The sequence below is a fragment of the Vitis vinifera genome, chromosome 10 (assembly GCF_030704535.1).
Source record: "Vitis vinifera cultivar Pinot Noir 40024 chromosome 10, ASM3070453v1".
Lineage (NCBI taxonomy): Eukaryota > Viridiplantae > Streptophyta > Magnoliopsida > Vitales > Vitaceae > Vitis > Vitis vinifera.
The window spans coordinates 22,524,559-22,596,647 of record NC_081814.1 but is presented as its reverse complement, the minus strand read 5'-3'; the positions used below and the strand labels follow the sequence as shown (position 1 = coordinate 22,596,647).

At 36.0% G+C, this 72,089-nt stretch overlaps 1 protein-coding gene across 5 annotated transcripts; it reads left to right on the top strand.

Annotated features, from left to right (window-relative positions):
• Nucleotides 1-23,346: 23,346 nt before the first annotated feature.
• LOC100251457 (uncharacterized) lies at nt 23,347-61,906 on the top strand. Of its 5 annotated transcripts, XM_059740398.1 has the most exons (10): nt 23,870-24,075; nt 24,178-24,207; nt 27,312-27,529; nt 27,774-27,862; nt 27,955-28,093; nt 57,455-57,529; nt 58,056-58,177; nt 58,255-58,330; nt 60,602-60,661; nt 61,359-61,906. In XM_059740398.1, the coding sequence occupies exons 3-10, from the start codon at nt 27,392-27,394 to the stop codon at nt 61,485-61,487; spliced, it is 828 nt and encodes a 275-aa protein (XP_059596381.1). In that variant the 5' UTR covers nt 23,870-24,075; nt 24,178-24,207; nt 27,312-27,391; the 3' UTR covers nt 61,488-61,906. The 5 variants fall into 5 exon arrangements, with proteins under 5 accessions (XP_010655931.1, XP_019078239.1, XP_059596381.1 ...); XM_010657629.3 differs by lacking the exons at nt 23,870-24,075; nt 24,178-24,207 and adding an exon at nt 23,347-23,681; XM_019222694.2 differs by lacking the exons at nt 23,870-24,075; nt 24,178-24,207 and adding an exon at nt 23,702-23,753.
• The last annotated feature ends 10,183 nt before the right edge of the window (nt 61,907-72,089 follow it).

Here is a 72,089-nt window from a genome sequence, read left to right as displayed (position 1 = left end):
CATTATGCAATTAAATACTAAAACAAAATAAGAAGACTTGGAATTTAGCTATTTTAGAATCATATATATATATGACTAAACCTAAAGTATCTTATGTAATTGAATTCAATAAAAGAAAGTAGCAGTAGAAAATTAATTTACTTTGCTATTAAATCATAGTATATATGGTATGTCAAATCCTTAAGCATGAACTCTCACTAAAAGAAATAAGTTTTTATTAGTTGGATTCTCAAAATTAAGATACTATTAATGTATATAGGTTCTATCAAAATGTTTGTCTTCATAAGGTTGACATTTCTGTCATATCTAAGAATTGTATGCTTTTAAAATATTACACAGATGCAAATTTTGAAATTGCCATGAAAATTTCAACAACATTTCTCTAATATTCTCATAGATGAACCCAAAATCTTAATGAAAGTCCTTAATGTATTTTGAGTAACTTTTTCAATTTTGAATGACTAAATGCAGTTTTTGCATTTTTATCTACTAGAAGTCTTAAGTTATAAAATGGAACTAATGAATGAGCTAGGTCATGATTGGGATGCTTATTTTAGATTCACCATCTACATTACTTTATTTTAATGGAGCCTAAACTAAATAGGGAACCCAACCATCTACCTCAATGTGATGTCATTTTACCAATATGGTCTTTTTTCGTTGATCAAATTGGGACCTATTTGTTTATAAAAATTGACACTATATGTGGAGTGTAGTGTTCTATAGTTAGTGATACATTTCATAATTTTAAAATAAAGAATTCATTTGTTGATGGAACAACAACCATCCACCACTCACTGAACTAACAAAATTTAAGTGTGTTGTTTCTTTCCTATAGGTAATAATAAAAATAAAAAATTAAGTCCTGACACCATGAAAATAGAAAAAAAAAAAAAAAAGGTTAAATAGTTTGATTTAAAAAAAAATCAATGTTTTTTTAAAGAAAACTAAGAAACTAAATTGAATTTAATTTAACAAACTATTCAAGTTTTGATGAGGTGAGTCGATGCTAAGAAGACTATTTTATTTTATTAAACAAAATAATGAAAAGTACTATCAAAATTCACTAATTAAACAATTCTCTAACCACCACAATGATTCCTAAACAATAGTTAAATCCTAAGTCCAAAGATACCATGATGTCATTTAAAAATCCAAAATATTTGTCCAACCCTAAACTCTAAAACCCAACGTGTTCTAAATCTCATCTCAAAAGGATTTTTTTAACATTATTTTTAAAAATATAATTTAAAAAAAATTGTTTAAAAAATAGATATAGAAATACAACACTTTTCATTACTTATTTTATTTTTGCACTAAACTTGTGTTTTTAAAAGATAAAAAAACTTTTTATACTGAATTAAAAGATCAATTCACTTTAACTTAAATTTTTCTATGCAGAACTAGTTTTTTTTTTTCACAAAATGAGTTTACTTTTTTAATGCTAAACTTGTCTTTTGAAGATACAAGTTCACTTGAAATATAAAAATGTGATAGCTTTAACATTATTTTCAATAGTATGACCTTTTGAAAAAGTACACTAGTCTTGTAGAAAGCTTCATCTTAATACTATTTTGGCTACTAGACTCAACAGATTATGGCTTGGTGTATCATTTCATATGCAATGTTAGATTTTATTTATTTATTTATTTATTTATTTGGTTTTTAGTTTTCTTTTAATCTGAATTGAGTTTTTATTTGATCTACGTATAAATATGTGTTTGGAATGTAAACCATTAATATGTTATGGACATAGATGGTGTAGGAGAGACCACTAGCTCTCATTTATCTTCTTTTTTTTTCAAAGATATCTAAATGATTCTAGGTGCCTCTCCTTCAAATGAACATGGTTCATTCTACATTATGCATGTATTTTGCAATTAGATGCTTATATCAATATGTGGTTGAAGCTAAACAATTGACAACCTGGGTGGAATGAGAATAGTTGTAAGATTTAATTTTACATATGAATGTTTTCATTAACGAAATACTAAGATGAATAAATAACCAAACGCAAAGATTAGTAGATAAATAATAAATAAGGACAAACAAACAAACAAATTGATTTTTTCACACAAAATTTACAAATCTAACTTGATAAAACATTATTTGAACCTTTGAATTAGCTTCCATTAAGATGGTATAAATTTAATAATATGATCAATTCTTAAATATAAAAATCATATTAAACATCTTCAATATGCTAAGCATACATGTGTAGGCACAAATTTCATAATTCTCATTCTAAACTATTGTTTAGAACAAAAATATTAAGATTCTTACATGGCATATAAATTGGAAATTTTCTTTATTTTTTAAGTCCCTTTGATATGGGAAATTGGGTTTTGAAGAAAACACATAAAAGCCTAGATTTCTCTTAGATGGTTGATTGAGAAATTGAGTTATCAAGAAAAAGAAAAAAAAAACAAAGACAAGTTGTAGATAAAATCAAAAGAAAAATTAGATTAAGAAAAATAAGTGAAGAGTAGTCCAAGATATTAGGATTTCTTATGAGGAGAATAATCACTTCTTCTTTTCTTTTTTTCCTTTTTTTGTAATTGGAAAGGGTTCCTTTGACGGGGGAAATTGGGTTTTGAAGAAAACACATAAAGGATGAGATTTCTCTTTCTTAAGATAACAAATAAAATTTCTAGTGGACAGCAAAAAATAAATTTCTTAGAATAAAATTAATTGAAAAGTTTTCTTAAACTTTATGTCCTATTTAGAACATTTAAGGAAAAGTATGGGAGTAGTCAAGCAAAAAAATAGAAAAACAATAAAGAAAATGATTAATTTCAAATCTTTCTTGAATTGTTTTTACTTGATTTAATATTAAATTTTTGAAGATAGACAAAAAATAAAAAATAAACAAATAAACAAATAAAGAATAACAAAAATATTTTGAAATTTACAATTTTTTTTATATTTCCTCAACTTCTCTGATTTTCCTTCATCCAAATCAAATAAGAGAATCTAAATTCTTTTCCATGTTTTTTCCCCAATATTTTCTATAATCTAAACAAAATCAAAATAAGTTAATTACTTTTATTGGATTAGATATTCATGCTTTAAAATTGCATAATTAATGCCCAACTCAACATTACCCAATGGCAAATACTTAATACATATTAAATTATTAGTTTAAAAAGAGGTGCACTAAATGAAAGTGAAATTCATGTTCAATACTTATGGAAATTAAACAAAACAAAAAACTAAAATTCTTGTTACTTGAAACTTTATATTACCTAGATTCTATGGACAACATGCATGTCTCAAGACTGACAAAGTAGTTGCAAATTTTAAATAGATAATGTGGACAACGATGCTATTAAGGTAGGGCAAGTGTTGTGGCTACATTGAAAAACACCAAAAGTGAAAATCTAAAAAATTTGGAAAATGAAGATTAAAAAAAAAAAAAATCTTTCATTTCCTTTGCAACCAAACACTGAAATAAAGTTCTATAAAATGGAGAGAACAAACATTCCTCTATTTTTCCAACAACCAAAAACCTAACCTTGAAATAAAGAAATTAAACTAATTAAAATCAAACCTTCATGTTCTTAGAAACCAAAATTGGAAACTAATGAATAAAAATAAAATATGAAGAAAACAAACCATATCAAATATATACAAAGAAAGAAGGATATTGATCACCTATTTCTTTGAATATAAGCTTTTCTAAGCCAAGGGATAAGGTCACCATTGTGGTTTGATCTCATGAGGTTTAAGAGCACACGTCTTAGGGGGAAGGTTTGAGAGCGTGTCAATAAAGGAGGTTTGAGAGCACGTCTTTGGTGGGAAAATAAAACTAATAGAATTTTTTTCTTTTTAATAAATATATATATATATATATGGAAAGATAAGATCACTTTTTCAAATAATCATCTTCACTTTATAAACATGATTATTTAAAAGAGTTATTTCAAATTTCAAAGTCATTATTTATCATATTAATTAAAGATAATGACAGTTTTTTTAAAACGTCATCAAAACAACGGTCATTATCTCCTCCCTTTGTAGTAGTGTGAAGGGATGACTTATCTTGGCTGTTAGGATGAATTTCCCATGGTGAGTGTAATAATGTATATGATGCACACTAGACAAGACCTACAGTGAATCATGATGCAAGGCTATCAATTGTCTTGATTCACCAAGTTACTATACTACATGGACTCACAACCGTTAGAGGACATTGAGTTTGTACCAAAATCAATAAGAGGTTTTGACTTAGGGGTGAGACCCTATAGTGGTCATATATCCCTATGGATAGGATCACTGTTGATAGAAGTTGGTGGCAATAGGTATTCTCAATTTAGGCACCATGATATCTTATGGGATTGAGATAGTGCACCCCCTTGGGTGATCCAAAAGACATGTGATCTTGAAATCTATAGCTATAGTAATTCCTTTAATGGAATTTGACATATGCTTCTTGAAGCTAGGGTATGTCAGTTGATCACATAATAAGTGGAATTTGTAACTCAAGAAACTAAGAGGTAATCTTGGTAGGTGATCATAGCACTATCTTGTTAGATTACGAACACTAGTTCATGGGGAGTCTACATATAATGGATAATAGGTCATAGACCCGAGTTTCATCTCATTGTTATTTACATAAGGTAGTGGACTACAATTGATTTTCTTTAGTGGAATGTTGAATTTGATAAAAGAAACTGAGCAAAAAGTAAAACCAGAACAGAGAAACAATTCACTACTTTATTTATACTGAGACAACCAATAAATAGGCAATACAATCAACTAGCTTAACAAAGCCATAACAACAAAGGCATAAAAATAGGACCATGAAACTCCAAGCATACTTCGAAGTTTCATAAAAACGGCAGGCTTGAGGGGCTTAGTCAAGATATTTGCAATTTGATCTTCACTTTTGCAAAACACCAAATCAATAACACCATCTTTACATAAATCACGCAAGAAGTGGTACCTCACATCAATGTGTTTGCTTCTCCCATGTAAGACTAGATTCTTTGAGAGTTTTATTACAGAGAGGTTATCACAGTAAATCACAGTTGGACCTTGCTGCTGGTTGTGCAAAACTTCAAGTAACCTTCTCAGCCAAATAGCTTGACATGAGCTTGATGCTGCAGCAACGAACTCAGCTTCCGTAGTTGACAAAGTCACTATCTGTTGCTTCTTTAATGACCAAGCAATAGCTCCAGAATTCTACATAAACACTGCTCCAGAAGTGCTCTTTCTATCATCAAGATCTCCAGCATAATCACTATCTGAAAAACCAATCAAACTTGATTTTTCACCCCTTTTGTATAGATCCTAAAGTCTACAGTACCTTTCAAATAGCGAAAAATTCTTTTTGCAGCCAAAAGATGAACTTCAGTTGGATTCTCCATGTATCTACTGATTAAATTGACTGCGTGCATGATGTCTGGTCTTGTAGATGTCAGATACATAAGACTTCCAACGATCTGCTTGTATAGAGTACTATCCACCCTCTTTCCTGCTCCACTCTTTGAGAGTTTCAGGCCAACTTCACTTGGGGTGATGACTGAATTACAATCCTTTAACATAAACTTATCCAAAATCTCTAGAGCATATTTCCTTTGAGAAATGAAAACACCAGCAGATGATTGCACTACCTCAATGCCAAGAAAATAGTGCATTAATCCCATATCAGTCATATCAAATTCTTTCATCATAGACTTCTTAAAATCAGCAAGCATGGTTTTATTATTACTAGTATAAATGAGATCATCAACATATAAACACAAAATTAAAATCTTCTTATCAACACCATATTTAGTGTAAATAGTGTGCTCATATGGACATTTAATAAAACCTTCCTCAGTAAAATAAGCATCTATACGACTGTACCAAGCTCTTAGTGCTTGTTTCAGTCCGTATGGTGCTTTCTTTAACCTGTATACCTGATTCTCATAACCTTGCTTCACATACCCAGGGGTTTGTTCAATATAGACTTCTTCTTCCAACTCTCCATGCAAAAATTCTGACTTCACATCTAACTGATGGATAGACCATAAGTTTTGGGTAGCCATGGATAACACCAAGCAAATAGTGTCAAGCTTTGCTACTGGAGCAAACACCTCTTTGTAATCCACTCTGAATTCTTGCTTGTACCCCTTTGCAACAAGTCGAGCTTTGTACTTATCAACTCCTCCATCTTTGTTCAACTTCGTTTTATAAACCCATTTAACACCAATGGATTTCTGCCCTTTTGGAAGTTCAACTAGCTCCCAACTATTATTTTTCTCTATAGACTCGATATCCTCATTCATAGCCTTACGCTACTTTAAACCCTTGATAGCTTCTTGGAATGTAATGGGATCACAATCTGATAACAAAGCATAATGGGCAATTGTATCATAGTTATCAGATTGAACTCCAGTTACCTCAAAATCTTGCATCCATGCGGGCCTCTTTCGAACACGGTGAAGTCGTGATTCAGCAACTACATTACTCTCTGCTGTTGTTGATGAAGTTTCAGCGGCTGTTGGAGTATCATTTAGTGGACTTTCAGGTATAGAAACCGTAGGAATTTGTTGTTGTAGAAGCTGTTGCCTTTCTTCTTCATCATCACTGTCAAAAATGACTTGAGTAGGTTGCTGCCCATTCCAATTCCTAGTGCTCTCCTCATCAAAAATAACATCTTTATTGGTTACAATCTTCTTCGTGAGTGGATTGAACAATTTATATGCTTTGGATGCTTCACTTATGCCAAGAAAAACACATTTTTCACCTTTATCATCAAGTTTCTTCTTTTTCTCGTTTGGGACATGTGCATAGGCGATGCAACCGAAAATTTTGAAGTCATCTTCAGCTGGTTTCTGTCCACTCCAAGCCTCCTCCGGTGTCATGTTTTGAACATAAAATGTAGGACTTCTATTCAACACATGGATACTCCAATTCAATGCCTCCGGCCAAAAACTCTTTGGAATTTTGCCCCTTGCAAGCAAGCTCCTCACCATATTGAGGATGGTTCTATTTTTTCTCTCCGATACACCATTCTGTTGCGGTGTATAAGCAGATGTGAGTTCCCTTCATATGCCTTGATCATCACAAAAATGTTCAAATTCATTTGAACAATATTCTGCACCACAATCAGTACGGAGAATTTTGATGGATCTCCATGTTTCTTTTTCAACGCGTGCCTTGAAACTTTTAAATGCACTAAAAGATTCTGATTTCTCTTGCAAAAAAGAAACCCACGTTTTTCGACTATAATCATCAATAAAGATAATTAGATATTTTTTACCCCCATTAGAAGTTGGATTAATTGGACTGCAAATGTCAGAGTGAACCAGTTCCAAGACATTCTTTGCTCTTCACGACTTTCCTTGAGGAAATTAAGAATGATGTTGTTTACCAACAACACATTCTTCACAAACTTGAGAAGTAATGGAAATTTGAGGAGGACTTGTCACCATATGTTTTTGTTTGAGAGTTTTTAATCCACCAAAATTCAAATGGCCATAGCGTAAATGCCAAAGCCATGAAAGTTCTTTCACTTCAGCCATTAAGAAAGACTAGACACTTTCAATCTTCAATGGAAACAACCTGTTTGAACCCATTTGAACAACAGCAATAGCACCTCTCGAAGGATCATATATCTCACAAGCACCCTTCTGAATTGTTATTATGTAGCCCTTTTCTTGCAATTGACCAGCACTTAACAAATTACTTTTCAAGTTTAGAACATAAAAAACATTGGAAATTGTTTCTATAAAACCATTCTTGGTTCTAATATTAATATCACCCTTTCCCATTACATTCACAGTATAATAATCACCAAAGCTTACTGTAGAACGAAAACCTTCATTTAGAAAACAAAAAGAAGACTTACTACCACACATGTGGTTGCTGCAGCCTGTGTCCACATACCACACTTCTGCCTGAGGTTGTTCATTGACTTAAGCAGCCATCAATAAGGTTTCAACTTCTTTCTTTTCTGCATAATTAGATTTCTCTCCTTTTTCTTTGTCATTAGGTAATTTAGTATAACATTCAGAACAATAATGGCCAAATTTATGACATCTAAAACACTCTACCTTGGATTTGTCAAATTGTTGATTTCAGCTTTTGCCTCTATTTTGGAAATCTGGTTGATCTTCATCAGCTCTAAAATTGCCTCGTCCACCTCTTCCTCTACCTCCATCTCTAGCTCCTCGAACTCCTCTTCCTTTACCTCTACCTCGATCTGCTGATCTGTTCGTTGTCAAAGCATTGTTGTTAGTTGAAGCCTTTAGAGCTTGCTCCTCCTTGTCCTCCTGGATGATTTTCTGCTCATGAACTAACAAAGATCCTTGCAACTCGTCAATTGATAGTTCATCAAGGTATTTCAATTCCTCAATAGAACAAACAACATAGTTAAATTTTGGCGTCCTTTACCAAAGAATTTTCTCAATAACAGTCACGTCATCCATCTTCTCGCCATGAATTCGCATTTTGTTTATGATTGCCATTATTTTTTAGAAGAAATCAGAAACTAACTCTCCAGGCTTCACTCAAAGCATTTCGAACTCAGATCAAAGTGCTTAAAGCTACTTCCTCTTGGTCCTCGTTGATCCCTAGTACTTCTTCTTCATGGAGTCCCAAATCTGCTAGGAGGTGTCCTTGTACAGAATAGTTTCCAAGATTGAGTGATCAATAGCTTGGAACAAATAATTCTTTGCTTTTAGATCTTTTAATCTCTATCCTTCAATCTCTGTTTTCTGCGCATCAATCATTGGTGAGTTCGTTGTTGGTTCTGCTATCCCTCTAGAGACTACTTGCCAGTACTCTTTAGATCATAATAAATTCTCCATCAACATGCTCCAATGGTCATAGTGACCCTTAAAACGTGGAATTGCAAGTTGCACAAAATTTTCAGAGGCCATTGTTTTTCTCTACTGCTGAAAGAAAATAAACAAAGCTGCTGCTATATGACTCTCTGTCTCACAAACTCCCTCTCTCTATTGTGGCACTCTCAATTCTCACTTTCTGTTTTTAACCCACTTTTCTAACGTTAACCGGGCTTTGATACCACTGATAAAAGAAATTGAGCAAAAAGTAAAACTAGAATAGAGAAGCAATTCACTACTTTATTTATACTGAGACAACCAATAGATAGGCAATACAATCAATTGGCTTGACAAAGCCATAATAACAAAGGCATAAAAATAGGACCATAAAACCATGTTTCAATAGACCTGCTGCCACCATCACCAAAAAACAGGAGATAATAAAGAAACTCAATAAACAATTTAATATTATTAAAGACTTGGTCAAATGACCCATTGCACGAAGATATTTTATCAGAATCAACTTCAGAATTAGATTTTGAGGAAAGCAATACTCTTGTAAGTCCTAGTGATCTCCACCCTAAGCTCATATAACATGATGTCACAATTTATGAGGGTTGGATTTTTTTTAGTGGAATGTTGAATCAACTTCAAAATTGGATATTAAGAATAGGTCTTAGTGATCCCCACTCTAATCTCATATACCATGATGACACGATTTATGAGGGTTTGATTGACTCTAGGTTCATTCTTGTGCATAAGTGTGTTTTGGTAATTACGCAAGGCTACATAGGGGATAATGAACAAGGTCTCTATATTGGGCTAATTGATTAATTAGATAACCCTATGTGGTTAATTAATCAATTAGGACCCATTTTGGGCTAGATTAAGTGACCCAAGCCTTGATGTGCTTAAGTCACTTAAACCCAATTGACAACCCTATAAATACCCCTTTATAAGTTAGGGGTTTCCTAATGACTTTCTTTTCCACCTCCAAAGAAAGAGAGAGAAAGTGATATTCAAGAAATCCTCCATTCCAAAGCCCACACTTTGGAGCACTACGATCGTAGTTCGAATCATCAGACAAAAGATCTTAGGTGTACGAGACTTCCGAATTCATTATTCTTCATTTTTTTCAAGAGAAATTGATTTAGGAACATCCAAATCATAGGTAAAATTCTCTAATGACTTTCCTTTTGATCCTAGAATGTTAAATTTTTTATTTTTGCTTCTGTTACATAGGATCTAGAGGCCTAAGGTAGTTTTGCATGCACCTATATGATCCAAGGTAAAGGAATGGAGAAATCTAGGATTCCCAGCAAATAATCCCTTGCATTATCACTCCTTAAGCTCTCAATGCATACTCCAAATTGGTTTTTTATCATTTTGAAAAAACTTGGAAAAACTTCACTTGCTTCGAATTTTTGTTTCAAGAGAAAAACCCATGTTACCCTTGTGCAATCATTAATAAATGAGACAAACCACTTTGCAAATATTAGAAATTTTATATGGTCCCTAAATATTAGAGTGAATCAAACAAAATAGAGAAGATGATCTTGTATTACTCAAAGAAAAGGAAATAAGATGGTGTTTAGAAAACTCACAAATATCACAATGTAAATTTTTAACATCAACGTTTTTTTAATAGTAAAGGAAACATGTCTTTGAGTAAACTAAATGGTGGATGTCCAAGACAGAAGTGTTAAAGCTAAGTGTCATCATTATTGAAGGAAAATTTATTGGATAAATAGGAATGTGAAGGTTGATTGCTACTTCCAACCCTTGTCTCAAGGAAATAGAGTTCATCATTTTCCTTAGCATGTCTAATCGTCCTCCCCGTGACTGATCCTAAAAAACATAGTAGGTTGGATAGAAAGTCACTTTACAATCCAAATCTTTAGTAACTTGATGAACAGACAAAAGTTTGATAGACAATTTAGGAACATGCAACATATTTTTTAGTGGAAGAGAGGGAAATAAAGCAATGATTCCTTGACCTACAACAGTAGTGAAAGAGCCATCTACAATTTTGATTTTCTTATTACTAGGATAAGGGCTATAAGTGATAAAGGACTAAGAAGAATATGCCATATGATTGGTTTCTCCTAAGTCTATGACCCAAGAAGCATTATGGAGTGTGTTTGAGGCACTACATGCATAAGAAGTAGGAAACTTACCTGATTGTGAAAATGAACGTGATCCATTTGTTTTTTCAAGGGAATTAAGGAGAGTTCTTAGCCTCTCTATCTTCTTTTTATTGAATTCTCCAATCTCTAAGCTACTTGAATTGGAATTCTCATAAGGATAACCTTCTGCATGAGTCAAGTGAGCCTGTCTTCTCTGTTATCCACCCTTAAAACCACCATTTCAGCATACTCCTTGAGGTTAATTTCCAAGGAGTTTCCAACAAGTTTCTTTGGTGTGACGAGGCTTCTTACAATAGGTGCACCATACTTCATCATGAATGGATGACCTTGTTGACTCATTCTTAATGGTTTTATTTGTGCTTCCTTGTCTCACAACATCCTTCTTAATTCCTTCATCACTTGTTCTTATAGAAACCATGGCAGACCCTTTTGAGCATTGTGATTCAAGCATGACACCTCTTTGGATTTCTTTGGCTCAAATTATTGAGAAAACATCCTTCACTGAGCGTAGAGTTTTTTTCCCTTAAACTTGGTCAAACTCAACATTAAGTCATGTAAGAAACTAAAAAATTTGTTCCCTTTCTACAAACTTTAATAACATAGCAGCATCTTCCCTACACTTCATTTGAAAATTTTAATAATAGTTCAATTTGAGCCAAAGTCATTTCATGACATTATAATGTTTAGCAATTGAAAGAGTACCTTGTTTGGTGGTCATTATTTTTGTCTTGATTTCATAAATCAAGGTTGCATCTTGCATCTTGCATCTTGGAATAGGTTTAGCAAACAATTTCCTAAATCTCCCTTGTTGTTAAAAACATACAAGTCTCGTTTACTTTAGGCAACATTGAATTCCATAACCAAGACGTGATCATGGAATCTTCCTCATCCCATTTGACAAATCATTTTGAGCAAGTTTGATTCTCATCAAATGACTTAATTTCCTCTTTCCTTTTTCCTTTTAGAAAAGTCTTCACCACTTGTGACCATTGTAAGTAGTTTCTTCCATTCAGATCGATATGACGATTGAATATTCTATCACTCCTCTTTTGGAGTGTTTTGTTGCACCTCTCTAAATTGGTTTTTAGTAATCACAATAATAAGGTTAACTTTGGATGTTTCGGACATGGTTGAATAATGGCTAGGACTGAATAATGGATAACTAAATTAAAGAGATTTCTCAAAGAATCAAAATTTTCAAAAAAAAAAAAAAAAAAACATTCAGCAAGAAAAGTTAGAGGATTTTGTAGAAATTTCTTCCCAAAGAGAGAGAGCTCTTATACCATGAAGAAAAAACATTATTTTCTACTATATTGAATAATCCTTTATAAAGGAAAAATATATATACAAATTACCTACAACTTATTTAAGGAGAGTTTGACATCCTATCAAAATCCTATCAATCCCTAAAAATCAAGGGACAACCTTACTAATTACATGAAAATTAGGTACGTTTTTTTTAAAATAAAGTTAAATTATTTTTTTCTAACTATTTTTTCAAAATGAATTAAATAAAAATCTCTTCTTAAATAATGAAATTTGATTTGGAAATAATTTTCATAAATTAAAGTTTCAAAAACCTTTTTAATAAAAATTAAATTAGAAGTTTTCTTAATAAATTGGTAAAAAAAAATGTTTTTCTAGATAAAATCCAAAAAAAAAAAAAAGAATTGAATTGAAACTTTCTTTTTGTAAATAGACTAGTAAAAACCCCTTTCTTGGTAAAATCATTTTTCCTCAATAAAAATTGAGTCAATACTTTTTGAGTAAAATTATAAAATCTTGATTTCAATAAAAAATAATAAAATTTAATTCCTTTTTAAATAAAATCAAATTGAAACATTGCTTTATAAATTTTTAAAAATATTTTTAAAAATAATTTGTAATTTTTTTAAAAGAAATTTTAAATTGAAATAATTTTATAAAAGAGAATTGTAAAAATTTATTGTTTTTTTAGCAAAGGTAAATAAAAATCATTTCTTCTAAATAAACTCAAATTGAACAATTTTAGTGAAATTTCATTCAAAAACCTTCTGTAGACCCCCCGAACAGTAGAGTTTTTTGGGGTGATGTTGCTTTTATATACATATCTTCTAACCACCCCGGGAATTAGGCTGATGGGGGTGGCCAGATGGGACAGGAGAGGGGCAGAGAGTAGGTGAGAGCTGTGGAGGAATGGGCGGGAAAGGATGACAGTAGAGAGGGAGATTTTTTGGGGGGAAGGTGTTCACGGAAAAGGGAGAGGAAAAAAGAAAAAGAAAAAAAAGGGGAGCAAAGGTGCGGGCGAAGAAGAAGGGAGATCTTTCTACTGAGACTTCCAGTTTTTTTTTTTAGACTGGCATGGATAGACTTGATTGCTTGTGAGTATTGCTCTGTTTTGGCTCCCTTTCATATTTACTTATTCTTTGGTTGCAAATGGTTAGATTCATGTTTAGGCTCAAGTTGGTGATTGATGGTCCTATATTAGTTTATTTCCCGTTTGTTCTACTTTTTTTTTTTTCTTTCAATCTGTTGATAATTCATGAGGTGAGGTTACAGTTATTAAATCCTCATACCTCTCATCCTTACCCTGTTCTTTTGTAATCCCTTTCTTCATACCTCTCATGCCACCAACTTCCTATCCATGCACACAGGAATTGCCTATCCATCCTTATCCTTCGTTTCCCTCCCGTTTTCTCACCTCCTAAACACCCTCACATGCATCCTTCACGCCCGTCAAGCTTGTTTCTCTCTCATTCTACTCCGTCGTCCGCACCTCCACCTGCAACTCCGGCATCGATTGCACCGGCCAAGGCTCCCGAGTAAGCGTCTCCAGCCAAGTCTCCAAAGCCAGCGTCTCCGGGCAAGTCTCCAGCGTCACCACCTGCGGCTAGTCCCGCCCAATCCCCATCAGAATCAACGTCATCGTCACCTGCTCCGGCCACGCGGGTACTTGCACCGGCCGCCATGGTGGCAACATCTTCTGGATGTCGCCGGACCGCCGCCACAACTCCTCTCTTCATCGTACCGCCGGTGGTGGAAGCTCCCTATGAGGTTGATATGCAGGTGGAGAGGCAAGTGGTGAAGGAGATGAAGTCTTGGGCTTGGGCTTGAGTTGGGACACTAGGCCTAAGCTGTGATGGCGATGAAGCCTTGGGCTTGCCCATTGGTGGCAGATATTGGGCTTGAGAAGCAGCCCAATCCAAGCATGCTGATGGAGGGCCTCATGCTCTCCATGCCAGCCACCTCCAAGCCCAATCCCAGTTTACACTTTTAGACCTTTTTTTTTTTTTTAAGTCCATAGACAATCCCAGTTTGCACTTTCAAGCCCGTTTTTGAAGTCCAAGGCCTATCATTATTATTATTAATTCAACTTTTAAAATATTATTATTATTATTATTATTATTATTAATTCAACTTTCAAAACCTTATTATTATTATTATTATTTCAAAATATTATTATTATTATTATTATTATTATGATTATTATTATTATTATTATTATTATTATTATTATTATTATTATTATTAATTTAACTTTTAAAATCTTATTATTATTATTAATTCAACTTTTAAAATATTATTATTATTATTATTATTAATTCAACTTTCAAAACCTTATTATTATTATTATTATTATTTCAAAATCTTATTATTATTATTATTATTATGATTATTATTATTATTATTATTATTATTAATTCAACTTTTAAAATCTTATTATTATTATTAATTCAACTTTTAAAATATTATTCTCATTATTATTATTAATTCAACTTTCAAAATCTTGTTATCATTATTATTATTATTATTATTATTTCAAAACCTTATTGTTATTATTATTATTATTATTATTATTATTATTATTATTATCACCCTAGGCCCTTCTAATTCCAAAGCCCTTTTAATCCCTTTTGTTTATCCATATTATTATTAACATTTATTGTTATTATTATTATCATTATTATCATTATTATTAGTATTATTATTAAAAATCTATATCCTCGCAATTTAATTTCCTAAAGTTCAATTCTTATTGTTATTATTATTATTAAAAATCTATACTCTAGCCGTTCAATTTCGTTCATTTATTATTATTATTATTATTATTATTATTATTATTATTATTACTATTAAAAATCTATATTCTCGCAGTTCAATTTCCTAAAGTTTATTCCTCATTATAATTATTATTACAAATTCAACTTTCAAAATCTATATCCTTGCAGTTTAATTCCCTAAAGTTCATTTCTCATTTTCTTTGACAAATTTTATATTAATTACCGAAGCTCTAATCTTTTAAATTTAATTCCCAAGACTCCAATTTTCAAATAAACTCCAAGAATCCCATTTTCACTTGAATAGTTTTAATTCCATTTCGGTTTTTAAATAATCTTCTGATCTTCTTAATTCTATGTAAGCAAAAATGAATTCTTCAAAATTCTAAAACATGGAATTTGTGAGACTAGTTCATGAGTAATAAATTGGGCTTTGGTGGGGGCCCTATGTTTGATCCCTTTTTGACTGTCAATTGTCGTGCTTAATGTATTTTGCTTGAGCTTCGTTTTGCACTTCGATATGCATGAGCTATATTTTGTATTCATTAATTGTGCACTAATCCCGTTTCTTGATAGCGCATTGTGGCTCGTGGTTGAGGTACACATCCACTCTCATTCTAGTCAATCTCTATTGCGTGTTTTGATTCCCATATTGTGCATGATTTAGGTGAGTATCCATTGACTTTCTCATTGATTGTCACGTTAGTTTCATTGTATTAGTAGAGACCCAACTTTAGGGACTTAGAGGGGTGCTACGGTCCATACCGTACCTTCCCGATAAGTAACCTGACCCCCGAACCCGATCAGGTTTTTCACAGGCCACCTTTTCCAAAACAAGGAGTCACACTTAGGGTTTTCTTTCTTATTTTGTTTACCCTTTTAAATATAAAACAAAAATAAGTGGCGACTCCAAGTCATTTTTAATCAACAAATCATTTTTTCAAATAAAAATCGAGCTTGCCATCGAGTGGGAAACGCATGAGCTGAAATGCAGGGTCCACACCTTCGTTAATAAAACTAAGAAAAGTCATTTTGGAAATAAATTTGAATTTGAATAAAAATCATATTTTCTATGAAATAATTGAAATTTTGCGAATAAATAAATTGAAATCACTATTTTGAAATTTCTTCTAAACTCTTTGAAAATTTCTTAAAGTTTTACTATGATATTTGAAATAATAAACGTCTTTTCTAATAAAATTGATGTGTATTTCTCATGTATCAATTTTGTTTATTTTTGTAATCCACTTTCACCATTTCATTATTGTATCATATTTTTCTTAGTATCCATGTTCGATTAATCATTTATTATAATTCCATCCATTCATTTAGCAGAGAACATAGGTATATGGGCTAAAAATGATGCTACATCTTATCATCGCACCTTCCTGATAGGTAACCTAATCCCCAAATCTATCTTTTATTTGCAGACTTGTCTTTTTTTCCAAATAAGGAGTTCTATAGAGTTTTATTTTTTATTTTATTTTCCTTTTTAAAAATAAACTAAAATAAATGACGATTCCAAATTTTCAAAAATCAGTTTTTCACAATAAAAAGTGAGTCTTACCATCAAGTGGGGACATATGTGAAAAATGTGGGTCTACAATATGTCCTAACTTTTACCTAAGTCATTTTTTCAGATTTTCAACTTAATGATTTTTTTTTATTTTTTTTTTTATTTTTTGTGTCAAACACGGTTTAGGCTTATGTGGGCTAGGAGCATGGTGTGACTTAAGCATAGCAATGCTTTAATAATTTTCCATTAATAAGCTTAACTCTTAATCCATCTTCAGCAACAATCTTATAAGCATCATTGGTGTAAACCTCCTACATCATATATGACCAATCCCATTTTTATGTAAATTTGTTTCCAGTCTTATGTGTTGTAATGATAGATCTATGAATAGCGAAAATTATATCACCAACTTGAAAGGATCGAAGGTGAACCTTTTTTTTAAAAGCTCTTCAAAGGCATGTTTGATAATACTTTAAGTTTTGTTGGGCTTCAAGTCACTTTTCATCTATTACTTTTAACTCTTGAAGATGTAACTTGACATTATCTTCATCAGTTAGTCCTTCATGTATAGCAATCCTTAACAAATGGATTTGACACTCAAGGATAATACAAATTCTACTCCATAAACAAGGGAATTAGGGGTTGCTCATGTGGGCATCCGATATGTTGCTTGGTATGCCTAGAGTGCTTCTCCTACTCATTCATGTTAATCCCTATTCAATAAGTAGCAAAGGGCCTTGTTAAATGCTTCTACAAGACCATTACTTAGTGCATTCTACATCGATGAATTATGTTGTTTGAAACTAAACCTTTTTAGAGATTGCTCATCAATTTGTTGTAGAAGGGTTTCTTGTTGTCAATGATTATGTACTGTGATACCCAATACTGATAAATGATATTACCATGAATGAAGTTCACCATAGTTTCTTTCTTCACTTCCTTAAGTGGTACAGTTTCTACCAACTTAGAAAAAATAGTCTATCACCACTAATATATAAACATGTCCAAGTAGAGGATTTAAGAGTGATGGGTTTAACCACATCAAAACCCCATGCATCAAATAGCCATGACACAACTGTAGAATGGAGAAACGCAAGGGGTTGTGTATAAAGTTTGCATGAAATTGACATGCTTGACACTTCTTAGCATATTCCATGCATCCTTAACCATAGTCGGCTAATAACAACCCATCCTTTTGATTTGAAAAAGAAGCTTTAGCCCTAACCGTGAGCACCACAAATCCTAGAATGAGCTTCTTTAATTACTTGATTTGTCTTTTCTTCTCCTAAGCATTGTATAAGTACTCCATCAAATGAGTGATGATAGAGTGCTTCTTTGTAATAAACAAAGCATAGAGTTTAACAACATATTTATGTCATATGCCTTATTTCATCAGACAACTTCTCATACTCTAAGTAGTTAATCAATGATTGTCACCAATCTTCAGTGTCAATAGTAAGCACTGATGTGATGTTCACTTTTTTTATTGTGTAATTAATAATGATGGCAATACCCACCTATGGAAAACTAGGATGTTTACTATTTTGTCCTTAAGCAATGTTAAACTTGCAGCTAAATTAGAAAAAAACATCTTTTATTTGGTTTTCTTTTCGTGGAAAATGAACTAATGAGATTTGCTCGAACTTTTCCATCAATTGGGTAGCATATTTGAAGTAATTAAGGAACTAGGTTATCACTTTAACACCATTCAAAGTTAAAATTTGATTGATTACTAACTTAGAGTCCTCACATATTTTTAGGCTTGTGATATTATTTCGAATGACATTTGTAATCCAACAATCAAGGCTTGATACGCAGTGATGTTGTTAAAGTATAAGTCACTAAAAACAAACTAATATGGTAGTATTTGTTTTTATGGTGAGATAAATACAACCCCTACACTAGTTTCATCATAGCATGCTGACCCATCAAAGAACATCATCCATGAAGGAAAAGCATCGATATAAAAGATCTCTTCATCAAGAAAATCATCTAAGATTTCCCAATTTTTAGGAATAGGATGATCTGCTAAGAATTCTACTAGTGTTTGTCCTTTGATTGGATTTTAAGAAATGTAGATTATTTCATACTTAGTAAGTAGTAGCCCTCATCTTGCTAATCTTCATGAAAGGATTGGCTTTGATAGCATATATTTAATAAGATTAGCACATGCTAGAGATGTACAATGTATGCTTGCATATAATGTCTTAGCTTTTTCGCCAAGAAGATTAAGGCGAAACAAGTATTATCTTTTGAGTAATTTAGTTATGGACCAATTAGAGTTCGACTTAAGTGATATAATGTTCTTTCTTTGTTTTTTTTTTTTTTTTTCTTATGCAAGTAATGCTCTAAGAGAGCATTCTTATGTGGTGATGTAGAGTATCAATAGCTTCCCCACCATTAGAGCATCTAAAATTGGTAAAATAGTCAAGTATTTCTTAATGTTTTCAAAAACATTATGACAAACTTGATCCCAAACAAGTAGGACATCATTTTTCATAAGTCGGTTGAAGTGTTGACATCGTCTTGCAAGGTTTGAAATAAATCGTTGACTAAAAGCAAGATGTCCTTGAAGACTTTTGATTTCTTCTAGATTCCATGGCTCTAACATATCTCAAATGGTTGCAATTTTAGAATGGTCCACTTAAATGTCATGGTGTTGAAAAACTTATTGAAAGTGACATTGAAAGCACATTTGAGTGGGTTCATCTTCAACTGGTACATTCTTAGTTTCTCAAACAACATATGAAGATCTTGTAGATGGTTTCTTCTATTTTCTAGACTTTACCACTAGATCATCAACATAGAATTCAACGTTCTTATGGAGAATGTCATCGAAGATTCTTTGCATGGCACTCTAGTGTATTGCACCTCCATTCTTTAGTCCAAAATGCATCACTTTTTAACAATAAACACCCTTTGGAGTTTGAAATGCAATAAGCTCTTCATTCTTTAGCACCATCCATATTTGATTGTACCCCGATGATTCATCCATGAAGGACAAAGCTTCATGACCATTAGTTGTATCGACCATGAGCTTAATGATTGGTAAGAGAAATTCTTTTTTTGGACAAGCCTTATTTAGATCTCTGAAATCTATACAAACATAGATCTCTCCATTCTTTTGTTTGACTAGGACGATGTTTGCAATCCATATTGGGTATTTTGCCTCCTTAATGAAACCAGCCTCGATTAGTTTGTTAATTTCTACTTCTATTTATGAGACAAGTTTTGGTCAAAATCATCTCTAAGCTTGTTTAATTGGTCAAACTTCATGTTTGATCATGAGTTGGTGTGCTATAACTTTGGATCAAGACCTAACATTTCTTTATATGTCTAGGAGAAGACTTCCTTATATTCAAGCAATAATTCACAATAAGTTTTTTCTTCCGACGAACTTAAAATCATACTAATAAACATTGGTCTTAAGTCTTCATTCGTATCCAAATTAAGCTCTTTTAACTCATCTATAATGGATTATTACCCATCCTCAAATGCTTGAGAAGCTTTCTTTGGTTCATTGTCCAAGGATTTTGTGTTAAACTTGACTTCTACCATAACATGGTAGCTAGTGTGTATAATTTCTTCTTCAACCTCTTTGAAGTGTCCATCATTTGACTACTTTGTGACTACAATGATGCATCGTTTTATTTTTAATGAACCATTAGTACAAATTTTCCAAGTTGAGTGGCATTTCATCCGTGATGGGATTGAAGGGCCCTTCTTTAGTTCAATACATCACTTCTTCTTAGGATTTCTTTGCCATGACTTTTCAGACAGAGTTGCAATTCTTTGTTGTGTTGATCTTCGTGGAATAAGTGTTCAATTGTTTTCCACTTGATTAAGATTACCCAACTAAGTGAACACCGAAGCTCATGTAGTTGGAGCCTTAATCCGATCAAACACTAAAGTTCGAGGAGTAAAGTTTGACCCAATACTCTCTTCAACGTCTTCAAAAGTGATATGTTGTGTACTTGCCTTGGTCTTTTTGGTCTTAACTAAAATCTTAATGGGCTCAGTAGGTACAAATCCTACACCTACCTTGGAGAGTTTAGCTATATACCCCTGTCATTTTAACTTCTTTTGAGTTTTGTTAAGACCATGCATCTTTTTACCTAAAGTCTTAGGGCTCAGTTCTCTTAATTGTGGTAATGAACTTGTATGCCTTAGGGCTAAACCGCTCATCAGTTCTTTTGTTAGGGAAGAACCCTTGCTTTATTCAATCTTAAAAGAGATTGACAAATTTTTATATCTTATCCTTAGAGATAAGTTGTAAGTTTGGAAGAGGAATGATCATATCTTCTTTCATGATTTAAAGATCCTCATTTCCAACCTTTGTGGTTGTATTTTGCTTCTATCTTTTTCAAAAGGTGGTTGACTCTTATTTCATCAAGATCTTAAGACAACTAAAAATTGGGGAAATAATAGCATTTCTTAAGTTTGATGTTGATCCTTCAGAGGATTTCCCTTTTCCTTCAATTGGACTCATCCATGGTTGTGAAATTTCCTTTACTAGTGTTAGTTCACAATGCTCAACTTTTTTCTTAAATTTAACTTTTCTAGTATAGAGAATAGTTGTAGAGAGGACTTCCTGTATAACATCATTTTCTGTGTAGAATTTGACATCAACAAAGAAAGACTTGACTTATATAAAGGGCTTAGTATCAACCTCTACTTTCTTTACTCCTCTTGTGTAGAACTTGAAGCACTAGTGAAGTGTTGAAAGTGTTATCCCATTCTCATGAAGTCATGGTTGCCCAAGTAATACATTATAAGATGTTTTTTCATTGATTACATGAAGCAATGTGTTTGAACTTAACTCACCAGTAATAAGCTCTAAGAAAATCCTACCAATAGCTTGTTGTCCTCCTTGATTAAAGCTTTGGATCATTAGGTGACTTTGTGCTAACTCTTTTGTAGCAATTTCGAGTCATGTCATTATTGCCTTAGGCATGATATTTGTTGCAAATCTTCCATTAATTAGGATACAAGCGACCTTTTGTTCTCATATTTATAACAAATAGGGATCGATTATGTGACTTTAACCATAACTGAAGGTCTTCTTCGATGAAGGTGATGACTACACAACATGTCGCACAACTATGGCTTTCACTCTCAAGTCTTTTTCTTCCATTTATTTTGGTGGCATAGATTGTTGGATTCCTAAGTACTTGAATCAATGCACTTTGCATCTCATTAGGAAGTTATAACATTTCATGGCTATTGAAAAGTGAGGGTAAGCATTACAGGCTCGCTACTACCTCCTTTTCTTCCTTAGTTTTGCTTGATTCTACAATAGGAGTCCCTCTTTCATCGTTGGTTAACTCGCCCTCTTTTGAAGCCTTGTTCCAAGATACCATATGAGTTGATGTCACGACCTTTTTATTGAAGAAACCTAGAGGGAAGTATTCTCCCAAGGTGATAGGGGTGATGAGTTTTTGTATTAAGAAGTCATCTACATGTACAATCACTTGTTTTCTTTTGAGCTTCTTTTTTTTCCTTTCTTTTTCAAATGTCGATAGGTATTTTGCTCATATCATTCCCTCTTGGGAAAGTTAGGTTGTGAATGAGACACTTGCTTTTTGCAAGGTTTTCTTTGAGTCACCAATGCTCAACTTTCACTATTTGGCATTGATTCATTATTAGAGCAAAGGTGAAGAAGGGTGGCTTAGTATGACACTTGTGTTTGCTTTTGCTTAGTTGATTCACTTTGAATAGTTTTGGCGTGTGCCCTCAATGTTTTAGGCGAAGCATGTAACAGGACATGATTGAATGACCCAAAAGTGATAGTAAAGTGATTCCATTCTACTATACCATGAAGATCCAAATGAATCTTTCATTGTTTTGCAAGGTTCATTATGAGCTCTTTTAGAATGAAATATTTCTCCATCGGGTGACTAACAATTGGTGGTAGTGGTGGTACTTTGGATCATTGACATTACCCATTTCTTTTAGGCGCTTACACTTGGGTAATTTAATAACCTTTTTTTGAAGTGGGTCTTCTAACATGCAAGGCACGTCAGAGTTAGAAAAAGAATACTTCTTCTCCTCTAATTCCTTCAAGGTAAACCAATGCCTCTCTTTTTTCTAGGGCAGTCTAATCTCTCTTACTTCTTTCTTTTTATCTCTTATTAAGATTTTGATAGAAGTCGCATTCACCATCATTGACTCTTAGATGGGTTTCTTCAAGGTCTTATTACTCCTCTTCCCATTGTGTCTCTCCCCTTGCTAGTCAACGATAAGGTCCTTCTTCGCACCATGGTTGGCTATGTTGAGCTTCATTTCATGTGCTTGAGTAGCTAACTCTTTAAAGGTATAGGGTCGTATCTCTTAGAAGATGTATAGAAAACTTCAATGCATTCGTTGTATACATATCTCCATAACCGACACCTTGGATAATCCATCCTTGTAAACAAGGCTTAAGTAGCATAGACGATTGATGTAGTCAAGGATTAACTCATCTTTCCATTGTTTAGTATTAGGAAGCTCTATCATGCTTACAATTCGCTAAGTACTATAGAAGTAAGTAGTTAAGGAACACATGCTTTATTTGGTCGTAACTGTTGATGCACTTCGGTGTAAGGTCTATGTATTAATTAAATACATTTTTAGTTATTTTTATTTGTATTGGTTGTTTTAAAAAATAATTATATAAATATGGAGAATGATTAAACTAAAATATTATACATAAAAATTTATTTTTAAAATATATTTAAAAATATAAAAAATATATTAAAAATATTTTAGGTGTAAAAAAAAAACTTTTCTTGTACGGAACACAAAAGAAATAACTAAAAATTTGTTTTCAAAATTATTTTCCAAAACACTAGTCAAAAACAGTATAATTTTCTACAACTTTCCTCTTCCACAAGGATAACATGCATCGCAATATCCAAATGCCACTAACCAAGGAAACCAAATCCGTTACCCAAACACATGCCCACACGTATTCCTCAACACAAACCACATTCCCACATTTCGTCCCCGTCTTAAATTCTTTCCTTTCACCAAACACCCACTTTGCCCATTCATTCATTGCTTCGGTTGTAGATTCCGATTACCGCACATTGATTGAAGCTTACGGTTTATGGGTTGTTGCATTTGTCATTGATTGAAGTGGGTCCTTTAGTTTTTCCATATACCCCGTTGCATTTTTGCTACGTTGGGTCATTTGGGTTCTCCCAATATCTGGATGGGTGTTGTTCTGGTAAGCTCTTTAATTCCATTTTATTTCGTTGCGGGCCTCTCTAGGTTTCTGGGTTTTACTTAATTTCATGTGGTTTGTATCTTTTTCATGGATTCCGATTTTGGGCTTTTTACATTCTTATGGTTTTGTTGGGCAATGAAGGAAGTTTGAATCTAAAAGTTAATGGAATGTTAGCATTTTATATGGATTAAAGTGGGGCCTCCAATGTTCTCAAATAACCTTTGCGCCTGTCGCATGTGTCATTGGGGTTGTTCAATGCCTACTGAGCACTTTAATCTCATTTTTTGTTTGGTCCTCTTCCTCTGATTTCCGGGTTTTGCTGAATTTAATCTAGCTTTGCATTTTTTATATGGATTCTGATTGTAAGCTCTGTACTTCTAACGAAGTTGTTGGGGTAATTGATTTGTTGCATTTTAAATTGATTGAAATGAGACTTTTATCATTTTCTAATACCCATTTGCATTTATCTCATGTTGAGTCATTTGAGTTCTTCCAGTATCTGGATGTGCATTCTTCTGGCAAGATGGTATTTTATCTCTAGCTCTGTGGATCTGCTTAAATTTAACTTGGTTTGTGTCTTTTTAATGAATACTGATGTTATGCACTGTACTTCTTATGGTTTTGTTTGGGATGAACAGAACTTTGATCTAAAAGTTAAATTTTGCATTTTGTATTGATGAAAATGGGACCTCCACCACTCTCTAACAGTCAATAAATTGATATGAATTGCTTTGTTTTTCTATTGATCATTCATATGTGAATATATACACAGCTAGAATACGATCACATTCAATATTTCATCATTGAAGAGACAAATTCTAGGGATAAAGCTATACAAGGAATGGGCTCTACGGGAAGAGAGCAACAACTCCTTCCATGTATGCACCGGCAAGAGTGGAGTTCCATCATGAACTCCAATATTGGTTTCAACTTGTTGGAGCTTTTGCTGAGATAAAGCTTTTTAGTCTAAGCATCTATTAGTTCGTTTGCAGTAGACTTGGAGACCTGGTGTTGGTCCTTTGCAAATTGGTCTTGCACAAAGTGAAAGTCAATGGCTATTTGTTTCATCCTTGAGGAGAGTATGGGATTGTGGCATACAAGTGGTTCTAATGTTATCACTATAGATGGTGTGTTTGGAAGTTGAATGACAAGTTCATGAAGGAGATGTTGCAACTAATTAACTTTATTGACTGGGTGTAAACAACTTCATGACATTAAGCTTTAGTGGATGATTGAGCTATTATTTTCTACTTTTTCGAGCACCATGAGATTGGATTGACACTAAGATAGACAATAAATATGGTTGTTGATGTTCAATCATCTTTATCTCGCGCCCAAATTGCATCAGCAAATGTATGTAGATAGAGGCTGTATGATGTTGGATGTAGAGGCCATTATGCAGAGTCTTTGAGCTACTGTAGCACTCTTTGGCTACTGCATTGAGTATGGGAGGACTTATGGATGAATTAAGACAAGTTATTTCTATTTATTTGCTTACAAAAAAAAAAAAAAAGAAAAAAAAAAACGAAGAAAGAAGCATTAGGACAAATTATTCATATTTGCCTATTTGGGTGAGTGGGAGACAAATATTACTAATCTCCACTAGCTCAATGATAAAAAGTTTCATTTGTAGAGGTGGTGACATAAAGGGTGAATGGCTAGGATGTGGACATAGGAACTCTCTTTTTTAGTAAGTCACAAATATACTTGTATTGAGAAAGAAATAGCCCCTTGTTTGCTAAAGATGACTTTCTCTTCTAAAAAATAATTGAGAGTTCTAACATTATTGAGATAAAACCATGGGGCAAGAGGCACAATAGAAGCAAAGGCCTTGTGTAGAATTTCCTATAATTATCAAATTATCCACAGAGACCAAAAAAAAATAAAGATTCATCTTATCATGGGAGTATATAAATAAAAAGGTATTAGATTTTGAATCAAGGAATCTATTTGGTAAGAACTTAGTTTAATGTGCCATGTCCTAGGAGCTCGTTGAAAGTTGTAAGATATCTCTTTTTAGGTTTGCACACATAAGAGGGATGGTGTGGATCCCGGAAACCTAGTGGTTGGTCCATCTAGACATCATGAGTGAGTTTGCACTAGAGAAAGACATTGTTAATGTCAAGTTGGAAAATTAGTGACCCATGTGTAATTGCTAGAGAGAGTGCTAGGCATATGGTTGCAAGTTTAACAAGAGGACTAAAAGCGGAATGAGAATCTATACCAAGGCATTGATGAAAACCTTTGGCCACAAGTTGTCAAGTCCTACTTTGTGATGAGAAATACTACCATCTGGGTTATGCTTGATTCTAAACACCCATTTGGGAAGATTGAGGGGGAACAAGATCCCAGGTGGGAGTTATATAAGAGAGTATTAAACTCATCACCTAGGGCGTTGTGCCATTGCGGATGTTTGAGTGCTTTTGGGAGACATGTGGGTGCAATGGTTTTGGGTGGGGAATGATGTGTTGAGATGTAGTCATTTAGGTTTTGACAATATTATTTTGTGCCTTGGTCAGCTTGGGATCTGTGCATGTGGAACATGATGGAGATGAGGAGCTGGAGAACATACCTAGGTGTTGGATTGAAATTAAGAGGCATTACTTGGTGATTGCGCTTGTGGAGAAACATCATAGGATGACTTGGTTGTTGTAGGAATTGTATAGATCTTAGGTTTGAGACTTGGATGTGGAATGTGAATGGGAGATGGTTTAGAAGATGAAGTTGGACCAATTGTGTCTATTGGGTTGGATGTTGCGGAAGGCTGAAAAAGAATGGTGAAGTGATGTGATTCCATAAGAGAAGCTGATTGATGTAAAGCAATGGCGTTGACCTGTGGAGTATGCAATTCCTGTGTCTTAAATGCAATTCCTTTTTTTTTTTCTTTTGTGTTAACTTTTGCCTTATACTATGCTTTGTTCTAGGAAGACACTGGAAAAAGGGAATAGACTTTGTTATCTTTCAGCTATTTGGATTGGAAATGCCATTTTAAGATCCTTAATTTTCCTTTTTTTCCCTCCGTCATCTTGGTAGTTAAATGGAGGCAGCAAGCATTTTCTTTTACATCTAATTAAGATACCTTCCTTCCCTTTTGTCTTCAAACTTAATGGTAACATCATGTTTATTTAATAGGCTATATTTATTTTAAATGCTTATATAGTAGTCAAACTTAAACAATATCATATCCATAAAGTTTTAAGGCATTCCACTGTCTTTCTAAAAAATGGTTATATCTATTGTTTATTGTTTCTTTAGACACACCATTATATATTTACTATTTATCTGAATTCTTCCTTATTTATTTTGAATTTATTTCTAATTGACAAATGAGTGAGCTTGAGGCTTTCATTTCATTAGTAATAGAATCCTAAGGCCTCAGAACACACCCACAACATTCAAAAGTCTAATATTTCAGCTATTCTTAACTTATTCTAATATTTAAAGAGTTTGTAAATCACATTCATTTTTATGCACTTTTTCTAAAGACCTAATGGGGATTGTAAATTCTTAGACTGAAAAACATTTTCAGATGCTGAGTTGATGATACTTGTTCTAGAAAAATTATCATATTCTGTGTTTTCATGGTATCTTTTTCCTTCATTGCTGACTTCATTTTTCTCATTTGGTAAGAACGGAGATAGAAGGACATAGAAGAAGAAGGTCTTTCTGATGGTCAGTGATTGAAGCTATCATTCAAGGAATATATTAGGATGGCATCATCTGAAAGAACAATTATGGCCATCAAAGCTTACCAGAATCAGGCTGAGCAGCTGGTTAAGGACTACTTATTAGCAGATCCTTTTATTCCATACACTTCCATTCTTAGTGGTTTATTTGCTTGCAAAATGGTATGCTTTGAACTTTCCTTTTTATTGGTTCCATTTTAAATTTGGGATGTTTTACCTGATTAGGGTCTTGTTTGTTCATTTTACTGTCTATGAATTATGAAATTGTATATTTTTATCATTTGTTTAGCAAAATTAGTTCTTATAGATTGGACAGTGGACTTCACTATGTCTTGTCTGGGTTGCTTGTTGCTTCTTGGTCTTCCTCACCTCCCTTCTTTTGACCCATTTTCATTCACACTCTCAGGTCTATGATCTTACTCAGTTAATCAGCACCTTTTACTTCAAGAGTTATGCTGGACTTACAAAAATCCAAAGAATTGAGTGGAACAATCGGTGAGGATTTGTATCTGGTTGTTCTGATTTATATGTCTATTTTATAATAATTTATTTCCCTATTTTTTCACATCTAATTATTAATTTTGCAGAAGTATGTCTACTGTTCATGCCTTCTTTATAGCTGCTCTATCATTGTACTTTGTGTTCTGGTCAGATCTCTTTTCTGACCACCGACTTGCTGGCCTTGTTACCTTTCGTAGCTCACCACTTTCTACTTTTGGATTGGGAGTAAGGGTTTTCTTTCTTTTCTTTTTCTTTTTTGTTTTTGTTTTTCAAGGAAGTCCTAAATATATTAGAAAATATTGTCTTGGTCAGAACTCAGAAGTTTCTATACCTACATATTAAAACACTCGTAGTTGTCAAATTTTGTCACATTGAGCACTGATTTCTGTAATTTTTGTATGTATTGTTTATCACAAGATACGTTAGAGCTTCTAAAATAAATTGAAAGAAACAAAGAAATATTTACAATAAAGCATTTCCATTTACATGACCAATTTCACTGTAAAGTATCTGCTCCTTAATATTAAGCACTTGAAACAGGGTGTACATAAGATATATTGTCAAAGGGTGACCCCATTGCATTGCATTGATTAGTGAAGTGCAAAAAACTTAAAGATGAAGAAAACTATTTCCTTTTTTAATAAAATAATGTTTGATTTTCATTTTAGAGCACATTTTGCAAATAGTATAATTATAAAGAAAGAGTTTAAAATTGATTTTTCCCTTAAAGATTTCTAAAATCAATTAAAATGTACATATATTTGGTACACATGATTTATTTTGTATGATTTCTGAATATAAATCTGAATCTTAATTATTCATTGATTGATGAAAATTACATAAATAAGGGAGACTATCTTGTTCATCAAAAGAAAAAAAAAAAAAGGAGACTATCTTGTTTACAGTAGTGTGCTGATCCTAGGAATACAATATGGTCATGATTTACATCTTTTCCCTTTCTATTATACGAGAGAAAAATAAAAAACGATGGAGCGAGAGAGTGAGGGCGATGAGGGAGATGCTCGAGAGGAAAATCGGAGAAGAAGAAAAGAGGGTAGCTTTGGGGTGGAGTAAAAGATGTTCGAGATCGGTGTAGAGGAGAAGAAGGGCAAAACTCAAGTCGTTATTGTGGAGAGCAAGGGAGGGGTCTCATCTTGGGTCCGTCTGGGGCCGATGAGTGTAGAAGTCTTCCTGGACAGTCTGAACCAGTGCATCAAGGAAGAGGAAATTGGAAAATGGGAAAGGGGATGGAAAGAAAATGGGAGAACTTATTCCTTGGTGTGGGATGTGAACAGAGCAGGGTACTATCTTCGATTAGGGGTGATCGACCAGGAGAAGAGGAGGTTTAGTATCTTTATCCCGAAACATTGGCAAAAAGGAGAACAAGCAGGAAGAAAGGGCCATGGTGAAACCGAGAATGGATAGGTCATACGCGGAAATGGTGAAGGGGTCGAGGGGCAGGGAGGGTAAAGTGGTCAGAGTGGAAGTTAGAGGGGAGGAAATCAGTGAAAACCTGCGCAAATTGGAGCACTGTCTTGTCGGCAGCTGGAACCCTAGCTCAGCAACAGGAGTGGATTTGGAGAGATTAGGATGGTGAATGGCGAGGTCTTGGGGGTTGCAGGGTAAGTTAGGGTTGGCAAGGTTGGAAAAGGGCGGGATTCTTTTGGAGTTTGAAGTTGTGGGTGAAGCCAAATGTGTTCTCTCCTTTGGAAATAGGCTGGTGGGAGGTGTTCAGTTGGGGCTGGAACGATGGAGCCCTAGGTGTGGTTGTGAGGAAGAAGGCGGGAATAGGAAGGAAGTTTGGGTAAAAATCCTAGGGCTTCCAATATCATTGTGGGTCTCGTCCATTTTGCGAAGAGTGGGGGACGAGTGTGGCGGATTTGTAGCCATGGATACTCAAACGGAGAAGATGGAGGATCTTCAGTGGGCTCGCATCCTAATTAAGACAAAGAACGAAGTTCTGCCGAGCACGCTAGACATTGTGGTGGAGGAGGTATGTTACTCTCTCTCTCTGTGGTGGGAGATGAGGCCGGAGATGAGGAAGGTATCAACGGGCAGTCGTTCGAATGGAAGATCCAGAAGGGAGGTTAGGGGTGACGCCGCGGCACGCGCCACCCCGCGCGTGGAAGAGTTGGAAAATGTGAGGCTCGAGGCGCTGCTATTGCCTGTAGATGGGATTGATGGCGGGTGGAGATGGGACTGGAGAGTGGGCCCAAGTCGGGTCTGGGGCCTGGGCTTCTCTTGAGGATCGGGAGGTTGGGCTTTCCTCGTCAAGCCGGTCTACGGGTCTTTTGGGCTTGAAGCTTAAGTCCCTCGGGATTAGCCCATCAGTAGGCCGACAATTAAGAGGGGTGGCGAACGTTGGGGCCGGGCCTGGAGATGGTCCGTCACCTGCTAAGGCCCAATTGGGGGCTGACGCTATAGCGAGCCATTTAAAAGGCTTAAAATTAAAAGGAGTTGTGAATGATGAGGTCGGGCCTGGGGATGGGCTGTCCTATTCTAAGGCCATCTGGTGGGCTGACGATGTAGCGAGCCTAGTGACTTCTGGGGTTAAAGGCCTCTTAGGGGAATGCCTTGGCCCATCCCAGCCTAAGATCATTAAAGGTAGCTTGGAGAGGCCTTGTTCCTGGGCTCGATCTGCTTACGACAATGGAAGAAATTGTGAGGCTGAATTTCTCAAACTAAGGGAGAAGGAAGACAATTGGAAGCAGCAAATGGCATCGTCCCATTCAGTGACTGATCGTGCTTTAATTGAAGAGGAATTGAGGTATGGGTCTGCTTTGATTCAGTGGGGGGTTAGGGCCTCGGGGTTTTCTTCTCCTGTCTCTCTTCCTTTTGGTCGGACCCCGGAGGGGGAGTATTACGATCATTCTAGGGTATTATGTGAGGAAATCCAGGAAGATACCCCGCTGAGTATGTTAAAAACTATCGAGAATGGTGGAGGAAGTGGGGATTTAGTTGAAGTCAATCTTGTTAATAATAAGGCTAAGGAGTGGGAGAGGGGTTTAATTTTGACAGAGTCTCAAGAAGTTAGGGGTGAGAGGGAGAACAGATGGGAGGAAAGTAATTTGGCCAAATTCAGCCAATTTTTGGGTTTTTCGACAGAAGGGCTGGAAAAGGAAATTTTGAATTTTTTGGCCAAAATCAGAAAAAGAAGGGAGAGGATATATAGTAGAGGAGCTCTAGAGAAGACAAAATTTGAAAGGGAACTAAAAAGGCTTGAATATTCAATTAACTATGAGGGAGGAAGTAAGTAGAGAAGTCCTTCACAGGGCAAAGGGTGCCAGCTCGCAGAAGTTAAATGAAGCTTAAAATTTTATGCTGGAATGTGAGGGGAGCTAATGACAGCTCTAAAAGGAAATTAATTAAAGCTTTTGTAAGAAATTAGAAAGTAGATTTACTTTGTATTCAGGAGACGAAAATTCAGTTGATGTCTGAGGGGGTGGTGAGAAGCATAGGCGCGGGAAGATATTTAGATTGGAGGGCCTTGGATGCTTTCGGATCGGCAGGAGGTATTCTGATCTGTTGGGATAAAAGGCTGCTGGAAATATTGGAGTGGGAGGAGGGTCAATTCTCTATTTCCTGTCGTTTTAGGAAGGTGGAAGATGGAGCTGTTTGGGTGTTCACGGGAGTGAATGGCCCGTTCACCAAAAATGAAAGGGAATGTCTGTGGGAAGAGATTGGGGCGATTAGAGGAATATGGGAAGAACCCTGGTGTGTAGGGGGCGATTTCAACGTTATCCTCTCTCAAAGAGAAAGGAATAGGCAAGGGAGAATAACTGCAACGATGAGGAGATTTGCTCAGGTTATAGATGAGTTAGGCCTGGTTGATCTACCATTGCAAGGGGGAGGGTATACTTGGAGTGGGGGGCCTAATAATCAGTCTTGGGCTAGGTTGGACAGATTTTTGGTTACTCCCTGTTGGTTAGATCAATTCAGTAGTGTTATTCAAAAAAGGCTGTCTAAGCCTGTTTCTGACCACTTTCCTGTGTTGCTAGAGGGTGGTGCTATAAGAAGAGGTCTCTCCCCTTTCAGATTCGAAAATATGTGGCTTAAAGTTGAAGGGTTTAAAGATCTAATTCATAGCTGGTGGCAGGGAATAGAGGTTAGAGGTAGTGCTAGCTATGGATTGGCTACAAAAATGAAAGAGATCAAACAAAAGCTTAAAGTGTGGAATAGGGAAGTGTTTGGGAGATTGGAAGACAATAAAGCTGCTGCTCTCCAATTAGTGGACCATTGGGACCTGGTGGAAAGTGAGAGAAAATTATCAGAGGAGGAAACAATTTCAAAAAAGGAAGCTAAGGAAAGTTATGCTAAGTGGGCCTCTTTGGAAGAAACTCATTGGAGGCAGCATTCAAGGGAGTTATGGTTAAGGGAAGGGGACAGAAATACATGCTATTTCCATCGAATGGCGGCTACCCATCGTAGAATCAATCATATGGACAGAATTAAGATAAACGGGGTGTGGCTGACCGAGGAGAAGGATGTGAGAGAAGGGGTAGTTAATGCTTTTCAGTGCTTACTCACAGAAAATTCAGATTGGAAGGCGGATATAGAAAGGCTGTAGTTAGAGCAAATTAGTCAGCAAGAGGCGGATAATTTGGGGCTCCCTTTCTCTGAGGATGAAATTCATAGTGCCCTGTTGGAGATGAATGGGGACAAAGCCCCAGAACTGAACGGATTTACTATGGCATTTTGGCAAAGCTGCTGGGCTTTAGTTAAAGAGGAGGTCTTGGATTTGTTTAAGGAGTTCTATGAGCAAAGTGCCTTCATCAAGAGTCTCAACAATACGTTTCTGGTATTGTTACCCAAGAGGGGAGGGGGGGGGGGGGGACGCTGAGGATCTTGGGGATTTTAGGCCAATCAGTCTTTTGGGGGGGTTGTACAAACTATTGGCCAAGGTGTTGGCTAATAGACTCAAGAAAGTGATAGAGAAAGTGGTCTCCATAGATCAAAATGCATTTGTGATGGGCAGGTAGATCCTTGATGCTTCCTTAATTGCAAATGAGGTGATTGATGCTTGGCAAAAAAGGGAAGAGAAAGGTCTCATCTGTAAGCTGGACATAGAGAAAGCCTACAACAATTTAAATTGGCAGTTTTTGATGAAAGTCATGAAAAAAATGGGGTTTGGATCAAAGTGGTTGGGATGGATGTGGAGTTGCATATCCACAACCAAGTTTTCGGTGTTGGTGAATGGAGTGTCAGCTGGTTTCTTCCTAAGTTCTAAGGGGTTGCGGCAAGGAGATCCTCTTTCTCCTTACCTCTTTGTCATGGGAATGGAAGTTTTGAGCACTCTCATTAGGAGGGCTGTTGAAGGGGGATTTCTGTCAGGGTGTAGGATCCGAGGAGGTGGAAGACAGCCGGTGCATATATCCCATCTGTTATTTGTTGATGATACAATAGTTTTCTGTGAGGTTAGGAAAGAGCATCTAACTCATCTGAGTTGGATCTTGTTTTGGTTTGAAGCCGCGTCAGGGTTAAGGATCAATTTGGATAAAAGTGAAATAATCCCAGTTGGCGAGGTGGAAGAGATGGAGGAGATGGCAGCAGAATTGGGCTGCAAGGTGGGCTCTATGCCTTCTATGTATTTGGGGCTGCCCTTGGGGGCTCCTAATAAGGCTGCTTCCATGTGGGATGGGGTGGAAGAGAAGGTGAGGAGAAGACTTGCGCTTTGGAAACGACAATATATCTCCAAAGGCGGGAGACTCATTCTCATAAAGAGCACGATGGCTAGTATGCCCTTGTATCAAATGTCACTTTTCCGTATGCCCAAGTTAGTTGCGCGGAGGTTAGAAAAATTGCAAAGGGACTTCCTTTGGGGAGGAGGAAATTTGGAAAGGAAAGTGCACTTAGTTAATTGGGAGGTTGTTTGTACGGAGAAGGAAAAGGGGGGGCTTGGCTTAAGGAAGTTAGTCCCGTTGAACAAAGCCTTATTGAGTAAATGGATATGGAGGTTTGCTTATGAAAAGGAAAATCTATGGAAGCAAGTGCTTTTGGCGAAATATGGGTAAGAGGGTTTTGGTTGGAAGACCAAAAAGGTTAATGGGACGTTTGGAGTAGGGGTTTGGAAGGAGATTTTGAAGGAAAAAGACTGGTGCTGGGAAAATATGGCTTTTACTATTGAAAATGGTACCAAAATCAGATTTTGGACTTGTTGAATATGATGTATTTATAGTATATAATCTTTCCTTGTTAATATAGGTCACATGTATGGTAGTTAGGACTCCTAGCCTTGTATATATATATTGCTCAATTGTAAGTAAACAGATGAATGAGAATTAAGATTTTTCTTCTTTTTCTCTCTCTCAACATGGTATCAGAGCCAAGGGAGAAAACCTAATTCTTTCCTGTTTCCCGTGTCATCAACTCCGGGAAACCTTTCGGTGACCGTGTTTCATTCCAGTTACCTTCTCCATCTCCCAATACTTTCCGGTTAATCGGATCGTCGTCAGAAAACACTCACCGCCGGCAAACTTTTCCGACAAACTTTTCCGGCGAACTTTCCGGCGACGTCTTTTTCCGACACCGACCATACCAGAAGGAGCGCCTGGAGGAGATCTCCAACTTTTGTGAAGACACCGGAACCAAAAGACCATCCATGCACCGGCCACGCGCAATTTTCCGGCCGGCGACTGCATCTCACTTTCAGACCAAAGACTTGGGGAAACTCAAGTATTTCTTGGGAATTGAGATAGCTCAATCCAGTTCTGGTGTGGTCCTTTCCCAAAGGAAGTATGCTTTAGACATCCTGGAAGAAACCGGTATGTTAGACTGTAAACCGGTAGACACACCTATGGATCCAAATGTCAAACTTGTACCAGGACAGGGGGAGCCTTTAGGAGACCCCGAGAGATATCGACGGCTCGTAGGTAAATTGAACTATCTCACCATTACTCATTCAGACATTTCTTTTCCTGTGAGTGTTGTTAGTCAATTCCTATAGTCACCATGTGATAGCCATTGGGATGCCGTAATCCGCATTCTTCGATATATCAAAAGTACACCAGGCCAAGGTGTGTTGTACAAGAACAGAGGTCATACTCAGGTTGTTGGTTACACAGATGCAGATTGGGCTGACTCACCCACAGATAGACGTTCCACTTCAGGGTACTGTGTTTTTATTGGAGGTAATCTAATATCTTGGAAGAGTAAGAAACAAGATGTAGTGACTAGATCTAGCGCTGAAGCCGAGTATCGAGCTATGGCTTTGGCAACATGTGAACTCATATGGTTGAGACATCTTCTTCGAGAGTTGAGATTTGGAAAGGATGAACAGATGAAACTCATCTGTGATAACCAGACCACATTACATATTGCATCCAATCCAGTCTTTCATGAAAGGACCAAGCATATTGAAGTTGATTGTCATTTCATTAGAGAGAAGATCGCATCAGGATGTGTTGCTACAAGTTTTGTTAATTCAAATGATCAACTAGCAGACATCTTCACTAAATCTCTCAGAGGTCCTAGGATTAAATATATTTGTAACAAGCTTGGTGCATATGACGTATATGCTCCAGCTTGAGGGGGAGTGTTGAATATGATGTATTTATAGTATATAATCTTTCCTTGTTAATATAGGTCACATGTATGGTACTTAGGACTCTTAGCCTTGTATATATATATTGCTCAATTGTAAGTAGATAACATATGAATGAGAATTAAGGTTTTTCTTCTTTCTCTCTCTCTCAACACTCCTCCAGCCTCGCCTGACGCCGACCAGCATCCCTACCTCCCTGGTTCTCCCATCCGAGCCCTGCATGTACTCTTTTGGGGATTTTTGTCTCTGTCAGCCCTCCAATCAGTCTTTCCGGCGAAGGTCTGGCTACTTTTTCTCCACCCCAATCCCTGCACGTGCCTTGGGAAGTGTTCTTCTACCTTTCTGGTGTTACCACGCCGCGATCTGAGGTCGTCTCCCTTTTTCGGTGGTGCCACGCCGCAATCTGAAGCCGTATTAGGGCTCTCTTCGATCCAAACATACTTCATTCTCCAGATAAGTGGATATGACTACTAAAACTTCCATTTTTTCCTCTGTCATATCTGGATCTCCTATGATTACTTCGGAGAAATTGGTTGGCAGTGAAAATTATCTTTCCTGGTCTGCCTCTGTTGAACTTTGGTTTATGGGTCAAGGATATGAGGATCACTTGGTTACCCAAGAGGCAGATATCCCTGAGGTTGACCGCGTACAGTGGAGGAAGATAGATGCACAGTTATGTAGTGTATTATGGCAATCGGTTGATCCCAAGATTCTTCTTCATCTTCAGGCCTACAAAACTTGTTTTAAATTTTGGACTCAGGCCAAAGGATTATACACGAATGATATCCAGCGTCTTTATAAGGTGGCTTCTGCTATCGTCCATATCAGCCAACAGGACTTGGATCTATCTACTTATATTGGTCAGATTGCCTCTCTTAAGGAGGAGTTCTTGACTGTGATGCCTCTTACTCCTGATGTTGGGGCTCAACAAACACACCTTGACAAGTTCTTCATGGTTCTTACTCTTATTGGCCTCCGTCCGGATCTTGAGCCTGTCCGCGATCAGATTCTTGGTAGTTCATCAGTTCCGTCCTTGGATGATGTGTTTGCTCGCCTCCTCCGTATCTCCTCCACTCAGACTTTGCCATTTGATAGCACTTCAGATTCTTCTGTGTTAGTTTCTCAAACTAGCTCTCGAGGAGGCCGCAGTGGTACCCGAGGTAGAGGTCAACGTCCTCATTGCACCTATTGCAATAAACTTGGCCACACTCGCGATTGTTGCTATCAGTTACATGGACGGCCTCCTCGCACTGCCCATGTGGCCTAGTCCTCTGATTCTCCGCTGCCTCAGCCTTCGAGCTCTTTCGCATCTCAGGCTTCTGTTGCCTCTGTTGCCCAGCCTGGTAATGCCTCTGCCTGCCTTACCCACACATCTTCTCTTGGACCCTGGATTCTAGATTCTGGAGCTTCTGATCACCTATCTGGTAATAAGGATCTTTTCTCCTCTATTACTACTACCTCTGCTTTACCTAATGTTACCTTAGCTAATGGTTCTCAAACTGTGGCTAAAGGTATTGGTTTGACCCTTCCTCTTCCTTCTCTACCTCTCAGTTCTGTCCTTTATACTCCTGAATGTCCTTTTAATCTTATTTCCATCAGCAAAATCACTCGTACTCTTAATTGCTCTATTACCTTTTCTGATAAATTTGTGACCTTGCAGGACCGGAGAACGGGGAAGACGATTGGCATAGGACGTGAGTCTCAAGGCCTCTATCACCTCACCTCGGATTCATCTCCTGCAGTTTGCATTTTCACTGATGCTCCTCTCCTCATTCACAATCGTCTGGGCCACCCTAGTCTCTCCAAGTTCCAGAAGATGGTCCCTCGTTTTTCCACTTTGTCGTCGCTTCCGTGTGAGTCATGTCAGCTTGGGAAACATACTCGTGTCTCGTTCCCAAAGCGTTTGAATAATCGGGCAAAGTCTCATTTTGAGCTTGTCCACACTGATGTTTGGGGTCCTTGTCGGACTGCGTCTACTTTAGGATTTCAATATTTTGTCACTTTCATTGATGACTATTCTCGATGTACTTGGTTATTTTTAATGAAAAATCGAGCTGAGTTATTCTCTATTTTCCTAAAATTTTATGCTGAAATCCAAACCCAATTCAATATTTCTATTCGTGTGTTACGCAGTGACAATGCCAGGGAATATTTTTCAGCCCCATTTACTTCGTTTATGTCTCATCATGGGATTCTTCATCAGTCTTCTTGTGCTCATACTCCTCAACAAAATGGGGTAGCTGAACGCAAGAATCGACATCTTATTGAGACAGCTCGTACTATCCTCCTCCATAGTAATGTTCCTTTTCGTTTTTGGGGGGACGCTTCTTACCGCTTGTTATTTGATTAATCGTATGCCCTCCTCTGTCTTACACGATCAGATTCCTCACTCTCTTCTCTTCCCTGACCAACCACTTTATTTCCTTCCTCCTCGTGTCTTTGGTTGTACTTGTTTTGTTCATATTCTCACTCCTGGACAGGACAAGCTTTCCGCCAAAGCCATGAAGTGCCTCTTCGTGGGATATTCTAGACTTCAAAAGGGTTATCGTTGTTATTCCCTTGAGACTCATCGATACTTTATCTCCGCTGATGTCACCTTCTTTGAGGACTCACCGTTCTTTTCCACCACTTCTGAGTCTCTTCCTGTTTCTGAAGTCTTACCCATTCCCATTGTCTCCTCACCTGATGCTATGCCTCCTCGACCATTTCAGGTTTATCATCCTCGTCCTCGTGTCGTTGCTCCTCTCCCTTTTGCTGAGGCACCTGCTGACTCACTTCCTATCCCTTCGGCTTCACCTGCCCCGGCTCTGCCTTCTCCTAATGACTTACCCATTGCTGTTCGGAAAGGTACTCGCTCTACTCGTAATCCTCATCCTATTTACAATTTTTTGAGTTATCATCGATTATCTTCACCCTATTCTGCTTTTGTTTCTGCTATATCCTCTGTTTCTCTTCCAAAGAGCACCCATGAAGTTCTTTCCCATCCAGGCTGGCGACAGGCAATGGTGGATGAAATGGCTGCTCTGCACTCTAATGGCACTTGGGATCTTGTTGTTTTACCTTCTGGTAAATCTACCGTTGGTTGTCATTGGGTCTACGTAGTTAAGGTTGGTCCTGATGGTCAGGTTGATCGCCTTAAGGCCCGCTTAGTTGCTAAAGGCTATACTCAGGTTTATGGTTCTGATTATGGTGACACATTCTCCCCTGTTGCCAAGATTGCTTTTGTCCGTCTGCTTCTCTCCATGGCTGCTATGTGTTTTTGGCCTCTTTATCAGGTGGATATTAAAAATGTCTTCCTTCATGGTGATCTTGCCGAGGAAGTTTATATGGAGCAACCTCCTGGTTTTGTTGCTCAGGGGGAGTTTGGTTTAGTGTGCAGGTTACGCCGTTCTCTATATGGCTTAAAACAATCTCCTTGAGCATGGTTTGGCCGTTTTAGTTCTGTTGTTCAAGAGTTTGGCATGCTTCGCAGTACATCAGACCATTCAGTTTTCTATCATCCTAACTCCTTGGGGCAGTGTATTTATCTGGTTGTTTATGTGGACGACATCGTCATTACAGGCAGTGATCAGGATGGTATTTAGAAACTAAAGCAACATCTTTTTACCCACTTTCAGACCAAAGACTTGGGGAAACTCAAGTATTTCTTGGGAATTGAGATAGCTCAATCCAGTTCTGGTGTGGTCCTTTCCCAAAGGAAGTATGCTTTAGACATCCTGGAAGAAACCGGTATGTTAGATTGTAAACCGGTAGACACACCTATGGATCCGAATGTCAAACTTGTACCAGGACAGGGGGAGCCTTTAGGAGACCCCGGGAGATATCGACGACTCGTAGGTAAATTGAACTATCTCACCATTACTCGTCCAGACATTTCTTTTCCTGTGAGTGTTGTTAGTCAATTCTTACAGTCACCATGTGATAGCCATTGGGATGCCGTAATCCGCATTCTTCGATATATCAAAAGTACACCAGGCCAAGGTGTGTTGTACAAGAACAGAGGTCATACTCAGGTTGTTGGTTACACAGATGCAGATTGGGCTGGCTCACCCACAGATAGACGTTCCACTTCAGGGTACTGTGTTTTTATTGGAGGTAATCTAATATCTTGGAAGAGTAAGAAACAAGATGTAGTGGCCAGATCTAGCGCTGAAGCCGAGTATCTAGCTATGGCTTTGGCAACATGTGAACTCATATGGTTGAGACATCTTCTTCGAGAGTTGAGATTTGGAAAGGATGAACAGATGAAACTCATCTGTGATAACCAGACCGCATTACATATTGCATCCAATCCAGTCTTTCATGAAAGGACCAAGCATATTGAAGTTGACTGTCATTTCATTAGAGAGAAGATCGCATCAGGATGTGTTGCTACAAGTTTTGTTAATTCAAATGATCAACTAGCAGACATCTTCACTAAATCTCTCAGAGGTCCTAGGATTAAATATATTTGTAACAAGCTTGGTGCATATGACGTATATGCTCCAGCTTGAGGGGAGTGTTGAATATGATGTATTTATAGTATATAATCTTTCCTTGTTAATATAGGTCACATGTATGGTAGTTAGGACTCTTAGCCTTGTATATATATATTGCTCAATTGTAAGTAAACAGATGAATGAGAATTAAGGTTTTTCTTCTTTTTCTCTCTCTCAACAGGATTGATCTTTGGTGCGATTGTACAGTGCTGTCCCAAAGGTTTCCTCACCTTTATGGCATGGCTGCTCATACAAACGGCACGGTAGAAGAAATGTGGGATCAGAATGTCGGCCAAGGAGGTTGGGATTTAAGGTTTGTGAGGAATTTCAATGATTGGGAGTTGGATATGGTAGGTAATTTGATTCATGTCTTGAGGGGCTATAAACCTACCTCAGAAGAAGATGCAGTCTATTGGAAAGGGGGAAGAATGGACAGTTTAAAGTCAAGGAAGCTTACAACTTGGTGGTTAATACCGTGGCTAACAACTTTTCGAAAAGTAACATTTGGGTGGATAAAGTTCCAACTAAAATTTTGTTTTTTGCTTGGGAGGCCACTTGGGGGAAGGTGCTTACGTTAGATAGGCTCCAGAAAAGAGGTTGGCAACTCCCGAATTGTTGTTTTTTATGTGGCTGCGAAGAGGAATCCGTAAATCACATTCTCATACATTGTATAGTGGCAAAAGTTCTGTGGGATATGATCTTTGCTTTGTTTGGTGTTCAGTGGGTCTTTCCAGAAACTGTAAAGGAGGTCTTATTGAGCTGGAGGGACCCTTTTGTAGGGGAAAAAAGGAAAAAGATATGGAAGTCTATCTCGTTGTACATCTTTTGGACTCTTTGGAAGGAAAGAAATAGACTAGCTTTTAGGGGGGGAGTGATAGCAATTCAGAAATTAAAAAATTCTTTTGTCTGTAATTTATGGTGTTGGGCGAGATTGTATAGTGGAGAGAGTTCGTTGTCTCTTATAGGCTTCTTGGAGTGGATAACCTCCAGATAAGGGCTGGTGGGGTTTTTTTTGCTTTCCTTTTGGTTGTGAGGCTTTAGCTAGTTTGTATACTCACTGTATACTTTGTGGCTTTTTGGCATCTTTTCAATATATTCAGCGCTTATCTATAAAAAAAAATAAAAATGGTCATGATTTACAAAGGGAAACTACCCAAAATCAGGAACTTAAAACGAGGATAGGTAAAATGCAAATATGAGTATATATATAATCAGAATTATAATAAACGCCTCAAGACCATCTTTAGCCTTTTAAAACATTGAAGTAAAGAATGGGAAACCTCATGGAGGAGAGAGAAAGACCTAGAGAGAGAGTGTGTGAGAGAGATGGAGAAGAGAGCTGGTTCCAAGGTGCGTACAGGGACTCAGCGGGTTATCTCCAGTCAGGGGGTCGGAAAAGGAGTTTTGGGGTAGAGTCAAAGACCTTTGAGGTCGAGACAGAGAAGAAGAAGGGCAGGACGCAAATCTTCATAGTGGAAAGAAAGGGAGGTGTCTCTTCTTGGATTAAGTTGGGGCCGGCAAGTTTAGGGCCGCTCATGGAAGGCCTGGTCTTTTGTACCAAGGACACGAGGACTGGCCATTGGGAGAAACTCTAGCAAGAGAATGGGAGATACTTCTCTTTAGTGCGCGGCGAAAACAAAGGGGGATGCTTCCTACGCCTGGGTGTTATAGATCGGGAAAAGAAAAGGTTTAGTATCTTTGTACCCAGAGGCAGAGGAGCAAAAGGGGGTTGGGCCCTCATGGTGGAGGCGCTGCGAGAGATAGAGTCTATTTTAGATAGGCAAGTGAGACAGAAGGACAAGGACAAGTTTTGGAAGCCCATGTTGGGAAAATCCTTTGCGGAGGTGGTTAAGCAGAATCGCAGCATCGGAGAAGAGGTGGCTAGGGTGAAAGTGGATAACAGGGCTTTAAGTGTGAACTTGGAGAAGCTGGCCCATTGCCTTGTCGGTTGTTGGGACCCAATGCTAGGAGGGGGGGAAGATTTGAGAAGCTGGGGGACCCAAATGGCAAAATTGTGGGGGCTAAAGGGCAATTTAGGCCTGGCCAAACTGGAAGACGGAAAGGCATTACTGGAATTTGAGATGATAACAGAAGCTGAGAAAGCCCTAGATGATGGGGAAATATCGGTCGGTGGTCTCGTCATGCGACTGGAGAAATGGAGCCAAAGGACGGGATGCTTGATGGAGGAAGAGAGAGAAAGAGAGGCCTGGGTAAGGATAGTTGGCCTTCCCATTTCTTTATGGGACCGGGACATCCTGAGCAAGATAGGAGAGGGGTGCGGGGGTTTTTTGGACATAGATGTTAAAACGGAGAGGATGGAAGAGTTGCAGTGGGCTAGAATTCGGGTAAGGGTAAAAGATGTAATATGGTGGATATTTGGGTCGAGAATATGTGTTATTCCCTAACCTTGTGGGAGATCAGACCGACGTTGCGAGCGCTGCCGATCGACGAGAAGGGAAAACCCTTCGTAACAGAAGGAGAGGTAGAGGGTGAGTTTCAGCCACGCGAGGGCAAGCGCGTGAGGGAGGCCGAAGGGGGCCCAAGGCTTGAGGAGCAGACGCAGTCTGCGGATGGGACGCGAAGGCTGACTTCTGGGTTGGGGCGACCCATGGATTGCTATCATGGGCTTGGTGGGTCGCATTTAAGGCCCCAGGGAGCGGGGATAATGCAGAGCGGGACTTTAGAGATAGGCTTCTCGGTGAAGCCTCGTGGGCCTGTGGGTATTAACCCATCCTCCTCCTCTGTGGGCTCTTTTGGGCCAAAGGACATGGTGGACCTCAGATGGACCAAGGCCTGGAAGCCCTCGGTGGATGCTGGACGGGTAGCCGAAGGTCAAAGCCCCTTGAGGGAGCCCAACGACCAATTTGTTGAGGCCCAGAGTTGTGGCCCCAAGCCACTCGGGAAGCCCACTCTCTGAAATTTCTCTGTTTTGGGAGAAGGATGGACTGCGAAGGCTGAGCGAGGCAGAGTTCCTCCACATAAAGCGAACGAAGACTGATCTCGCCCTTGTAGAGGAAGCGTCGAGGTACGATAATGTTCCATTTCAGTCCGGTTGCTTGATCTCTGAGCCTCTTTCTTTCCCTTCTCCTTTTTTCGGTCGGACTCCAGTGGGGGAGTATTGCGACCTTTCTGGGCTTGAAAAGGAGCGTGACGAGGGTGAAAATCCGCTTCAAATGCTCATTGGCACGGAATCCCCCTTGAGTGAGACTGTCGAATGCTGAGATTTGGTGGAGGTCAACAAAAGCAGAACTGAAGCTAATGGAAAGGAATTGGGCTTTGATCAAATAGTGCCACGAGTAAATAAGGCAGGGGGGGGGGGGGGGGGGGGAGCTTAGATGGGAGAAAAGCGACTTGGCCAAGTTTAGTAATTTCTTGGGGTTTTCGACAGAAGGTCTGGAGAAGGACATTATGGAATTCCTGGTTAAAATTCGTAAAAGAAGGGAAAGAGTTCATAGCAAAACCCTTCTGGAGAAATCCAAGTTTGAGAGAGAATTGAAAAGTTTAGAGTGTTCCATTAATTATGAAGGGGGGAAGAAGCAAAATGGTGGTGAGCAAGTAAGGGGGTGCCAAATTACGGAATTTAAATGAAGCTAAGACTCCTAAGTTGGAATGTCCGTGGAGCCAATGACAACTCCAAAAGAAGGGTTATTAAGGCAGTGATCAGAAGTCAGAGGGTGGATCTTTTTTGCCTTCAGGAGACCAAAATTCAGACATTGTCGGAGGGTTTGGTGAGAAGTTTGGGTTCTGGTAGGTGGTCTAATTGGGTGGCTTTGGATGCCTTGGGCTCTGCGGGAGGGATTCTAGTGTGTTGGGATAAAAGGTCTCTGGAGGTGATGGAGACGGAGGTGGGGAAGTTTTCAGTCTCCTGTAGGATTAGGAATGTGGAAGATGGGATGACCTGGATATTTACTGGTGTGTATGGGCCTTTCTCCAAAGAAGACAAAGATTACTTGTGGGAAGAGCTAGGGGCGATTAGAGGCTTGTGGGAAGATCCGTGGTGTTTAGGGGGAGACTTCAATGTCATCTTGTCCCAACGAGAAAGGAGTAGACAGGGAAGGTTGTCTGGTGCTATGAGGAGGTTTGCCCAAACTGTTGATGAATTAGAACTTATTGATCTTCCTATGCAAGGGGGTATTGCCACTTGGAGTGGGGGCAGGAATAACCAATCCTAGGCTAGACTAGATAGGTTTCTTGTGACTCAGCAGTGGCTAGATATGTTTAGTGGGGTAGCCCAATGCAGAATGCATAGACCCACTTCTGATCACTTTCCTATTTTGCTGATGGGTGGGGGGATAAGGAGGGGCCCCACCCCGTTTAGATTCGAGAATATGTGGCTGAAAGTGGACGACTTTAATGGTCTTCTCCGGGGGTGGTGGCAAGGGATTGAGGTGAGAGGAAGGGCCAGCTTTAGATTGGCCTATAAGCTGAAGGTTTTGAAGCATAAAATTAAAGTTTGGAATAGGGAGGTGTTTGGGAGGCTGGAAGTTAACAAAAATGCTGCCCTTCAGCATCTGGAGTACTGGGATGGAGTGGAGAGTGAGAGGAGCCTGTCTATAACTGAAACTGAGCAGAAAAAAGAAGCAAAGGATGCCTTTAATAAATGGGTGCTAATGGAAGAAGTTCATTGGAGGCAGAAGTCAAGGGAGCTGTGGCTCAAGGAAGGGGATAGGAACACCAGTTATTTTCATCGTATGGCTAATGCCCACCGCAGGAATAACTCCCTGGATAGGATTATGATTAATGGGGAGTTGCTGACCGAGGATCAAGAGGTGAGGGATGGGATTGTGAATGCATTCCAGAACTTACTCTCAGAAGAGCCGGGGTGGAGAGCGGATATTGAGGGGCTGCAGTTCAATCAACTTAATTCCCGGGAAGCTGAAGACTTGGAGATGCCTTTCTCTGAGGAGGAAATTCATTTCGCCTTGATGGAGATGAGGGGAGACAAAGCTCTAGGCCCGGATGGATTCACAGTGGCCTTTTGGCAAGATTGCTGGGATTTTGTGAAGGAGGAGGTGGTGGATCTATTTAAGGAATTCTTTGAGCATGGGTCCTTTACCAAGTCTCTTAATACCACCTTTTTGGTCCTTATTCCTAAGAAAGGAGGGGCTGAAGACCTGGGGGACTTCAGGCCCATCAGCTTGCTTGGGGGCTTGTATAAACTCTTGGCCAAAGTCCTAGCAAATAGGCTAAAGAAGGTGCTAGATAGGGTGGTCTCAGTAGACCAAAATGCCTTTGTGAGAGGGAGACAGATTTTGGATGCTTCTCTAGTAGCTAATGAGGTGATTGATTATTGGTATAAAAGAAAAGAGAAAGGGATGATATGCAAGTTGGACATGGAAAAAGCCTATGATAGCATCAACTGGAAGTTTCTTATGAAGGTGCTTCGGAAGATGGGCTTTGGGTCTCGTTGGATGGATTGGATGTGGTGGTGTATTTCTACTGCCAAATTCTCCATATTAATCAACGGGGTTCTAGCTGGTTTCTTTTCGAATTCAAAGGGGTTGCGGCAAGGAGACCCCCTCTCTCCTTACCTTTTTGTCTTGGGTATGGAAGTGCTTAGCACCCTTATTAGACGGGCTGGTGAGGGGGGCTTTCTTTCAGGTTGTAGGCTGCGGGGGAGAAGGGGGGAAGAGCTGACTGTTTCTCATCTCCTCTTTGCTGACGACACACTCATTTTCTGCAAAGTTAGAAGAGAGCAACTTACCAATCTAAGCTGGATATTGGCATGGTTTGAGGCGGCCTCCGGCCTCAGAATTAATCTGGCTAAGAGTGTTCTAATTCCTGTGGGGGAAGTGGATGAGCTGGAGGAGTTGGCGGCGGAGCTAGGATGCAGATTGGGGGCTTTACCCACTGTTTATTTGGGGCTGCCCCTTGGAGCCCAACATAAAACCTCTTCTTCCTGGGATGGGGTGGAAGAGAGAATGAGAAGAAGACTTGCCCAGTGGAAAAGGCAATATATTTCGAAGGGGGGAAGAATTACTCTTATCAAGAGCACTTTGGCTAGCATACCCATCTACCTTCTTTCCCTTATACGCATTCCTAAGGCCGTGACTAAAAGGATTGAAAAAATTCAAAGAGATTTCTTGTTGGGGGGGGGGGGGGGGGGGCGCGAAGCTTGGAGGGGAAAGTTCACTTAATTAATTGGAAGGTGGTCTGTAGCCCTAAGGAGGAGGGTGGATTAAGCATCCGAAAGGTAGACTTGTTGAACAAAGCCTTGCTAGGCAAATGGGTTTAGAGATATGCCTATGAGAAGGATAATCTCTGGAAAACGGCGATAAGGGTGAAATATGGTCAAGAGGGGTGTGGGTGGAGGACTAAGGAAGCTTGTGGGCCTTATGGGGTGGGACTGTGGAAAGAGATTATGAAGGAGGCTGATTGGTGTTGGGAGAGCATTGATTTTAAGGTGGGGAAGGGGAATAGAGTTTTGTTTTGGACGGATAAGTGGTGTGGCAATGAGGCGCTTTCTCAAACTTTTCTTTAGTTGTTTACCTTGGCGGGTCATAAGAATGCCAAAGTTAGTGAAGTGTGGGACTCTAACCTAGGTCAAGGAGGTTGGAATCTCAGTTTGGCTAGAGATTTCAATGATTAGGAGCTGGATCAGATAGGAGATATGCTGAATCTTCTGAAGGACTTCAGGATTTCTCCTGAAGAGGACTCAGTGAGATGGAAACGGGAAGGCAATGGTGTTTTTGGGGCTAAGGGTGCCTACAAAATGTTGAGTGGCTCCTCAACCGGTGTTTTTCCAAATAGACGCATTTGGATGGATAAGGTTCCAACAAAAGTGTCTTTTTTTGCTTGGGAAGCTTCGTGGGGGAAAATCTTCACCTTGGATAAGCTTCAAACAAGGGGGTGGCAGCTCCTTAATCGGTGCTTTTTGTGCGGCTGCGAAGAGGAAAATGCGAATCATATTCTTTTACATTGTACAGTGGTTAAAACTATTTGGGAGATTACCCTTGCCATTTTCGGAGTTCAATGGGTGTTCCCAGAGTCAGTTATAGAGGTGTTACTTAGCTGGAGGAGTTCTTTTGTGGGGAAAAAAGAAAAAAGATATGGAATTCCATCCCGTTGTGCATATTTTGGACGGTTTGGAAGGAAAGGAATAGGTTAGCTTTCAGGGGAGGGTCGTTAGATATTCAGAAATTCAAAATTTTTTTTGTATGTAACTTGTGGAGTTGGCTAGGGTGTACATTGGTGAGGAAACCTACTCTCTTTTAGGCTTTTTGGAGTGGCTTGCGACCACTTGAGGGTGGGTGAGGCTTATCCCCTTTCTTTTCTCTCAGCCTTTTTTTGGGCTTTTCAGTATACCCCCTGTATACGTGTGGCTTTTTAGCCTTTTCTAATATATTTGGTTGTTTATCTATAAAAAAAAAAAAAATAATAATCAGAATTATAATATGCTCCCCCTCAATTAAGTGTACTATCAGATAGAGTTGGATTCTAAATCAGGCACTTTCCAACACTTCCCCTTAAACTAACTCAAATATGTTCTGCATTCCCGGCTCACCAAGAATAGAATGAAACACATCATTAGGAAGACCTTTATGTAACAATGAAGATTAGTTGTTGAGAGAAAAACATGTGGAATGCATATTTCTGGACTTTCCAATTTCTCTTTAATGAATCATCTGTCATACTCAAGATGTTTAGTTCAATCATGCTGAACTGGGTTATGAGCTATGCTAATTGTTAAAAATTGTTATCACAGTACAATGTTATTTCCTTCATTAATCAACCCTATATCAAAGAAAATGAATTTAGCAGTTAGAGTTCACAAATACCTTGTCTCATGACTTTGAATTTGGCCTGAGCACTAGACCTTGCTACCACATTCCATTGTTTGCTTTGCCAAGTCACTAAATTTTGTGATAGGAATGTGCAATATCTATTGCTAAATCTTTTATCGAACACAAAACTAGGTCAATTAGGATCAGTACAATCTTCTAACAGAATTTTGACCTTTCCTAAAGATAAGTCCTTTCCTTGTAATGGATTTTGAATATCTTAGAGTTAGTTAACCAACTTCCAAATGACATTTTTGAGGGGCATGCATGAATTGACTCACCATAGTGATTGCATAGGCATTATTAGGTCTAACATGGGACAAGTATATTAACTTTCTAGTAATCTTTGATATTTTCTTTTGTGTACCATGTCATCTTTACTCTCTTCTCCAAAATTGCGATTAGTATCTATTGGAGCATCAATATGTTTGCTTCCTAGAATCCTAGTTTCCTTAAGTAGATCAAGACTGTACTTTTATTGAGATATGACAATTCTTTTCTTGGAATAAACAACCTCGATATAAAAGAAATATTTAAGTGTTCCCAAATCTTTAGTTTCAAGTGTATTGATGATATATTTTTTCAATGTTCCAATTTCTTTCAAATCAGCCTTGTGACAATAATGTCATCCACTACAACTTGATTGGTTAGCGGCATGTAACTAGAGTGTCTACTTTTCTCTTTTTGTATTTTCTTATATTTGATTACTTGTAGTCTTGTTTTTCGTTGTTGGGAGGATTCCTCATCCTTCTAATTGTACCTTCTTTTTATCAATATATTCCTTTGTCGTTTCCTATCAAAAAAAAAAAAAAAAAAAAAACAATAATATCATCCACATAAACAATTAAGACAACTATCTTCCTAAGAGAAGTTCCCTTTATAAAGAGAGTGTGGTCTCCATGACTTTGATGGTAACCAAAAGTCAACCTAAATTTGATAAACTCACCAAACTAGGCTCTTAGAGCCTTGACAAAGATTTCTTGAGCCTACAAACTGTGTGGAATCCTGATGGGGGTATGCATTTACACCTCCGCCAATCCTCAACGTAAAAATGCATTTTTAACATCAAATTTTTGCATGGAGTACAACAAGACAACAAAAATCTAATGGTATTCATTTTTTCCAAGAGTGAAAGTCTCCTAGCAATCCATGCCATCAGTTTGGTTAAAACCCTTGGATATCAATCTAGCCTTATACCTATCCAATGACCCATCCATCTTGTATTTGACTGTGAAAATACATTTGCACCCCACTATTTCTTTTGTCTAGGAAGGCCCATTATGTCCCAATTCTTGTTCTTTTTCAGTGCATTAATCTTGAAAAATTTCCAATGTTTATCCCTAAATACTTCTTGGACTGCCATAGATATCTTTATGTATATTGAGTAAGAGGTGAAGGCTTAAAAGGATAGAGATAGTTTTTGTAAGAATTTTCTATTACCCTTTCTAGAGCAATTGACGTATCAAGATTTTTAGAAAGATCAAAAGTAGGAATAAGGGGCTAGGAAATATTATTTGGTTCACGTTAAGATACTTGATTATGTGCAGGGTTCTTGATAGGCTGTCATCTCCTTGTGTATGCCTTAAAAAGGTGAATGATTTGCTTTGCATTGACTGAGCACATGCAATGTTAAGCTTAAATGGCTTAAGAGGTGTAGGAAGCTTAGTCTCAAGTTTAAATACAGGGTTGTTATGAGGCTTAGGAAGCCATTGTGGAGGTGATAGTGATTGTTGACATGATGGCTCAATGAGTTGAGGTAGAATCTAGACTCCATTCCTTTCTTCCCTTACTGAACTCTCCACTGGAAGAAGGATGGTTGAAAAATAAGCTTGATGTTCAAGGAATGTTACATCCATAGTCACAATTGTTTTGAGTTGGGGGATGATAACATTTATACCATTTTTAAGAGGGAGAATACCTAAAGAAAATGTGTAAGGGCTCTTATATCTAGTTTGGTTCTATGATGACCATGAATATGAATAATGCAATACATCTAAATACTTTAGGAGGAAGAATCCCAAAGCCCTTGAAAGAAGATCTTTTAGTAAGGCACCTTTAAGGACTTTTAAAATCAAGAATTCTTCACCAGTAAATGGTTTATGAGATGTGTGGTAGTTAAAAAACAGCTTTGGATTTCCTCCAAATATCGCCTATGACAATTATATAACCCATAGAGACAATGAGAATGGTCATTTTCATGAGTAGCGAGCATTTAAAAAATAGTGTGTCGTCTCCTTGGCTTTGTGAAAAGTTATATTCCCTTAAAGACTTAATGAATTGCTCAAACCAGACCTTAGGGTATTGTTTAAGACCATATAATGATTTCTTTGGTTTTCACACCCTCTTATTGTTGGAGATCCCTTCAAATCTAAGTGGAAAATCCATATACACTTCCTCTTCTAGATTTCCATGCAAAAAGCCATTTTTAACATTAAAGTGGAATAAGTTCCAATGAAGATCAGAAGCTAGAGTTAAAAGAATTCTAACTCAATTCATCTTAGCCATGAGAGCAAATGTTTCTTGGTAATCGATGCCAAGAGTTTCAAGTGTATCCTTTAGCTACTAATCTCACCTTGTATCTCTCAATGGAGTCATTGGCCTTATATTTGATTGTGAAAACCATTTGCATCCCATGGGTTTCTTTCCACTAGGCAAATAAACCACTTCCCAAGATTTATTCTCATAGAATGCTCTCATTTCCTTAAACACAACATTCCTCCATTTAGGATTTCCTAAAGCTTCTTGTATATTTTTGGGGATGGTTTTTTATGACAAGGCAGTGTTAAAGGCTTTATAGTCATGGTTTAGACAATGGTAGGAGACAAAGTAAGCTAGGGGATTTAGTATAGGTTCTAACACCTTTCCTATTGGCAATGGAAACATCCAAGTAAAATTTAATTAAAGAATTTGATGGAGTTGAAGGATTAGGAAAAGTACCATTCTCTAGAGATAGGGATTGATAATGAGGAAGAGAGTTAGGATTTATCACATTCTCTTCTTTTGTAAACCAAGTGAGTTTTTTGAATTCCAACAACTTCTCCATTCATTTCATTACTACTATCATTTTGTGGAGTCATAGGCTCAATTTCAAGGTTAGTATCCTTAACTTTTTCAAGATTTTCTAGGCTTTGTTGTTCTCTGCTTTTTTAGGTTGCATTCGGGTTGACTATCATTCAAGGTGATGAGATCATTTATGGCAGGGTTAACTAGACCAAGTAGAGATAAAGATGATGACAAATCTTCAACTCCCAAATTCTCCCCTTGTGTTATCTAAGAAAAATTGCAAAAAAATTGGCATCCATGGTGATGTGGTTTTTCCTAGTTGGACGATGAACACACTTGAAGCTTTTTTGAGTGGAAAAGTAACTTAAGAAAAGACACTTATTAATAGCTCTTGGATCCAATTTGGACCTTTGTTTACTTTGAACATGAACATAAGCAACACATTCAAATGTTTTTGATAGAAGGGACTTGAAAAGATTTATATGACGAAACATAGTTTTTTTAGCAAATCAATTGGAATTTTGATAACAATAACTTTTGAAGGCATGCAATTGATCAGCTATGCGACTGTTAAAACTACATCACTCTAATAGATTTTTGGGACATTTTTTGTGAACATTAAAGCTCTTTTCACTTCTCAAAGATGCTTGTTCTTTTTCTTAGCCACCCCATTTTGTTGAGGTATGTTATTGCACGAAGAAAAATGTACATTTTTCAATAAGGTAAGTCCCAAAATGAAATTGAAATACTCTTTTCCTCTATTAGTTCTGAGAACTAATACTTTTGCTTGGAAATGAATTTGAATCATTTTATGAAATTTTTTTTTAATGAGGGGGGCTAGGTAGGATTTTTCTTTTAGCAAGTAATCCAAGTGGTTCGCATGCAATTATCAATAAAACTCATGAACCACTTAAAACCATAGTAGGATAGAGTTGTGGAGGGACCTCAAACATCACTATTAATGATAGCAAAATATCTTTTATTACTCACAGAATGACTCTTTGACATCTTGCAAATTTGACATTGAAAACTTCAAGGTTCAATTTCAACAAATAGTTTAGGAAACATTAATTTAAGAGACATAAAACTTCGATGCCCAAACAATAGTGTAGTAACTATATCTCTACTCTTTTATTTTCAAAAGCTTTATAAACCAAAACCCTGGCATTTTCTTTCACTTTAAGAGTCATGTAATAAAGTCTTTCTCTCTCACCATTGCCAATCTTCTTCCCGATAATCAAGTCCTGAAAAACACAATGAGTTCAATAGAAATTTACACAACACTTGAGGATTTTGTGAAATACTTTGATTCATCTGCCGTATGATTAGAGGCCCCTAACTCAATGATCCATGGTATAGACAAAATATTTTTAGATACATTTAATTTGAAACCAATATTACCTGACTTGGAAAATGGGAGGGAAGGTTAGATGAAAATCTAGATTAACCTAGCATCTTGTATAATAGCTCTAGTTGATCCTTAGTGAAGGGACTTTTGTTTGATGATTGAGAGGTTGTTTTAAGTTCAAGATCATTTGCAACAGTCCCTTGGAAAGCTTTCTTGAAGGATGCCTTGCCCTCATCGCAAAGAGGTGGTTTTCCATTCAACTTTTAGAAAGTCTCTCTTGTATGCCTCAACTTCAAGCAATAGTCGCACCAATGATCATCTTTTGCTCCGATTTCTTTTGTTGCTAAAATTTGGAGTGATTGGGAAGAATTTGGGAGCCTCTATCTTGTTCAATTTTCAAAGCCAAGACTTCTTGAGAGATTGGACCCATTATAACACTCCTTTATCCTTCCTCAGCATTCACGTAAGAAACCACATAACTAAGACAAGGAATAGACTCTTTACCAAGGACTTTACTGCTTACTTCATCAAATTCTGGTTTCAAGCCAACCAAAAAATCAAACACTATCGCATTCCAAATTTCTGGCAAGGTTGTTGTATCTTTAGGAGTTACCATTTCAAAATGTTGAAGGAGATCAAGTTTCCCACCATAAGGCTATGAGGTTGTTGTAGTAGACCGTCATGAAGTGATCACGCTGTTTGGAATTATGAATGGTCGTCTACAATTCGTAGATGTGAGTAACGTTTCCTTTCTTTGAATAGGTCCATAATGCAACATCCCACACCTTCTTAGTCATTAAGAGATAAAGAAAAGGTTTCCTAATCTCTAGTTGCTGAATTTGCATAGAATTCAGCAACCATGACATGACCATTGAATTCTCTGCATCCTAGATCTAGAATTCAGGGTCTGATTCTTTCAGCTCTTTGATGGTTCCAAGCACATATTTCATCTTTCCTCTACTCATTAGGAAAAGTTTGGTAGATTGGGACCATGACAAAAATTTTCCATTTAATTTTTTTGTTGTAATATGAAGTGTGAAATTTTCAAAACTGATATCGATTTTGGATAGATTTGAAGAAGAATTAGACTTGGGGTTATTTGAGATCTTTGACATTATTAATGGAAGAAAAAGACAAATTGGTAATGTGGGCTAGAAAAAACATCCATGTATGTTCTTAAGTGGATTTAACCTTTTTGTATATGACCCTTGTATAGTCGAGGTGTTCAATCGTTTTTTATTAGATTTTTGTGATTGTGGGGAGAACTTCTCATCCTTCTCATGTTCTTTTTAACTATAATTAATACCTGTTTTATTTCTTAAAAAAAAAAAAAAAAAAAAAAAAAAAAAAAAAAAAAAGAAAAAAAGAAAAAAGAAAAGATAAGGCCAAAAAAAATTTCAAAAGAGAAATGACAATGGAGTCTTAGAAGAAGAAGAAATTGCTAGAAAAAATTATGGCTCTAATACCATTAAATCTGGAATTACAATTCTAATGATATATTCTTATTGATTTAATTGAATTATAACCTATTTATAAAAGTTGTACAGTGAGGGGGGAAAAGAAGAAATAGGCTAAGGAAATTAAAAAAAAAATTGTACAGTTACTCTAACTTTCCTATTTTACTGTAAATATATACAAATGTGATTTGATTTTCTATTCAAATTCCTTGATTTTAGTTCATAATCAAATCAGAAAAAATACTTCATGTTTTCCAACAGCCCTAAAGTTTGTAACCAGAGGTTAGAAAAATAATTGCTAGAACCATTCAAAGCTTTAAAAATGTCTCCTAGTTGTGTGTAGGAGGTTGAGCATGTGGGAGTCTTGAGTTAGCCGTGAAGAAACCTAAACTTTTTCGTATGTCGAGGCTTCCTATTCATGATTGCTTGAACCAGGACTTTCTTGAGGTTTGGCTTCAGAGTTAACAACATAGGCCTAGTTAGTGTGCTAACCAGGTCTATCTCTGTTGTATCCTCCTTTATTATTCTTAGAAGGTTTGCCATGAGGTTTCCAACATGAGTCTTGAGTGTGCCTTGATTTCTTGCAATAATCACACCACCAAGCCTCTTTCCCTTTCTACCACCAGATTGTGATGATTTGTTGGATTGATCACTAGTGTACTTGGCTGCAGCCGATGCCAAATTTTTGTGAGTAGAGGAAAAGAATTTTAGGCAATAAATAGACATGGTGAATGAAAGACCAAGGGAAAAGGCTATAGAGACCTGTGAGTAAAGTCTGAAAAATTGTGTTATTTTTCAACATAAAAAAGAGACAAAGACCAGAATTTTTTTTTTTTTTGGAGCTACTGGTGTTGTAGCAATGAGGTGATAGAGGCCAGATAAACCTGAACCTAGGAACCCTAGAGCTCTGATACCATGTATGATTTCTATTTAGGAATCTAAATTTGAATCAGTCATTGACCTATGAAAAATTACGTAAAGAAGGGAGACTATCCTATTTACAGTAGCATGCTAATTTTAGGAATACATATGGTGAATGATTTACAAAGGGAAAGAAACTGTAAAAATGGGAAACTAAAAACAAGGAAAGATAAAGTACAAAGTAGGATAAAAAATAAAATATAATTAGAATCAGAAAATGCTCCCCTCAATCAAGCATATATTCAGGCAGAATCAGGCTCTAAATTAGGCACTTTCTTAACATCTTATAAAATTGGTTTTTCCCCCTTAAAATTTTCAAAAGCAGTTAAAATGTGTTCATATCATACATATAATATTTAATGTCATTTGTCACATGCATCATAAGACACAATCAAGTTGTGATGTAAGCATATTGTACATACAAAACACATGAAATTGTATGAATTGCATTTTGTACCATAAGTTTGACAACTATGATTACCCCTAGTTGGTAATGCCTAGCAGTACAGGGTGTATGTCTCCCTTGGTTCTTGATTTTACAATTTCATTGCTTTCCATCTCATAAGAGGGGCACACCTTTCATTTCATTGAAAATATCATCTGTTATTTATTTATTTATTTTAACTAAATAAGGATGTGGAGACCTATTATAAAGAAGTAGGTACCATGTGATAAACCTTTGAAGCGATTAATTAACAAAGTATAATCTATTTCAGATAATGAAAACTTGTACAATATGACTTTGTACATATCAAAACCCCATGGTTCACTAAGTGTAACCCATATTACAAGTGTTCAAAAACAAACATAGATTACATCATTTCTTCCTATAAATTACATCATTTTTTGCCTTTGTATCATTCACCTTATGATATAAAGGCAAAAAGCCTCGAAAAGACTCTTAACATGAGCAAAACAATATCTAATCAGCATTACATGTAAAACTCAAGCATCAATCTTACTAAAATGTCTCGCATCTTAGAGGGAAAAGGATAGGGTGAGTTCACAACTTAGTAGGATAGTTTATAATCATCCTATGTATATCCATGAAAACGTGAATCAAATTAAAACAAACATACAACAACATGCATTGTAAACTTTATATATAATTATGCAGTAATGGCAAATATGCATAAATGTTGCAGATGGTTCCATCTCTGCTTTGCCTCATCCATTCTCACATATACTGAGCTGATAATTCCCACCAATGTGCATATCATTTGTCCATGCTCTAAAAGGTGCTTTATCATAAAAAATGACTATTTTGGGACTATCACCTAAGGACAAGTCATATCCCGTGTCTTTTAGGAGTAATACCCAAGGGCAAGACCAACCTTATATCTTTTAGGATTAAAACCCAAGGGTAGGACCAACCCCATATCTTTAGGGACTAAAACCTAGTGGTAGAACCAACCCCATACACCCATATCAAAGTGTCTTCCTTAAGGCTTTAGGGATTTTCACCCAGGGACCTAGGGTCCCACATAAACAATATCCAATATAGTGCTACACCTTCTCATAGATACTTCCCACATATCAATCTGTCCTTTGGATATTATCTACCATTATTTCATATCATATTTGCAGTGTAACCATACAATGAACCATCTCCACAATATTGAAGTGGTAATTCCTCATACCAATTCATATTCAAAAACATTGCAACATTTTAAAACAATGATGCAAATATACTAAGAACACCACAACACATTGAAATGCTTCATAAAATTATATTAAGTACAGAGATTTTCAATAAATACTTTAGGAAAAGAAAACAAGGATACATAATAGAATGATATAAAATTTCTTACCTTACACCGACTTCTCCTTTGGAACTCTTCTATGTAGACTATTCCCCTTAGTTATTACAAGAAACTGAAATAAAACAATATACTTTAGGTTCTCCAGCCATAAAAGAAAACTACACAAGTATGGTTTATGACATTTTCCCTTTTTGCTAATTTTAGAAATTTAATGTTGATAATTTTGTTTCCGCTTTCTCTATTCTATAGGAAGTTTTAAGTCAAAATTTAAGGTTAGTAAATAACCCCTAAGCCTAATCAATTAGCATGCTCCAAGTGCACAAATAAGCTCAAATAAATCACATAATTTATCAACCCTATTTACTATTATTTCAAACCAATTATTATTTTATTAATTAAAGCAACTACACAAGTAAGCATGTTGCTTCTTCCTTTAAAAGAGGCTTAAATTAAAATGTTTAAAACCCTAATTAACTTTAATTTATAACTAAAACATGATTATAACTAATTAAATTTAGTTTTCAAATAAACTTTATCATTTATTTGCTTCAAGAGATTGTTTGGAATTCAAATATACCAAAAACGCTAGCCTTTGTCTCCTTTCTCCCCTTCTCTCCTTCACTCTCTCTCTCTAATTTGTCTCTCTATGCCCAACAGTTTTCCACAGAGATTAGAGCTGCAAATGAAATCAAGCCACTCTTTTATATATGGTCTAAAAGCAAGCATGAGGTGGCAAGCCTTAAGGCCACAATATTTTCCAAATTGCACTTTATCCCCCTACTTTTAACTTTTTATGCTTTTACACCTATCAATCAGTCCCTCAATTCCTTTTAATTAAAATTAACCCTCATAGAGCTAATACACGAACTTAAGCTACTAATTAATCATAATTAGCCTTAATAAAAGTTTAACTCATAATTAAATATGATTATGTTAAACTAGTTTTGACCTCTAATTAAACACATTTAAGGTTGAGTACTAACATAATTATTATTATTTATTTAATTACTACTAGGTATTATAGAAAAGGTACTTCTATTTTTGCAATTCACCTTTATTGCTTTTTTGGTGGTATGTGCCCCTTTTGTGGATGGCATCTTAACAACTTTAATGTGGGAACTGGTGAGGTTATGGTTACATTGCATGTTTTTGAACATGTTGGGAATGAATTTGCTTGTGGATTTAGCAGCTCTATTTGAAGGTTCCTTGGGTATGCTTTATTTAGATTGACTTGCAACTGCAAATCGCGTATGATGTTTCTTTTGTACAATAGATCTAATATAATCCTTTCACAGGTATCTGTTGGTTACTTCCTTGCAGACATTGGAATGATTTTTTGGCTATATCCTTCTTTGGGTGGTATAGAATATGTAAGTGTATGATCTACAAATACAATTAAGCTGAGCATATTTCCTTTCCTTCAATCAACCGTGGATTCAATACAATGAATTTTTATACTTCTCTTTCTTTACTCAAACCCCCTGCATTGGTCCTATTTGTTATGTCCTTTAGTTATTATTTTCCTTTTTGGCTGATTCACCTTCATTCCGATTAATAGAATATGTTGTTAAAATCTCATTATAAGCAATGGGGCGATGAAGTTACTGACCTTGACCTCTAGATTTAATCTCTAAGATAATTAAACTCAAATTGTTTGTACTTTCTTGACATACAGGTTAAAAGTGTCCATTTCACCTGCGTTTGTAAAATTGAATGAAATTTGGGTTAATTAAAATCAGGGTGAATCTGTAATTTGGATAGGAAATATAGAATGGAAATGTAACAGATTATCTAATAATATGTAAATTCTTATAGTAAAAGCATGTAATATTTCTATACAAAGGCCTGTCAATATGACTTGTTACTGGCATGTAATATTGTAACATCCAATTTCAGATCGTCCATCACTCTCTTTCTGCAATTGCTGTAGCATATGCTATGATGTCTGGAGAGGGGCAGCTTTATACATACATGGTCCTTATTTCTGAGGTTACGACTCCAGAGATCAACATGAGATGGTAAGTTTCAGACTAGTTAATCTCTTCTAAGGCTTTCTTTTAAATTGGCTTTGATGTATTCCCTGATCCATGTGAAGGTACCTTGACACAGCTGGTATGAAGAGGTCCAGTGCCTATCTCATTAATGGCATCGTTATATTTTTTGGTTGGCTGGTGAGTTAAAGGTGTCACAGTATGAGAACATTCAATTTATTAGTTTCAACAATCAAGAATACAAAAGGACCCATCAAAAAAAATAGAATCAAGGATACAAAAGGTTGAGCTACCCATTTTATATCATCAGCCAAACTTTTGATCACAGAATTAGATCTCATCCAATCCCTTTGATATCCACTGTGGGAGAAGGGCACTCATTTTTTGCTAGTGGGTATTATTGCTTTAAGTTTGTTCAGTCCTGATTATTAAGCTTCATTGGCATAATATAGGCGTTTATGGTTCTGGCTATCACTGAGCTTTTTTATAATCCAACTATGTCAAATAGCCAGTGCTGCTGATTTCAACATTTTGACTAATAAGAACAGTTCATGTCACATCCTTTTTGTGCTTGCACTTTGTTTATCTGTCCTACAACTGAACAACATTATCTAGTTTCAGAAAATTTAAAATGATATGCTTGTCTTGTAAGTTTTCTGACCTAACTAAAGAGTTTGAGTTTTAGAATTTGGTCAAGCATGGATGAGTGATAATAGAAGAATAATTCTCATAAAGCATTAAAATATGTGATGCTAAAAAGAAATGTTTTAATTTCGAGAGCATATCCATAACTAGGGTAGAGTTTGGTGGACTTGATATAGTGACCTTCCAGATTGCAGTAATAATTTCTATCAACCATGCACAACTCACGAAGTAAGCATCAAAGAGGGATCATGATCCACCGTGTGATGAGTCAATAACTTGATCAAGTTGAAAATATTAAATATATTGTTATTGCAGTCTTTCAGTTTCAATAAGATACTTTCCTTGAGAGTTTTTTGTGGATATTTAGAAAAAGACTGTGCAAATTAGATGGGTTAAACTCATCAAATCAAGTTGGCTTTTGCCTACTTGACCGACTAAAAGTGCATTTGGCAGTATTTCTATTTGAAGTGCTTTTTGTAAAAGTGTTTTATTTAAAAGTGTTTTTAGGTCAATTATCTATCTAGTGTTTCTGTAGGAAGCATTGCAAGTGAATTTTCAACTTTTTAAGTGCTCTCTGAATTTTGTCAAATGTTTTATTTTTCTTCAAAAACATTTTTTATACTGAAAGCACTGCCAAACGGATGTTAGGAAGGATGGATTTGTGTTTGTGCCTTTTTGATGATTACATGACAAAATGGGAGTGGTCACTTAGGGTTACTAGAATTAGTTTGTGATGCAAGCCAATCATAGATGCTTGGTATTACTGAGTGAACAAACCACCAATTCCTTCACTCTTCTTTTCTTTTGTTCCCTGTTACTTTGGACTCCTAGAAATTCCATGAGGTCATGGTTGATAAAATCATTGGTAGGTCCTGTTCTTGTCTTGATGATACTACACATTGCACCACACTGAGGATTCACAGGCACTTTACTTTCGGCCAAAATACTGTGTCAAAACGATACTATGTGGGTGTGAGTCCATCAAAATAAATTTTAATAATAAATGAGGGAATTTTTAAATCAATTTTGTAATTGCACCATTTTTTGTCTTTCTTATTTTTTTTTATAAAATTATAATAGGTAAAATTTAAAGATAGTCTTATTTTTTTTTAAAAAATATAATAGAAAAATTTTAAAAATAAATATAATAATTAATATCATATAAACTTTAAAGATAACTATAATAATTAATATAAAAAAGACAAAATTTGTCAGAAATTAAATATGAATGACATATTTAATCAATAACTAATCTATTAGGAAATTTTTATTAGAAAATCAACAGAAACTTTTAAAATTTTAATCTAATCAAAATTTCTTGCTATAATATTCTCTTAAATATTTTTCTCAGCATCCTATTAATATATATATATATATATATATATATATCAAAGTAAAATAGCCTTAGCATCTTATTAAAATAAAAATGATATAATAAATATAATCTTCAATTACAATTAACCATGTAGTATTATTTATAGATGACTTACACTTCTCTTAGTGTACTTATATTTAGTGTTAATTTGTTTTTCATCAATACCTTATTCAAGTACGCACAACCCTTCTTGAGATCTTTTCAATTGAATCCCTGTGTCCTAAGATTTTGGGATGCAAAGGATTAAATACCTTGATGCATACCCTCACTTAATACTTGTACCTGAACCTATGCAACAAAGCACCACACGGCCAAGTGCTTGATTTGCAGGACACCTATCTATGCAACCTCATGACATCATTTTGTGTTATTCCTGCAGTAACTTGTATCATTTATTGGACATTCTTGCTAAAATAAATTATGGATTGCAGGTTGCAAGAGTTCTTCTGTTCGTTTACATGTTTTACCACGTATACTTGCACTATGATCAGGTAATTGTAAATGACAGAATTTTCACTTGTCAGGCTCTATAGTCTGACATCTAAATATATATTTTTTCTGTTTGCTCCAACTAGTCTGGCATTCGAAATTGGTAAATTATCATTCCAGAACTTTCAAGAGGTCAGATATTATTTGACTTTTTTCATTGATGATCTGTTTAGTTGTTGAAAGCAGTGGGGGAGGGGAGGGGGGATGGAGGAAATATTGAAATTTTGACAAACATTCTAAACCCAAACAGTTGGAAGATCCACAGGTTCTTTCCTTTTTCTCAGTTCCATTGGCAGCCCAATGGAGGATGACTGTGAAACCCTACCTTATTGCATATGTTCGTGAATTGTTCACAAATATAAATAATAATGCATAATTTCTGGTTTTTCATCTGTAAAATTCCTGGATACCTTGAAATGGAAAATTGTGACCGCCTTCGCTTTCTGATGTTTATTTTATGTAGTTGTTTTGCTGTAGCGTGTGCCGATTTTCCCTACTCTTGACTGCTTTCTGAATTGTTCCTGAAAATCTTGTTGCATCTCACAATCGGTTTTCTGAAAATTTCATGATGTGTTGCTAATTGTTTTCTGAGCTATAAATCTCTGCTGCCAATAATTCTGGAATCATGGATGGTGTATAACTTCCAAGTTATAATTAATTTCATCTAATGATTTCAAGGCCACTTGATTTGGTTGGCAGGTCAAGCAGATGCACATCTTTGGGTTTTTCCTAGTGTTTATGGTGCCAGCAGTGCTAGGTATCATGAACTTGATGTGGTTTGGGAAGATTATCAAGGGACTGAAGAAGACTTTAACAAAGAGGCAGTGATGGGCATTGTACATACAAGATAGTAGATTCTTCCCCTATGTCAGGTTTTATTCTGTGCATTCTTCTGGCTCTACACGGGGCAAGAAGAATAGAAAAATGGACATCTGACCATCCATGTCGACGGAAATCCAAATGTTGTAAATGAACCCTCTGCTTCGTATATGCCATTCCTTGCCCATATCCACAGCGTCTACCTTCTCACTCAATTTGTGTATGTGGGTGTGCTTTGTCCATGGCCTTACTAGCATTTATGTTGTCCGCTCTTAATTTCTTCCAAAATTCTTTAATTTCAACTTCTAGGTGCCCTAAGTTGGATTTATCAGGCAGGTTAAAGGCCTTTTGAGAAAAAATTATTATTTTTAAAACATTTTTTCTTATAAATTTTATGGTATAAAAGTACTGAATTCCCTAATACTCAATCGATTTGCTGGGAGTGCCCAATTAAAAGTTCAATTTTAAGCAAAAGTTGAATGTAATATATCCCCATGAATACAAGATCACGTGTTCACGCACAAACTAGGCCTTTACACATTCATAAAATTTCAATGTTATGTTTGGTTGGCTGATGATTCTCATGTTTGGTTTGTAGACCCTATCCTTTGGCATTTGTCATACCATGTTCATGACTAGTTCATAAAAGGAATAAATATGTATTTTATTTTCATATTTTATATTTTTTAAAATAAAAAATATATTTCATCCCAGTTTTCATTATTAAAAAATATATATATACAAAATCTTTATCATATTTAGTATTATTTGAAAATTATTTTACATCTTATAATTTATTAAGTAATTTTTTCATTTCTCCATGAATAATATTTTTGATTAAAATATTTAATATTTAAAAGTAAAAAATATTAGTTTGTGCTATTAAATTGTGTTATTTGATTAAAAGGGTCTTTTAAAACCTAATTTTTGAAATTTAACCTTCTATCCTTTTTTGGCATCATTTGGACAAAAATACTCTCATTATATTCTTGTAAAAATAACCTTTTTTTTTTAAATCAACATGTAAATACTTGAAATAGAAAAGGGTATTTATGTCAAAAATGAGTTATTTTTTCATAAAAAACATGGGATGAATTAGATTTTCGATTTAAGGATTATTTCATCCTTTTTAACTAAATATTTCCATTAAATTTATAAAAAGAATTATATATATATATATATATATTATAATATTAAATAAAACTATATATTAATATTATTTTAGTTTATACTATACACATTTTTTACATTCTTTTCTTTTTTGAATTAAACATTTAATTTTAAGGTAACAATTTTTTGCTTTGCATTTAGTCATAAAAGAATAAATGGAAGGAATAAATTTAAACTTCATGAGATACATATATATTACTAATTTTGGAAACTTAGAATTTGAAGATTAGTTTTTCTCGGTAAGATTTTAATCTTAAATTAGTAGTTTAGATTCATTAATTAGTTTGAAAATTTTAAATATAATTTTGGGAAAAAAAATTTAGGTTAGGTTTTGCTATATTTAATTAAAAATATATATATAAATATATTAATATTAAAAATTAGAAAAATATGAATATGGGGGATTCATTGATTAAGATAGAGAAAGTTGGGTTGTTCCAAAAAAAAAAAACATAAATATATTTGTTGGTTATAGTGTCGGTCAATAATAAAGGAAAAGTTAGTGTGGAATTGAATGGAACAACTATAATGGAAGAATAAAAAAAATAATAAAAAGGCTATGCTACAAGATATGACATGGTATTGGAGTAGGCTGTGCATAGGACGACCAGGACAAAATGGTTTTTCATAAGTAAACTATAAGATGACTTGTACTTGTGAAAACAAAGTTATTGGAATGAGTAGATCTATGAAATCAATAAAGGGAAATAATATATGTCAGAATGTAAAAATTAAATAACAAGAAAGAAAATAAGCATATCTAAGTTAATATTAAAGAAAGAAAGAGTGAAAGAAGTTGAGATGTGTGCGTGTGATAGATGATTGAAGAAAATAAAAAATGCACAATGTGTGTGTAGGGGAGATGAAAACTTAGATTATAAGGGATTGGAGAAACAAATTTATAATAATAATGAGAGAGAATGACTACAATGGAGATGAAATGCTATATCACGCTTAGATTATAAGGGAAATTTATAATAGTAACAATGAGAAAAAGAATGACTACAATGGAGATGAAATGTTGTATCATGGTAGTATTGTGGGAAATAGAGTAGATAGGATAACTGTACTGTGAAGAGATTATAATAATAATAATAATAAAAGTTACTGCATAGGTGTTGCGTGGGATTATCCTAGTGCTTGGTGTTGGAATGAGATTTCTACTTGTATAAGATGATTGTTGGTTTAAGTTTAAATGAGGAGAAGAATAAAATTATAATAATAACTAGTTTAGTTCAAATAAATAAAAAGAATAGGTTTTTCTTTTATTGTTTTAGTTTAAACCAAATAAAAAATTGATAGATTCTTGGGATTAGATTTAAGAGCAAGAGTTTTATATTAATGTTGGTAATTAGTCCATAGTAATAGTTGTTGTTGTTTATTTTTTTTATTTATTTTTATTTTTTTATATTTTAACTTATGATATATTAGGTGAGGATTAATTTCTTAAGTGGTAAATTCTTTAAGGAATTTGAGTGCTTCTTTGAGATAAGGGAGTTGATGTAGATTTTATAAAAGAAAATATTTCTTTCTATATGTTATTTCAAATTATATAAAATGTTCTTTTGTTTATCTACATGGATCAAATACATTTTTGCATGAAAAATATATTTGATCATCTTTGATTATTTACAAAAGAAAAAAACTAGAGATATCATGTTTGGTTTTCATAAGTTCGAATAATGGAATAAAATTATTTGACTCTACTTTGTTTAACTCTAGATAATAGGGGTATTGTTATATATTGAACTTTACATTCTTTTGTGAGAAATGTAATTGCATTGACATATGACCTCTTGATGTTTCTTAGAGGTTACTAGTATTAGTAGAGTTTGATTTCATTCATTTTAAAAAGGAACAATATTTGAGGCTAGCTACCCATTTATAAAGGCTCATCTAATCAGACATCATTTATTATTTGATAGTTAGAGTAAAAATATTTTGAAACCATTTGATTTGATATGAAATTTATAATTGACATAAATATTAAAAATGTTGGTTGGAAAGTTTTGAATTCTTAACATGTTCAAACTTCAAAGATTTTTATGAAAAGGATGATTAAATTGTATTTCCTTATTTGTAATCATATTTAAAAATTTTGATCTATTACTTAATGGGCTTTGAGTTCATTCCCTTTCATTGACCAATTTTCAAGTACTTTTAGTTTGATTGAGGAATGATGGTTAGGGTGGGAAATTTGTCTTTATTAGAATTTTGGTATAAACTTCTATTTTGGTACTCCATTTAAATGTTGGAAATCAATTACTATTTGAATTGTTTTGGTAATAGCAATATGAGTGATGTGTTAGTTTTGAGGAATGTAATATGTTTTCCTTACTCTGAACTGGAATTTTTTAATTAGTAATGTTGAAATAAAACCCTTAAAAGTAAGACATGATGTAGTAAAGTTAGACTTGAGTTTCCAAAATTCTATTTATTAACGATATTAAGATTTATTCGAGCATTTAGGCTTGCATCATTTTTATTGTATATGACTTGAGTGTATTAGAAGTTGTATGAAAGATTTAAGTTATGATTTTTTTGCAAGTTAATGAGTTGTTTACAACCGGTTTATGGACTTGGGTAATTCATCTAAGGTTGTAGTGCATTACCTCATAATTGGAGGGAAGAGTTGGAAACCCTAGATCTCTCTGTTCCTTATCCCACCCCTAGTTAGGTATATGCAAATCTTCCTAAGGCTCTCTAAATCCTATGCACAACATAAAAAAATAGCTTTTTAAAAAACTAAATTGGATTAAGAATGTGCAACAAAAAACAAAACTTGAGATTTGTACGTTCCCAAATCTGTTCCATGTAATGAAAATGAAGATTGTTATCGTAGGAAGTCTCATAGAGTCAAAGTCTTCTACCTAATGACTCGAACCACGACCTTAGCCCATTTTCGGTGAGGGTGAAAGAGGGTAAAGACTATGACTTTCTTTCTTTTTAGAGGTGGAAGATAACTCTATGGAAAAGTTATGAAAACCTTAACCCTCAAGGGGGTATCTATAGGGTTCCATTCGGTTTGAGTGATTTGAGCCTACTAAGGGCTTGAGTCACTTAATCTACCCCAAATGAGTCCTAATTAATTAATTAATCCAATAAGGCCTATTAATTAATCAATTAACCCAATCTAAAAACTTTGTTCACTTACCCTTATGCAACCTTGTGTGATTACCAAAATGCCTTTATGCACAAAAGTGAACCTAAAGCCAATCCAACCCTCATAACCCATGCCATCATGGTATATTCAATATTGTTAGGAATCCTAGATTACTCCGTTCCCATGCCTTGGATCTCGTAAGGTGCATGCATCTATCCCAGGCTCTCTAAATCTATCGCAGTGGAAAACCAGGTATTCAAAAACCAATATTGATACCACAAAAATCATAGATTTAAAGAACAAAGTCACATACATTTGATCCAGATGTTCCTGGACTGATTCTAATTAATGTAGATAACTTCAAAGTTGTAATGGATCTCGTAAACACCATAATCTTTTGCCCGATGACTCCTTCTTGTGCCTAGGTAATAAGATGGTGGAGATCTCAAGGGTTCTCTCTCTAGACTATAGGCAGAAAATGGCAAGACAAGGAAACCTTAACCCCTAAAGGAGTATTTATAGGCTTCCTATTGGGCTTAAGTGACTTAAGCCCACCATGGGCTTGGGTCACTTAATCAAGTCCAAAAAGTTGCTAATTGATTAATTAACCAGCCCATTCCAAAGATACCACTCACTTATCCCTATGAAACCTTGATTAATTACCAAAACGCTTTTATGCACAAAAGTGAACTAAAAACCCATCCAACCCTCATAAACCATGCCGTCAAGGAATATGAGCTCAGATTGGGGACTGCTGAGATCCATAAGAGTATTGAATTCCTCAAAATCAAATTCTGAAATTGACTCAACATCCCATTATAGAGAGTCAACTGCACTCCAATACACTATGTATATTACAGCGAGACACCAAGTACTCGGGTGTGTGACCTACTTCCACTGCATACAAACTCCCTATGAACTGGTGTCTGTAATATAACAAGGTAGTAAATCACCTATTAAGATTACCTCTCTAATCCTTGAGTTGCAAATCCCACTTATTATGTGATCAATTGACATACACTAGCTCCAAGGAGCATATGTCAAATTCCACTAAAGGAATTACTATGACCACATATTTCATGATTATATGTCCTTTGGATCACCTAAGGGGACACACTGTTTCAATCCTATGAGATATCATGGTGCCTCTATTGAGAATACCTGTTTCCACCAGCCTCCATCAACAATGACTGAATTCATAGGGGTATATGATCACTTTAGGGTTTTACCTATAGGTCAAAACCTCTTGTTGAAATTGACACAAACTCAATATCCACTCAAGGTTGACAGTCCATATAGTATAGTAGCTTGGTGAATCATGACAATTGATAGTCTTGCATCATGATTCACCATAGGTTCTATTCAGTGTGCATCACATGCATTGTACAAGTTAGTGGGAAGTAATATCTTCTTCTTTTATATATAATCTATTATCAATTTTCCAAGTCATGAGAATAGTCAAATATTAAGATTGAAACTACTAGGTCATATTAATCTAAATCAGATCCAAAGACTGGTAATGTTTAGACTCTTTGATCCAGAAGATCTTCCCGTCTATGAATCTTATATAAATGGTAAAATGACCAAGAGGACTAGAGCTAAGGAATGTTTGGAGTTAGTGCATATTGACATGCATGGAGCTTATAGTGTCTATGCATAGGGAGGGTATGGGTATTTCATCCCTTTTAGTAGTGATTACTCAAGGTTTAGATATGTAAATAGGAAATATGATGTCCTGAATATATTCATTGAATTTAAGGCGAGATCAGATAACCTATTGGTTATGCATACCAAGTCACTTCAATTAGATTGTGGTGGTAAGTTTGATTCTTTCTATTGGAGCATGGGATTCCATTGCAAAATGTAGAAGTGAAAATAAGATGTTAAAATTGGATAGACATAGTGAGATCAATGATTGGTTTCTCATCACTTCCCATATTCTTTTGGAGATAAATCATAGAAATTGTGTTATGCCTTCTTTGCCTTAGGAGATATACTAGTTTATAGGACATCTAAAAGGATTTTTAGGTTATTAGCTTTATAGTTAGGATCATCAGAAGATATTTGTTAACATAAATGTGAGATTTCTAATGAAGACTATATGATAAGTAATAAGGCAAAAAGTGGTATAGATTGGAGAATACATTAGAAGATAGTCTTACTTTTGCATAAGATACTATGGATATAGAGGATTAGAGACATATTATTCTTATGATTTCTAGTATACTAAAACCTCATCATAGTGGGAGGTTTATATCCCACAGATTATGATGAAGTAGTAAGCATTTTTTGTGCTCATTCTTAGCAAAGAGCTATGAAGGGACATTTAGAATCCTTATATTCTAACATAGTCTGAATTCTTGTAGAAGCACTGATTGGAGCCAACATATGTCCTCTAATGGCACATATTCAATATGGTTTGTGCACCAAAGGATACTCAAATCACCCAACTTGACCTAAATCGATGCTAAGGCCCTATCCATGAGTTTAACTTGTATTTTGGAGATTTATCTCATGTTCAAGGGAAGAAAAGGGTGCAAGTTGAATCACTTTAGATTTTGAAAGATCAAGAAAGGGTTAACTAAGGAAATAAGCGAGTAAAGACTCATAGACCATGAGGAATGCAAGACGAGGATATCATGAGTTTGGGAGATGAGAAATGACCATTATAGAGTAAGAAAGAAGGCAAGAAAACATAGAAAATGAGGCATGAAGCAAGATTCAACTGCATGGAAATTTATAACTCAAAATTTGGTGGTAACATATACTCTGAATTTGAGGATAAATTTGGAGTACTTTCTGAAGTCCATTTTAGGCATACTTTTATCGTTTCGAAACTCAGGAAGTCAGAAGTCTAACACTTCAAACAATGTACAAATTGGAGCTGAAATGAAGAAGTTATGGCCATTTGAAGACAATTTCACAAAGTTGAAGGACCATTTTGAAATGATTTCAAAATTCAACTTATGAATTTGAAATCTAATTCAACATGACCCTAATTTTGAATTCACCCACTGCCACTTTCTTGTTTTGCCTCTTTTACCTCGGGAATTTCATCTAGGGCACTCTATCAGCCCTAAGTGGGTATCACACGACTAGAAATTACCATTTTATTATTTTTTAGTCATTTTTAGGTAATTATATTGGAATAAGTGGACAATGAGGGAGTGCCACATGTTAGGTAATTGATGATATTATATGAACTCTCATAGTTCTAGGGTTTAGTGATCTTGGATATTTTTCTAAAGAGTTTGACGTTGGAGATGGAAGAAGATGAGAACTTTGGTTTATTTTTTTTTCTTCTTTATTAAATATATTGTTTTTAGTTTTTTTTTTAAAAAAAATTCAAATTATGGATTTTTACCCTATTATGGATTATGAATGTGACATCACCCCCATGAGAGGCTAAGAAGCCAACTTAGGGCTTGAAGCATGAAAACCTAAGGGCTAGGAAACATATAGGGACAATGGGTAAATATTTATAACAATGAGATTAATTATTGGTTGGGTGACAATTTATCAATTTTTGTATCCTATCATTGTGAGTTAGTTTAGGGAATGATATGGTAGGTTATTAATCGATACTAGTGATTCTTGGTAACTCTTGATCATTAGTTATCCTCAACTTCCCTATCGTTATTCTCCCCAAAACAAACCTATAAGGAATAGGAAGGGTTAAAAAGCCAAATCTTAAATCAACAATCAATCTCATTCATTTGATGGTTTTAAGAATCTATTTTATAAAAGAAAAATTAGGCTTCAGATGCAATTTTGAGTTATAGAATTCAAGTTGATCACTTGCCAAGGATCCCAACACCCTAAGATCATCTTACTTAAAAGATCCTTGTTTTCTCTAATTTCTATGCTCTAAGTTGGATTGTGGAAAGCCCCAAACTTGAGTTAATTGAATTTAAAATCAATATTCATTTTGTTATTAATTTAATTTCTTTTACTTAGTTTCACATTATTCACATATCGTTTTCCACTTTAGGATTCAAACAAAAACAAGTCATTTACCTTAGTATTGACAAATCCCATAAGCCAATCCATGAGGACGATCCCAGAATACTACAAAAGCCATAGTAGCTTTTTCTTTGATCTTTCTTGGCCAAAGCTACTACATATTAGACTTAAGTATTTTGGTACAATAGAGAAGTTCGATCAAGCACCTAAAGAGATAAAACCCATAGGTGTAAGTTGGTGTACAAGAGGAACAAAGGAGTAGATGGAAAGCTTGAGTTTTTTTGTGGCCAGTCCATAGCTAAAACTTATAATTTGAAACTTTGTTTTAACTATAGAAAACATTTTCAACAATAGCCATGCTTAAGTCCATTAGAATATTCCTATCCATTGTGGTACATCTCATTTATGAAATGCAACAACTAGACATTTTCATAGCAGAGAGTCTTTTGTGTACAAGAAGGCACGAGGAAGCATGGTAGTGCTCTTAGACCTTGTAGGTAGATGGCAATCTACTCATTTTGAATGATGTGGGGATATTGTCATCAGTTAAGATTTGTTTGTCTACTCAGTTCTAAATGAAAATCTAGAAAGGGTGTAATATAATCTAGGGTTTAAGGCTTTTGGGACTATAAGAATAGGAAAATTGCACTATATCACCTACATTGATAAGAATTTGTGTCAAGTGCATGATGCAAAACTCTAAGAAGGGTTTACTATCCTTTGGGTTTGGAGTTAAATTTCTTAGGATTAATGTCCTTGGACATCTGAGGAGAGAAAACGTATTAAGGTGGTATCCTATGCCTCTGTAATGGGTAGCCTGAAGTATGCGATGCTATGTGCTAGACCAGATATTTGCTTTGCTATAGGAACAATGAGTAGATATTAGTCTAATCCATGATTAGAAGTCTTAGGCGGATACTAAGCATGTACTCAAGTATCTTTGGAGAACGAGGGATTGTATACTTGTGAGTCTTAGGATTGAATTGGTACTCCTTAGTTATTAGGAATTACACTTTCAGTTTGATAAGGACTCTTATTGGTCTACCTCAAGGTATGTGTTTACCTTACATGGTTTTTATTGTTTCTTAAGCAACAAAGGAAATCTTTTAGCTTCAGGGTAGTTCTCTTGGTTGTATCATCTAAGATGTTGTTTTGTGATGCTATCCCTAGGGTTCTCCTAATTGCATTTTGATGATAACAAACCATGGTTAAGTTGCTAATTGGTTTGAATTATAAAGAATTTTAGGTATTAGTTTGGAAATTCATCAAAGGACCTAATGGATGCAAGATTAAGACAATTGGAAGACCTTTAATCATAGGAAACATATGTGAGATGAATGCATGGGTGCACTTAGAATTTTTATATCTTTTCATTCATCTTTAAAAACTCAGTTTATGCATTAAAGTTACATTTCCATCAAAACCCAAGTTTTATCAAATGAACTTTGGGAAAATCATTTCAAAATTGGCATATTAATTTACCTAAAGACCTTGCCTAAGTGTTAGAAGAGAAAATAACAGAAAAAGATAGGTTTTCGAGCAAAAAATGGTGAACCGGTCGAGGTATTGGCCAACCGACTCAACCGACTAGGGTACCGGCCAACCAATTACACCTTCTTGATCGGCATTCGATTGAGAGATGCAAAAAATCTTCTATCTTCTAGTAGCTTAGAATTCTCATTCGAGGAATGCCTTCTCGATTGAGATTCAGTCGAGGTCTGATTGAGACCTAACGACCACCTGCCATGCATTTATTGCCCAATGGCTAGTCAACCAGTCGACCCCCAACTCGATAAGTCGAGGTTGCTTTTTGGCATTTTTTGCTCTCAAGGCTAGAAACCTATAAATTGAGAGCTCAACTTCGTTTATGAGTAAGAGAACACCTGCATTTATTTGTTTACCTACTTGTTCTTCCCTAAAAAGCTCTCACTGTTTCTTTGGTGCATTAAACCTCCACTTGCATATTCCTTATTCCACCATTGTGATTCATCCTAGCATTTGAGTTGTATTTGAGCCCTTATTAAGCTAGGTTGAAATATTTGCATTTTTTTATTTGAGTGTTAGAACTTTCAAGTGAGTAGAGACTTGAAGAGATTGTGTAAGAGCCCATTGGAGCCATAATCCAAGTGTAAAGGTGTTAGAAGCTTGGTTGAAGCTTCAAGTATAGTGGAATCCTCACTCGGTTAGGAGCTTGAGGAGAGTGGATGTAGGCAAGGGGTGTCGAACCACTATAAAATATGAGTTTGCTTCCTCTAATCTTATCTCTTTATATTTATGCTTTCTATGCTTGAATTTGTTGTGTTTGAAAATGATTTTTTAAAACCTAATTCCCCCTCTCTCTTGGGTGTTTTCTCTATAAAGATTAGCCTTTATTT

Bases quoted from the DNA above. Each gene is read 5' to 3' on its own strand.
- LOC100251457 (XM_010657629.3), top strand. From the start codon at position 27,392: ATGGCATCATCTGAAAGAACAATTATGGCCATCAAAGCTTACCAGAAT. The intron at 58,331-60,601 runs GTGAGTTAAAGG...TATGGATTGCAG, and splicing joins TTATATTTTTTGGTTGGCTG to GTTGCAAGAGTTCTTCTGTT. The intron at 60,662-61,358 runs GTAATTGTAAAT...TTTGGTTGGCAG, and splicing joins TATACTTGCACTATGATCAG to GTCAAGCAGATGCACATCTT.